General features: G+C 41.0%; 1 protein-coding gene across 3 annotated transcripts; it reads left to right on the top strand.

Moving 5' to 3' along the window:
- The first annotated feature begins 2,920 nt into the window (after positions 1-2,920).
- On the top strand, positions 2,921-34,935 carry LOC135888861 (nuclear receptor coactivator 5-like). 3 transcript variants are annotated; one of them, XM_065416655.1, is made up of 12 exons: positions 2,921-3,019; positions 7,296-7,362; positions 11,629-11,661; positions 14,918-14,998; positions 15,822-15,904; positions 16,671-16,883; positions 22,225-22,351; positions 25,122-25,321; positions 26,212-26,487; positions 27,216-27,434; positions 29,743-29,880; positions 34,573-34,935. In XM_065416655.1, the coding sequence occupies exons 2-12, from the start codon at positions 7,304-7,306 to the stop codon at positions 34,632-34,634; spliced, it is 1,491 nt and encodes a 496-aa protein (XP_065272727.1). In that variant the 5' UTR covers positions 2,921-3,019; positions 7,296-7,303; the 3' UTR covers positions 34,635-34,935. The 3 variants fall into 3 exon arrangements, with proteins under 3 accessions (XP_065272727.1, XP_065272728.1, XP_065272729.1); XM_065416656.1 differs by lacking the exon at positions 16,671-16,883; XM_065416657.1 differs by lacking the exon at positions 26,212-26,487.
- The last annotated feature ends 28,623 nt before the right edge of the window (positions 34,936-63,558 follow it).

Raw genomic sequence — 63,558 nt, 5'->3', positions numbered from 1 at the left:
GAACTATTAGAGTTCAGCTCTCATGGCCTCCTCTAACGTTATTAAAATTGTTGCTGCTCCTACAAAGATGTTGGTGTTTGGCATCCGAAGAAGTGGGCTGTAGCCCACGAAAGCTTATGCTCAAATAAATTTGTTACTCTCTAAGGTGCCACAAGTACTCCTGTTCTTTTTAAGGTTTTCTAGTTAGTGGCACATTTTCCTTGGACCAGTTCAGAAGGTGACATCTCTAAACCATGCCACATACATCTAAAATAGCATTACATGCTTTGTCTTTAGTTCCTTAATATTGGGGTTGGAGTGGTGTTCTGTATCAGTCAAAGGGAGAAAGTTGGGTACTTAGAAGGTAAAGGGGAGCCCCTACAGATGCAGATTCTACATAGGGAGAAATGAGTGCTTAGCCCATCCTGACTATGCCCTAAGAGTAGATTATGGGGCTGGAAGGTAGAAGAGAAGACTGCTTTGCACTGTCCTTAATTTTCTGATAGTGAGAAAGGCGGAGAGATGGATGCTGTTGTTGGAGAGTCCTGTGAGACATACAAATGTCAAATATGTCACGAATATATTGTTGATAACTATAGGTTGGTTCTCCTGGTCTTTAAATCAGAAAAGAAATACTCTTTCCTTATCAAAGACAACTAAGGCTAAAAAATGTTTGTTTACTCTACCTCTGTTTGCCCAGAATAGAAGACCAACAATACACTCCTTAAACTTGTGAGACACATTGTCTAAGGTCTACACAGGGAAATTGACTGGAAATTTCTGACATTTCTTTCTCTATATATGATTAATTATCTTGTTCCTTCACTACTGTATAATGTCTCTTGTTCTGTTGTAAGCTCTGAAGGATGTGAAATGAAAGTCATGATATATAATCAAGGAATGTATGGACTATGTCCACTAAATGTAGAGGAACTGTAAAGGATTTTTTTTTCTAAATGATTGTTGGATTCTAGAAATGATATAAATTGTGTGGAATGAGAATGAAAAAGAATATTGAAAGATATAAGCACCTATTCTGTGTATGCATTTAAAATATTGAAATAAATTACTTAAAGGGGACATTCCAATTTATAGTTTGGTTAATTCAGAAATACAGTAATTGAAATGAATAAAACATAAAAAGCCTCCGAAAAGAAAAGTATAAAAGACATTTGTTATACACCATTGCCATCTACTGGATATCAAGGTAAGTAGCACAGAAACTGAGGGAGCAGAAAAGTGAGAGCCTGACAAATGTCCAGTACAAAATAAGTGACTTGCTCTCCTCCAATTAAAACTGAAACAGTGGAACCTCAATGTGGAACTTCAGAGTTTGCTGAACCCATCAAAGAAGCTGCAGAACCCTGTAGTGCTATTGGATGCTTATACCAGCCAATAGCCTTTCCATTCTCTTAAGGTTACCTTGCTGTGTCTGCAGTCTTTCTGTTGACATCCCAAGGAACTATATTTTGGGATTTTAACAATGTAATGCTGTATATATATATACACATTACATATATGTTTCTTCTTGTAAATCCAAGTAAATTGGCCTAAGAGAACCCGAAAGAAAACTTCTAAACTATTTCTTTTGATGCTTTAAACTAGTCCACTTCAAACCAAACACTAGAAATAACAGGGACACCATTCATAAGAGTGCCTTAAGACCAGCTATATTTTTACTCCTTGGCAAATTACTTGAAGTATGATAAATGTATTATTAGAAATACTAAAGAATCAATAACTGATTATTTTAAGTAAATGTCATAAGAAATCTTGGTGATTTGTATTGTTCTATGGTATAACTGCTTGTGCTTGACCTCAATGCCATCTATGTCCATTGCCTTCAAGATAGTGTGTGGTAGGCTAATATCCAAACTTAATCTATTAAACTGTTGATTATATACCAAAGTGGTTCTTGGTCAATTAATACAATATATTGATTGGTTAAGAGTAACTAAGGTCCAGATCCTCAGAGGTACTTAGGCTCCTAACTTCCATTGTAATCAGGACACTTACCCAGATCCTCAAAGGTATTTAGGCTCCTAACTTCCATTAAAATCAATGGAAGTTAGGAGCCTAAATACCTTTGAGGATCTGGATAAGTGTCCTGATTTGAAAAGTACTGTTCCAGGTAAATGTTGACCTGAAAATAATCTAGCACTAACATTAGTAATCTAACACTCTGGATTCAGTAGTGAGCAATTATCCAGTTAAATTCCATTAAAATATTGGCTATAATGTTTATCAAATTAGCAAATGTAGTTTGTAAAATGTCAATTTTAGAAAACTGGCATCACAACAAATTAATAAATGTGATCCCTATTCACATATATGATCATCCCACATAGAAACCAGGACATCACAGAGGGAATGGGAAGAGATGCGAGGGGAGGTCCCTCACAATAACGAGGACCACAAAGGGATGGGCGGGGGGAGATAGGTAACTGAGGGGTATCCCATGGCACCCACGGGCTCTACAGAGTGGAAGAGAGAGATGAGCTGCCTTGAACCCAACAGGGTAAGGAGAGGTGCCGGCAGGGGTTCCCATGGTAGTCAGGGTCCCACAGAGTAAGGGAAGGGATGGGTGCTGAGAGGGGTCCCCATGGTAAGTGGGGTCCCACAGAGGGAGAGGAGGGATGGGTGCTGGGAGGTGTCCCTATGGTAAGTGGGGTCCCACAGAGGGAGGGGAGAGATGGGTGCTGGGAGGTGTCCCTATGGTAAGTGGGGTCCCGCAGAAGAAGGGGAGGGATGGGTGCTGGGGGGGTTCCCATGGTGACCAGGGCCCCACCGGGGGCGGGGAGAGATGGTTGCCCCAATGGTTCTCTCTCTGGGGCACAGTTCCCCGGCACCACCAAAAGGGGTCACTGTGGCGGGAGGCTGCAGCCGCTGCTGGCCCCGATGCTCCCTCTTCTCCTGGCAGCGAGGGGGAAGGGGAGGTGCTTCCATTTCACCCCAAGCAGCCTCCGGCAAACCGGCGCCGTTGCTTTGTGCGCGAGAAGCGGAGGCGGTGGCCGCTGCTGCTGCGTGGAGTCCCCGAGCCGTGAGTGCGGGGCTCCCAGGGCCTGCCGGGCCGCGGCCGAGAGGGGGGCAGGTCTGCTGGGTGGCGGGCGCAGGGGCTGTCCGCCCTCCCCTGGTGTCCCCGTCCGAGCCTGGGAGCCCAGCCCCGGCGCAGAGGAGAGGAGAGGGGAGGGGAGGGTGGCGTCCACTGTGCGCCCTACGGCAGAGGGTTAAATGTCTCTGGGTCCCGCCCGAGCTCGGGATGCTGCGGGGAGCCCTGAAGAGCTGGCGGGTGTGAAGCCTTCGGCCTCTAATTACCGTTGTTTGTGCAGAGCATCCTCTATCCCCAGGCCCTTTCCGCCCCCGACACGCAGCCATCTCGGGGATGGAGGGAGCCGGCTGGCGCTAACGGGCTTGGGCTCTTGCCGGCCCATTAGCGAGCACTGAAGGAGGGCTTCTATTCAGTTAGTTATCGCTCTTTGACTCTATATTTCCAACCATTTGTTAAGCCAGGTAAAGATGCATCAATTTGTTTCTCTCCTTTTATATTGCACCATTCTGAGATCCATTGAACTTGGCACCTCTGTGGGTATTAAGCTTCCTCAATTGAGCTAACATGATTGAAAAATACACCTTTTTGCCTGTCAAGATGGGGCCTTGGTGTCTAGAATGCTGCTCTAATCAGGTCACACTGTTTTCATAAACTATATTTTGAGAATACATCCAAGTGTGCATGTATCCAGACCATTTTGCGCACTCTGTTACTTCTGAAATTATGCTGCAAAGAAACCAGTACTTAGGGTGACCATACGTCCCGTTTTGGCTGGGACAGTCCCTTTTTTAAGCCCTGATCAATTGGCAAGAGCAAACAGGACAAATGACCACTTTTGTCAAAAAAGTGGGGTCAGGCGGAACATGCGATGCCAGCCCCGGGCGATGCAGCGATGCCAGCGCTGCGTGGGGGTTCAGGCCAGCCCCACACAGTGTCCCGCTTTCCCTTGGGGAAATATGGTCACCCTACCAGTACTGGACTTCAAATTCATATTGATAAAATGTACAAGTGCTTATATATGAATGCTGGAACTCTAAATACTAAGATGGGTGAACTAGAGTGCTTGTCGTAAATGAGTAGGTTGGTATAATGAGCATCATGAAAATTTGGTGAAATGAGGATAGTCAATGGGACACGGTAATACAAGGGCTCAAATATATAGGAATAACACAGTAGGTCATGCTGTTTGGAGAATTGCACTAAAAGAAAGCATAGAGTCAAAATAAAAATCTTAAATTAATCAAATTGTACTGTAGGAGCTCTGTGGATAGAAATTCTATGCTTGAACAGTAAGAGTTTAGTAGAAGGAATATATTGCAAACTACCTGATTAGAATGGTGACAATGATTATGAAATGCTTAGGGAGATTAGAGTGGCTCCAAAGGCAGAAAATGCAATAATAATGGGGGATTTCAACTATCCTCATATTGACTCTGGTATGTCACTAGAAGCAGGGACAGCATGAATGAATGCAGCTTGTCTTGGAACCCACGTAGGAAGAGGCAATTTTTGATTTAGCACAGGATCTGGTCCAACTGGCAAATATAGCTGAACTGCTCAGTAATAGCGGCCATAATGTAATTAAATTTAACATCCTTGTAGGGTGGGAAATTGCCAGAGAAACCCACCACAGTAGCATTTAACTTAAAAAAGGGGGCTAATACAAAAATGAGGACGCTAGTTAAATGGAAATTAAAAGGAACAGTCACAAAGGTGAAATGCCTGCAAACAACATGCAGACTATTTAAAAACACTGTGATAGAGGCTCAAGCTAAATATTTTTGTCCCCCCCCCCAAAAAAACCCCAAAACAAAACAGTAAGAGGACCAAAAAAATGCCACCGTGGCTAAACAGCAGAGTAAACAAGGTCGTTAGAGGCAAAAAGGCATCTTTTAAAAATTAGAAGTAAAAATCTTACTGAGAAAAATAGGAACATAAACTCTGGCAAGTCAAATGTAAAAGTATGATTAGGCAGTCCAAGAAAGTTTTTGTGTTCTTGGCTAGTTGCTCTAAAAAAATTGCAGTTAGAATTTGAAAAGTATTTCAGAAGCAGGAAGCCTGCCAAAAAGTCAGAGGAACCACTGGATGATAAAGGTGCTACAGCAGGGATGAGGAACCTTTTTTCTATGGGGGCCGCTAGCCCACAGAAAAAATCGGTTGCGGGCCACACACAGCCCCATAGGGGGCGGTAGGGCTCGGGGCTTCCCCCCGCAGTGGGTCAAGCCGGCTCTCGTGGCTTCAGCCCCGTGGGGGGGCCTGGAGGCTTGGGGCTTCCCCTAGGCTCCGGGCTGGGGCCAGAAATGAGGAGTTCAGGGTGCGTGAGGGGGCTCCAGTCTGGGGCAGGGAGTTGGGGGGGCGGGCTCCACCTGGGGGTGCGAGCTCTTGGGTGGGGCTGGGGATGAGGGGTTTGGGTTGCAGGAGGGGACTCCAGGCTGGGGCCAAGGGGTTTGGAGTGTGGGAGCGGGCTCCAGGCAGGGTGTTGGGGTGTTGGAGGAGGTTTGGGGTGCAGGCTCTGGGAGGGAGTTTTGGTGCAGGAGGTGGCTCAGGGCTGGGGCAAGGGATTAGGGTGGGGATGTGGGGTCTAGGAGGGAGTTAGGGTGTGGGAGGGAGTTCCGACCTGGGGTTGGAGTGCAGGTGGGGGGTGCAGGGAGGGAGTTAGGGTACAGGAGGGGGTTCCGACCTGGGGCAGGGGGTTGGGGTGAGGGTGCAGGGAGGGGGGTTCCAATCTGGGACAGGGGATTCGGGGTGTGGGCTTCGGCCAGGCGGTGCTTACCAGGGCTTTGGAGCGGAGCCGGAGCACAGCTCCAAAGACCTGGCACTTACCTCAGGTGGCTCCCGGTCAGTGGTGCAGCGTGGCTAAAGCAGGCTCCCTGCCTACCAGGGCCCCTAGGCGGAGGAGCCAGGCAGCTCTGTGTGATGCATGCCCCCCGCGTCCGCAAGCACTGCCCCCGCAGCTTCCGCTGGCCACGGTTCCTGGCCAATGGGAGCTGCAGAGCTGGCACTGGGGGCGGGGGTAGTGCGCGGAGCTTCCCTGATCGCCCCAGCTCCTAAGGGCCGTAGAGACATGCCTGTCGCTTCTGAGAGCTGCGCAGAGCCGACCGGACTTCTGGCAATCCAGCGAGCGGAGACTTGCTGTGGGCCAGATGAAATGAAACAATGGGCTGGATCCGGCCGTAGGTTCCCCACCCCTGTGCTACAGGAGCACTCAGGGAACACAAGGCATTTGCAGAGAAGCTAAATGAATTGTTTGCGTCAGTCTTCACTGCAGAGGATGTGAGGGAGATTCCCACACGTAAGCCGTTGTTTTTAGGTGACCTATTTTAGGAATTGTCCAAGTTTGAAGTGTCAGTAGAGAAGGTTTTTGAATATATTGATAAATTAAACAGTAAAGAGTCACCAGGACCAGATGGTATTCACCCAAGAGTTTTGAAGGAACTCAGACATGAAACTGCAGAACTTCTAACTGTGTTATGTAACCTATCGCTTAAATCAGCCTCTGTATTAGATGACTAGAGCATAGCTAACATAATACTGGATTTTTAAAAGAGGCTCCAGAGGGGATCCTGGCAATTACGGGTCATGAAGCCTAACTTCAGTACCAGGCAAATTGGTTGAGGTTATAGTAAAGAATAAAATTCAAACAGCTAAATGAACACAATATGTTAGGGAAGAGTCAACACCACTTTTGTAAAGGGAAACCACGCTCCTCAATCTATTAGAATTTTTTGAGCATGTCAACAAGTATTTGGATAAGAGTGATCCAGTGGATATAGTGTTCTTGGACTTTCAGAAAACCTTTGACAGGATCCCTCGCCAAACGCCCTTAAGCAAAGTAAGCAGTCATAGGGTAAGAGGAAGGGCTTCTCATGGATCAGTAACTGGTTAAAAGACAGGAAACAAAGAGTAGGAATAAATGGTCAGTTTTTGCAGCAGAGATGTAAATAGCAGGGCCCCCCAAGGTTTTGTATTGGGACGAGTACTGTTCAGCATATTCATAAATGATCTGGAAAAGGAGTGAACAGGGAGCTGGCAACATTTACAGATGATAAAAAAAATTACTCAAGATAGTTAAGGTTACTGCAAAAACATACAAAGAGATCTCACTCAACTAGAGATGATCCACAAGCTTGATTATGAAATACAATATTTTTAACAAGTTGTAAGCTGTCAGTTGTTTAAAAAAATTGCAATGTACTATTGCTGTTTTAAGACTGTTTTCTCACTTCACTTGTGAAGAGAATAAATGCAATATATTTTGTTTTCCTAGGAATTAAAATGTCATCTTGGGTTAAGGTTACCAGGGGTCAAGTTCAGAAACCTATTGTGGATAACAGGTAAAGTAAAATAAATATAAACACTTGAACAATTGTTTCTACAGATACTTATGAAAACACTAACACTTATTTTTATATACGAGTCTGAGAATTGTGGTCATTTCACTGTCATTGTTTTAAAATTCAGTCACTTTAAAGAGTTGAATGTCTTTAACAAAACAAACATGCATATATAAAGAATATATAAAAAGGAAAATAGAAACAGTCACACCCAATTCTACTTACTATAATTCTATGAAATACATAATTGTATTCTTTAAAGCCCCAGTCCTGGGAAGACTTCATCATATTAACTTGATGCAGTGAGTTGTTCCATTGACTACAGTGGGACTACTTAGTGTGTGAAGTTAATCACATGCTTAAAATTGGAGCCTATGTTTAGCATGAAACAGTGATATTCTACTTCTATAATCTAGAAAACAAATTAGCTAAGCATTTAAAATATCAACATATGAACATTTGGTATCTGCTGGAAATTGTTACTTTTATCGTGTGCATTTTATGTTATGAAACAATAGATTGAAAGGAACTTTGTAGTCAGTATGAGAACTACAATTTGTAAAATTTTCTGAAATGAATATTGTATATACTGTTGTTAGTGTCATTTGTGTAACTTATAGAGGAATAAGGAAGTACTCTATCCAGTTGTTGGTAGTACTGTACTGTTTGAACACACTCTGAGTACACCTTTCAGATGTCTGTGCGAATCGGTGTTCAAAATCATTCCTAAAATATTGTGCTTGGACAACACATTTTCAATCAGTCAGTTACATTTTCAATTCTAACTTCTATGGGGTGAAATTACTCGTGTGCAGAGGACTAGCACAAAGTCTGTGCACCACTTCAACCTCAGTTGATGTCCAAAAGCAGTCTTTACGTCCTATGAGAACTTAAGTGGTGTGCAGACCTTGTGCTGGTCCTCTGTACAGGGGTGAATTTCACCCTTAAGCCCCGATCTTGCAGTTTATAACATATGGATGGACTGTTGTGCCCACAAAGAGCCATGTTGATTTCAGTAGGGCTCCATGAGGGTGCAGTAGTTTGCCTACATGCTGTAAATTGCAGAATCAAGACTTTGAACATTTTTCATATATATCAATGAGAACTAGTACATGACAAATAGGTTGTTTTTCAAATTTCATATCTCTTTGTTTTTGAAGGAGGGGGAGAAAATCACTGTGTAAAAAGGGTTTCTTTTTGTGCTTGCATAACAAAAAAACAAAAAGCAATCTTGCACTGAAATTAAGCGTGAGAAATCTCATCCACAATGATAAATTTGACATTCTAGTGCTCTAGTGGAGGTCAGTTTGCGACTCAAAGAATTTCATACACTTCTTGCTGTAATTGTTGTTAAACATTTCAAAGGAATGGGCATAATAATTCAGAGCTAAATGGATGAACTGTGAAAGTAGAGAGCAGGGTTCGGTTGTGGAGCCTAGTCTCCAAGGATTGGGAAGCAATAATTCACAGTTTTCTTACAGAGGAACTACTGTGGCTAATTATCAGCCAGTGTGCTGAAAGGTTTTGGCCTTCCACCTATTTTCAATGTGGATATTTGCTCAAGAAAAGGTTAAGGGGTTGGGTAAGGCCTAGAGTTCCCTCGTTTGCTCAAGTGGTATTATGGCTGAGGTTAAGGTGTCCAATAAAGGACCAAAATGAAACTAGATTACAACTTGTCTACATTAAAAGTATATTAAAATAGATAAGACGGACTATCTTTACAAAATATCTTTTGAACAAACGTACTCAAAGTAACACAGACATCAAAGCATTATCATATCAAGGGTAGAGATTGAAAAAAATCGTGTGCCTGCTCACCAGTGGGAAGCCTTCTCTGCATGCAGAGGCCTAACCAGCACTTCTTTGCAGAATTCAAACTTTCATATAAAAAACCCAGACTGTTTCTAGCCACTTCTGTTGTGAAGATGACCTACTGAACATAAGCCAATGTGGTGGTGGTGGTTTCCTGAGTCTGCAGTGCCTCATAGCTGTGCCCACTAGCAATGTAAAATTAATAAGACTAATCACTCCTATTTGTGTGGGCAACCCTGTGGGCAGCAATGAAATAGTTGAGAGTATCAGTTTTGGTCTGCTGGCATCTGGCAAAATCTCATCAGCATAAATCAATGCTAGAATTTTTCATGTCCCCCCCCCCCCCCCCAAATAAATAAATAAAAAATGGTGTGGGAGAAGACTAGAGTACCGGAAGCTTTTTCTGTGTTTTCCTTGCAGTATCCAGAGAGCGTCTTTTCCTTTCCAGTAGCTAGAAGTTGGTGAAGCTTCACATTTTTCAGATATCAAGTAGCCAGATGCTGATATGAAAGCTGGAGCCCAATGCATGAATTCTAGCACTTCCATTACCTATGGCAGGAGGTTGTACTTTACAACACGTGATTCTTCCTGGAGCTCACTGATGTGGAGGCTCTCTACTTATCTTTTGTATCTATCATTGGCTAGTAGGTTTACTCCTCTAGCTAGTAGATATTTAGTAACTTTGTCAATTTTCTGACCTTTGGGACACTAAAAGTCTTGACCTACACCAAGAAGCAATTTTTAGATTAATGAGAATTGACCCAGGAGGCACTAAGTCAAAACCTATTTCTTTATCTTCAGACCTCATGTAGAACTTCCAGGATATTTCAAAATGCTGCTTCTTTTTTTTTTTTTTTTAAACTCAAGCAGTTAAATAGAACCTGACACCATCAGTTGAATTTAAGTAGCTTTTACATTCTCCTGTCCAATGACATTCATTTGAGAATAGTCAAAATAAATGAAGTAAGACCAAACAGCTGTCCTCATTATACTACCATTGTAGCTTGAAGAATCTGTTTCTTCTAAGTAATACATCTGTCAGTGTAATCCTAGATGTAGCTTTCTGCTGTCGTGCATGAAGCCTTATAACTAACAGCTTAAATAGAAAGGCTTAGAGTACATTTTGATTTCTCAGTAATTAAATGCACAGAATATCTGAAACTCAGAGTGTGAAGACCCCTGCATGTTCAGCACAGAATTAGATATGAAGTGTCTTTTCTTTATGGTACAGAGAGGAAAAAAATCTCTCTCTCTCGATTGGTACAGGATCTTTTGGCATCCATTTCTAGTCCTCATAGTGGTACTTTGAGCATAATCCAAGAGCATCTGGTAGCAGTGTCTATAGGAGATAATTAGGACAGCTCACTTGTTTCTTACTTTCCTCCTGTGCTGGTCGTCTTGTTATTTCTCTGTACAGTCCACTCTCCTATTGCACCATGTCACTTTAAAGTTCTAGTGTTAAAATTTCAAGCTATTGTAGAAGGTGTTTGAGACTAGATCTTCAGCCAGTCCCACTTTTGCATAAGACCATTTATTTATTATTGTAGCTACTTCATCCAGAAGTTCTGGAGGATTAAGATTATTATCCTAATTTTTGTTCAGTTACACAAGGGTAATTTCTTACTCAATTTCTAATTCTTTTCTGAATGGCTTTCTAAATTTCATGTTTAGCAAGCAATTACCTTTATTTCTTTCCAAACTTTCATTTCCCTAAATACAATTAATATACAGATCCAAGAACGTCTTTTGGTAAGGAGATCAGAATTTAGGATTTCTTATTTTGGCCAACAATTATTCTTGCCAGGTGAACAAAATCATGTATTTCAAAACCCTTTGAAGTTTGTCATGGAAAGGCCAGCTTTACCAACAAGCTGCATCTGGAAAAAGGGAAATCTTTTGTTGGACAGTAGCAGAGCAGCCAACTGGATCATTTTTGGGGTATGTTGTATAAATACATATAAAATATTCCTCTGTACACATCTCTTGATAGAATATTAGAAATGGCAAGTTTAGGAGCAATCTAATGCCCTGCTGTATGGCTCATAACTGCTGCATAGCTCATGGCATGAGGGATAAAATATAGATTACTAGTGTTAGTAGTTGAATTTCATTTAATCAGTATCGCTAACTCTCCTTTCTTTGCTCTTTTTCTCTTTCTACAATTGAGGTGAGTAAGGTTTGCATATGCCTCTGGGTACTTGGGGCCTACAAGAGATAGCTTCAAGGAACACACCTACTCCAAAAATCAGATTCCTTTACAACACAACACAATTTCCATTTTTTCTTTAGCTTATTCGCTCCTTAAAACATTTTATGATAATCTGAAAGTGTGGTGCATAAGGTCTGTGCTGCTGAAGAAATTCAGCACATTTTACTAATCTTGATTTAACTGCTGTTTTTTTACGGTTTGTCGTCAATATAACTTAATCCAAGCTCTTTTCATTTTGGGTCCAGGCATAGACCCGGATGGATTCCACGCCTTCTGGAGTAAGTAATATGCAACAGATTTATTGAGTTTTTAAGTAGATTATAAAAAGGTGGACTTTTTCTTCATCCAGTTTTGTGTGTAAAAACGCTATTGTGCATTCTATTTGTAAGCGTACACATGTTTTCCCTTCTAGATGTCTTCATAAGTTAGACTTGTATCAAAGTAAACAAAACTCCTTTAGTTAAATGTTAGAGGGGACAATCTTACAGTTTTTGTTCACTTTTCCTTAATATTCCTTTAGTACTAGCATGAATGAGTTCTTGATCAGTCTTCAGGTCTTCACAATGTGCATATTATTTTCCCCAGTTTCTTCTATTCTTACCATTTTCTTTTCCCAAGTAGTGCCTCCTTAGCCTCTTATCTCCCTCTTCATTTCCTTCCCACATTTTCATATTCTATTTTATATTACCAACACAGTGATTTAAGACTTTTATCTGTTTCTCCCAATTATGAGATAAACATTGATACTTCCCAGAATGACTATTTTTGAAGAAATCCTGCAATGTGAACTAACTCTACAGTTGCATTCTTTTACTGGCTTTCTCAAAAGTTTTCTGATAATGGATGAAAACTTATAGAAGTTACTAGGTTTGTGTTTGTGGAAACAATATTTTATTTAGAATTATCCACCTTAGATTCCTGGCTATATCAGATTATTCCATCAAAATAATTAAGACTCCTGGAGAATCCAAATTCTTACTAACTAGGTTGAGAAACTAAGTTTTTAAAACTAAACTTCTGATCTTTTGGATATGGAAGTGTCCTCTTCTATTCTTTGCAGAAGAATTTTTGGACTACTATTGGGACCACCACTTTTGTCCATCCAGTCATCCTTTCATCCTTGTCTCTTTCTTGCTATCTCAGCAGCAGCTTTGCAATAGCACAGCCCAAAAGTGCTGATACTGGTAGAGCTGGCTGCAAGTGCAACAAGATAATGTTGCAGAATCCTGGTCCATTTCAAATGGCTGACATCTCCCAAGATGTTAGCACTTCTGTACTTGAGCAATGTGGTAATCTGTATTACCTGCTGCTGGGACCATTTATCTTGTGGTAGATTGGACCTACCTTATCAAGGTGCCTGGCATGCAACTAAGCATTAGGCACATCCAGTTTATATATAGTTAGTTCCTGAATAGTTTCTTGACGTGCTAGGATTTCCAAAGCAGTTTTCTAATTACCATGAATAGCTATCAGTTCCATTTTTCAGGTGATAAAATATTTGTAACTTTGACAACATAGTTAAAATATGAATAACTTAAGTCAACTACAGTGTTTATTTCAAGTGAAGCTGGCTCTCTACTGGTGTTGCAAGATTCCTGATCTCTTGACAAGAGATTTTGTCTTAACTTTACCTTTTCTCCTATTGGTTAGTTGGCATCCAAATATCATGCTGCTTTTCTTTGTGGCTACTGATTTTGTTTTTGGACATCATCCTAGTCAGCCTGTGTTCCCATTCAAAGCAACTTACTTTTGACTTGTTCATGTTGAGCCATCTGCTTATTCCTTTTATCCTATGGACTTCATATTGGCACTACCCTCATGAAACAAAATTGTACCAAGCCTACGTGATCCTTATCAAATCCCCAGGCACTAGGTCTATTAGTGACTTAAGTTTCTCATACTAGCCCCTTCCCCTATTCACCTCAGAGTAAGAAGGTTTTCCCAAATAACTGTTGTGATCCTTTCTGTGTCCAGTCCTTTCTCTATGTCAAATCCTATCTTGCTCTTCTTTCTGATGAAGTAGAACTGAAATATTATAGACATTAGAGATCAAGTTCTGTTAGGGCTTTTAGTCAATCCTCTTGCCAGTGCAGAAAAACTTCATTCTCTTAACTGTAATACATAAACTAAACTCATTTTCTGTCCTTAATTTGTATGCAAATTTAGGGTGTCTCTTCATCAAGACAATTAAAACAGTATGTTTGTGTAAATATACACATTAGATTGTCTCCCTGTTCCCCCACCCTTTTTGTGTTGCTTGTCTTAGACAAGGTTCCTGCCCCAAAGAGCTTACACTCTAACAGTTTGTACAACACATAGCACTCTTGAACCCTAATCTTCATTGGGGCCTCTGGCTACCACCATAATCTAAATATTAAGAATAAGAAAGAGAAGCACTCACCTGTGTCCTTTTGTGTGAAAATATATTTGGCTTTGTTAGCATAGGCATCTCTTGCAGAACAAAATGAACCAGTGTATAGGATTGGATTTTTATAACAAATTAAATGCTTAAAATTATAGGTAAACTGAAGTTTACTACCATTCAAAAGCCTTGCTTAAATTACATTTATATACTTAGTTTTTACCACATCTTGTTATGGGCAACAAATCAGTTAAGTCTTTACTGCAAGATCTAAAATCAGTTGTGTTAGCATGTGCTTCAGACTCTACACTCACTAGCAACTATGGGTTCAGGGGAAAACGTTAGATCATCCAAAGCTACAGATAGAGGTGGTGTAAGCAGAATGTAAATAACACTTGCCCTAAAATGTCTCATCCGTGATTGCAAAACTTCATGACAGCTGGTATGACATCAACATTTCATTAAAAGGAAGAATAAAACATCAGCAGAAGCTGGCTGTGAACAAAATGTAGCTGCCTTGTTCTATGTTATAAGGCATTTTTTTCTAAGACTGTGTCTACTCTTCAAGCTAGGGATGTGATTTCCCCTGCTCCGACACACACGATAGCTCTTGTTGAGATAGCGCAAGTATAAATAATAGTGCAGCTGCGTTAGCACTGATAGCGGCCATGGAAGGATGGATGAGCTGGTTTCAGGCGAGTCCATACTCGGCCCGGCTCAGCCTTGCCTCCATGGCCACTGCCAGTGTTACTGTGGATGCACTGCTATTTATACTTGAGCTATCTTGATGAGAGCTAGTGTCAGTATGTGTGAGGAGCAGAGGAATCGCTTGCTGTGTAGACCTAGCTCAATGCAGGCAAAACCTTACAAGGAAATATGAAAGTGTCACTGGCTTACAGATGCCCAAGATTTGTGAAGGAAAGTTTTTGGGAATGTTTTGTCTTCCTTTGACTGAAAGGAAGATATGTTTTGCTTCACCATAATACTGCAGCCCTGGAATTAAGCAGATTCTTTTATAATAGCATTTGTTTTAAAACCAAAACAAACAGGAATTTGGAAAGTCCATTAAGAACTTTAGAGTTACCAGTATGTAAAACAAGCTTTTTAATTGTAGCCATGCAAAAGCTCTTTTGATCGAACATACCTAATCTCATATTTCTTGTTTCTCTTAGCATAAATCCTTATAGACCATACCAGAAAAGTCCTTATTCTCCCCAAGATGGTTATTCAAAGGACTTTGAAGATCTGAATAGGTAAGACACAGTTTTCAATAGGATAACTATGTAAATGATTTAAAGGCTTTATGAACAACCCATTTGTCTGTAGGAAAATACTTCTGTCTATAAACAAGCTCACTTTTGTAATGACTATGTTTTGTCACTGATATTTACATGACAAGAATTTGTATATCTGTTAAAACTTCCTAAATAGTTGTTGAGTGGTGTTTTTTTTTTAAACACCTAGTTTGTTCGTGGTATCTAATGTATAGCACCTGGGCACCCTACAGTTGTTTTAAAATAGAGTTAAAATAAGACTATTTTTATATGATGGTCAGACCCCAGTAGTAAAACTTACCAAGGTTGCACCCTGAAAACACCAAACTTTGAATCTTCAGAGGGGTGAATTTTGGAGGAGAGAGCTGTCTGTTGAAGATGCCCTGCCACTGATCTTAGAGTTCAGTCTCTGGAGCAGAGAGCAGAAATGCCTCCACCAGTCTTGACTGAACTATAGCAATTGGTTCCAAGAACTTTCAGGGCTTTATAGATCATTGTACAATGATCTTCTTTTTTTTTTTTTAATTTTTTTTTTTTAAATGTACTTTAGTTTTAGTGAAGCTACTTGGGCAGTCAAATGCTTTTTAATGGAAAATTAGCTTAGTCTTTAAGTATGGAAAGACTAACACTTCTCACCTCTCCATGGCTTAAAGTCATCTATTCTGAAATTCAATATTGATAACTTGTACACTACTACTGTTTTAAAACCTTTATCTTCCTAGTTTGTGAGGATATCTGTATGAATTGGCCTGCTATAATGTTTTGAATATATTTTTTCCCCAAAATATTATTTCCTCCTTAGTTTTGAAGAACTATTTGGACAACAGTATGACTATTCAACAGGAAATGAAGATTACTATGAGAGATATCAGTATTCCCAAAAAGGTAAGAATTTATAACTAATTGATATTCCTTTTTGTTAGAATATACCCCCTGCAGCCTTTGTGTGGGTCTGCAGGAGAAAGAGGAACTCGGTGGTTTGGTCACAGAGTGCCTGGCCTTTAAGGGAACTTGGGGCCCAACCTCACATTTGACTGATCAGCTAGGGATCAGGTTATTGTAAAAGCCAGCAGGTGACTTGGTAGCAGGCCCGGAGCAGGGAGGCTCTGGTAAGAAATTCCTGGCTCATGTGGGAGAGCTACAGGAAGCAAGTTGGCGCCTTTGGCAGGCCCTGGAGCTGGATGACTCTGGCAAATGGCTGGGAAAAAATTAATCATGTGGGGAATCAGTAGGCCTCTTCAAAAGACCTTGCACTGAGAGGAAGAGACAGTTGAAGTATTGTGTTAGCCTGAGAAAAGGGCCCAAATCACACTCTAGTTATGGTGTCAATCTTTCCTGGCTGGGGAGACAGGCCAGCAGTCTACAGGCTTCTTTAAGGGTCTCCCACTCCCTGTGGGAACTCAGCTTCCTCTTGGGTTTGGAAGGGATGATTGGGTTTATCCTGGACGATTGTCTGGTCTGAGCAGCACATTAGAAGCCCAGGGACTCTTATGCATCCAAGCCCTTTCCCCCTGGCTGGGACATCATTACACACTCAAAGCAATAGCTTAGATGCTGGCAGGGAAGTAGTCCAGCGGAATGGGAGCATGGGGTGCCTCCTGGTGTGAGGGAGTCCCGAGATACATCAAGTTGATGGCGGTGGTCCCGGCAGGTCCCAGTCTGCATGAGACCCCAGGGATACCCGGAAGACAAGAGACAGAAGTGGCAGCCCAGCAGCCAGGTTCTTCCAGGCGACAGGATCCGGAGCATGAATCCTCAGCAGTGGAAGCTGGCCTAACCGCCCCTTGCTCCCGAGAGAAGTGGAGAACAGCAAGGGCTGCAAGTGTGGTCCCCCCGGCAGGGGTATCTCCTTTGCCGGTAGTGGGTGAGTTTGGACTCTGGGGAGTGCAGAGGGCATATACTTTGGAAGATGCACCCAGACAGGTGGAGGGCGGAACAGGACGGTACGGTGTGGAGGGCCATGCCCCTTCCCCTATGGACAGAATCAGAGAACTAGACAGGCAGCAGATTTTTCCACAGGGACAATGGAGGGAGCCTCTGAGCTGGAGGATACCCCTGGAGCTCCTCTTGGGGAGACTGGGTGGGTTTCCACAGAGGGTTCCATCCCATTTGCCCTGGGTTCCCCAGGCAGTCTGGGGTACAGGCTGCAGGTGGAATTACTATTCCAGCCAGGTGGCCAGACTTAAACACCGTTGTGGATTCTCTGGTCCTCAAATTACAGAAGTTTGTTCTTCTTATCCCCAACTTCTGTTGGGGAATCTAGCATGGGAACCACTGCATGCCCAACATGGACTCCAGTTTGGGGTAATGGCAGCAGCCAAATCGATTCTGGTCTTATCAGCAGGGTAAGAGCTACCAATCAAGGAGGGGTAGGAATGCAGGTGGTGAATCTCACTTAGGCTTGCAATGTAGGGATAGGGGCCAAGGCCATAGAGATGGGTACATCACAGGGTGGTGTGGAGCAGGTGATGTGGTGGGTTCCCCTGCAGCTGTCAGCTTTTTGTCTTCCAGGTGAAAATAAGACAGGCTTGTACAGGAATGCCATCTCCAGTTGGGGGTGCACCTTCTTAAAGCCACTTAAAAAAACCCACAGAAATATTCTCATTGTACAGGGAAGCAATGATGGAAGGTAGAGTGCAGAGGAATAAGAGGGACACTGAGAATGCGAGATATCAAAGGGTGGCTTGAACCTGGGAAAACTGACAACCTGCCTTTTTGATATATGCTGGGGTGATGTCTGGCAAATATCTAGAGAAGCTCAGCCTTGTACAAATATATGTACATATTCTATTGGGTCTGCAATACATTTGGGGGTATAGCATGGGCCCATTAAGACGAGGAATTTAAGTTACAGGCTGCATGCTACATTTCCACAAATGAGGTGTGACAGGGCTGATAATGGCCTCTGGTTAGAGCAGATGATCCTGACTTGGTCAGTGCCATTCATACATACCAACAGCAGTTTATTGTTTCCACAGCAGGCTAACCAGAGATCTGATTCTTGCAGTAAAGTATGCTGGGACTTCAGTGAAGGTGGATGTTTTTGGAACTTCTGCAGATAAAAAATCACATGCGAGAAGTGTTTCGGTGTTCACCGGGCACTCATTTGCCACAGCATTTGTGGAAATTTCCAGACCAGTAGAAGGAGGGATCAGTCAGATGCTCCCTCTATCCCCACACACAGGACCAAGTAGCAGGAATGGAGGAAGGAGCTTTATCTCCAGCTCAAGGTGCTTTGGGTGTTTCCCTGGGATTACCCTAACAAGATAGATGGGGCATATTTTTGGGCGGAGTTTATAGTAGGATTTGGGATACCATATGAAGGAGTTGGAATTCACACATCTCAAAATTTGACATCGGTAGAGGGTTTGAGAGACCTAATAAGGGGCAAGATTTAACAAACTGTTTCTAAGTGAATTACAGGGCTATTAATGCACTTACCTATGACTGACCTGCAAGTTTCTCCTTTGGATTTGGTCCCCAAAAAGGCACCAAGGAGTATTGGAAGCTCCATGTATGATGCAATAGACCGGGAATTATGTTCAGAATGTTACTCTTCTTTTGGTACCATTGTGAACATGGTGAGGACTTGCAGCCCCAGGGCAATTTTAGTGAAATGTAACATTAGGTTGGCTTTTTGACTGCTACCAGTAAACCCCCTCAGATTTCAGACCTGTAGGGTTTTATTTGGTAGGTCGGCTTTTATTTTGACAAGACCATAGCAGTGGGATGCTCAATATCGGGCTCAGCCCAAAGCTGGAGGTCAGTGGTATGGGAATTGGGTTTACAGCAAATAGCAAACTACCTGGATGCCTTCTTGTTTATGGCCAGGGCAGATTCTAAAGTGTACCAGCTTGTTGATCTCCTGTTAGCAGTAATCACAGGCACTGGCTATCAGAAGAAAAAGGGGATCAAGTTAGATATAGAGACTGGCATCCCTAGACTTTCTGTGCATAAACTTGCAGAATTATTGGGATTAAGAAGGACAGAGCAGCCAAGTAGATTATGCTGCATGAACTGCAAGCTGTTGTTTGCCTTCTTAGTTTTGCATAGATTCATAGATTCTAGGACTGGAAGGGACCTCGAGAGGTCATCGAGTCCCGTCCTCTGCCCGCATGGCAGGACCAAATACTGTCTAGACCATCCCTGATAGACATTTATCTAACCTACTCTTAAATATCTCCAGAGATGGAGATTCCACAACCTCCCTAGGCAATTTATTCCAGTGTTTAACCACCCTGACAGTTAGGAACTTTTTCCTAATGTCCAACCTAGACCTCCCTTGCAGTTTAAGCCCATTGCTTCTTGTTCTATCCTTAGAGGCTAAGGTGAACAAGTTTTCTCCCTCCTCCTTATGACACCCTTTTAGATACCTGAAAACTGCTATCATGTCCCCTCTGTCTTCTCTTTTCCAAACTAAACAAACCCAATTCTTTCAGCCTTCCTTCGTAGGTCATGTTTTCAAGACCTTTAATCATTCTTGTTGCTCTTCTCTGGACCCTCTCCAATTTCTCCACATCTTTCTTGAAATGCGGTGCCCAGAACTGGACACAATACTCCAGCATGCAGACTGGTAGTTCCTGGATAGGCATTTTGTGCCCTGCCATCAGCTGCTATGTCAGGGATAGCTAGGCTCAGCCATTTTAAAAGTATGAGTAAAGAAATGAAGATGAATTTATGGGCATGGAAACAGCTCAGTTCCTAAATCACTTTAATGGAGTTACCTTTTGGAGAGAGGAGTGTCTCCTGCTAGATGCCTAGTTGGGGCAGAGACAGACCTGAAAGTTCACTCATGCATTGGGGACACCAGGTTTGGGGCCTTTACCAGGGTGGGTAGTGTGCTTGGAGATGCCTAGTGATCATATACTCTGGGAGATAGTATACTGGGTTCCCCCCCCCCCATTTTAGTTGCAGTGATGATCTGGGGGAGAGGAGGTCACAAACAAGTGAAATTCTATAGCAACAACATGGCATTGGTACATATTAACACCCACTCCCCCAGGTCACTGAGTTACAAGGTTGGTGAGGGCACTTGTCCTGCAGCGCTTAACTTGTAAAATCTATTTTACTGCTAACATGTGCCTGGGATTAATAATGGCATAGCCCATGCTGTCTTGATTGCAGGTGGATGGATTTCGAGATTTGGCACCAGGACCTGACAAGGAGCCTGAGCAGATGTCGCTGGCCTTTTGGAACCTTGGCTCGTGACTGTGCTTGGATTAATGCAGAGATCAGCAGCCCCATGAACGTTTAGGGTTTTAGAGAATTGACTCAGTTTTGGGGTAGGCTTGCCCGAGATTTGGCCAGTTCCTGAAGCGTGTGGTGTCTGATACACCATGGGCTGGCATCAATGAGTGTCTCAGTTGTTTATCAGCATCACCTTTTCTAGCAGTATGTTGGGTATTCTGGATCCTTGTGGCGGGTTTTTAGTTAGGAGGCTGTTAGATGAGTGGTCTCGCCCCACAGGCCTTACAGAAGATCCCTGATGAGCCATCATTATTCAGATTCTTTGGGATCACAGGTATGTTAATAGAGCCAGTATGCAGATTTGAACAAGGCAGCTGTATTAGTGGGCTTTTTTTTTTTTTTTTTGAGTGTTTAGTCAATGAGCTCGTGCCTACATCAGCAAGGGGGTATTTCAGGTAGAGCTTTGGAATTTAGGGACTTATATTGGGGGAGCGACCAGTCATTTTGACTCTGATAATGTCAATGGATTAGGGAGGGGAAGGGGAGTCTATAGTATTGCAAGAGTTTGGGAAGGCAGGGACTTGCCCAGTTAGAGCTTTAAGGACCTACATATTGCTGAGGCTGGCTAATGGTGGGCCACTCTTTCTTCCTGTTGACAGGAGTTTCTCAAGAAAATTCCAGTTTGTGGCAGTCTTATAAAAGGGGCTTACATTATCAGGTTCCCTGCTGGTGAATTTGGGTACCATTCTTTCAGGATCAGGGCAGCAACTTCCTCAGTGCAACTGGCAATAGGGGCTTGAGGGATATAATTGGTTGATGGCATCCAAATGCATACTTGGTGCATATGAGGCCTCCAGTTGAGAATTAGAGACCAGTGGTGTGAATGTGCTATGTTTTGCTGCATACCTGGTTTTCTGGATCAAGGGAGCAGGTGACGAGATAATGATTAGATCTGTGGGCACAATATTGTTCATTGGGCCCAGAAGTAGGCAGACGGTTGCCCAGAAGGTTCACAATATTAGGCCTTGGTGAGGAGATGATTGCATAGAAGGAGGAGCATGCTCTGGGATTAGCTGATATCCGCTTACACTCTTTGGTAGCCATCTGAAACGATTATTGTGCACCAAGGTGAAAACAATTTGGGATCTTGTAAGGGAGTTGACTTAACAACTAGGGCAAAGAGACAGGGCAGAATAGGACCTTTTCCTATGGATATCTGTAATCTGGTTTGAAATCTTGCAGCAGAGATTATGGTAGAGAGCCACCAGGCCTCCACATGTTCATGAGGCCAGAAAATGTGTAAATCAGAAAGTGATTACGTTTGTAAAAATCTATTGCGTTACCTCGGCTATTCAGGGAAGACTCTGACAGGGACTTAATATATTTTTGGCCAATGTTAGTGAAGGAGTTGTTAACCTATGGGAACCTGGTTAGGGATGTGGGGAGGTAGCCAAGCTAATTGCTGCCACCTCCTGATTGCATGTTTCCAGTGCAAGAACTTTTTAAATAGAGGACTGGTTCCTTGATGAACCAGAGTTGGAAGTGGATTTAGGGGAAGGCATATTCTAAAGAAGATGGGGGAACAGGGTTGGGCCTCCGAATGTCTCATACAGTGAGGAACCAACCCTTCCCCCCCCCCCCCCAGCATTTTAGACCTAATATGAGGGGTGGGCAGTGGGCTAACAATGGGCTGGGCTCAGGTTTGGAGTGGGGTCTGAAGACAGTCTTCCACCAGGTAGAACAGATTTAGGGAGGAAGGGTGACATGCATAGGATTAGTTATTACTGGATAATTCCCATATGAGTTAATAAAATTGTTGCCTAGTTAAATCACATTCCTTGTGTCATGTCTGTCTTGCTGTGTGTCCAAGACAAATACATTTTTACTAGTTTCACAGTTCACTTTTTAGTGGACTTCTCTGTTTCCACAATACTTAACTGAGTGGGAAAGACACCTGAAGCTCCGATGCTGGTTTCCAGTCACTGTTACCTTTTAATCAATTTGTTCTTTGATTTTAGATGATGACTATACCAGGGATGATCGTAGGGAGAAGCTATACCTACAGTTTTACCAGCAGATACAGAAAGAGTATGATAAAGAAAGACCTTCTGACTGTATCATTGTGGCCATCAGCAAGGAACAAACGTAGGTTTCTAATTTAAAAATGAGGTGTTTAAGGTTTCCAGTTAAGACGTTCACTTAATTATACTGTTCTCTCAGAGCTGAGGATGTAGGTAATATTTGAGTGTTAAGCCTACTTTTTCCTCTCTGAAGTTCCTTAACATAATTCTATTTAGTCTTTTCTAAAGTATTTTAAATTGTTATGCATCTCCTAGGCCACTGAGCATATTAAATGTGCATGGGGGCACACGGAGGAACTTTTAAAAAGTTACTTGTAAAGCAAATTAACTCTGACTCAACTCTTAATTTTTTTGTTTACGTTTTAGCATTTAATAGGAGAATCTTCTTAGAAACCATGAAATCTAATCAATATAAAATAATGTTAAAAGTAGATTCATATCCTACATCTGTCCTTGAGTCACCTTGACAATTTTTAATATTTTACATATTTTCCTAATGTAAAAAAATGTTTTTCTCTGCAGCTGCCAAGTGAAAGATCCACATAAACAAAAGGGAAACTGGCTATATACAAGCCACTATCAAATGTGCAAACTCAAATAGGTTTTATTCTCTAATCTTTTAGTCATGTTAAATGGTGCTTACAGCAAAAGAAATAATAATAAAAAAAAAATCTGAAAGTTTTAAGTGCAACATCCCTTTAAACTGAAAGCAAATTTTCTAGTTTTTTTTTCCTCTTAGGTAACTTGGTTTTCTTTCAGATTAATCCTTATGAGGAATGAAGTCGTCATAGCAAGACCTTACATTTTCTATTTAAAGCATTTAGTGTCATTTTTTAACAAATACAAAGTAAAGGCTTGAAGCATCATGAAATTACATATATGGCAAAACAAGAGAGTTAAATGAGGCAGAGTGCAAAGAACTTTCTTCTTGGTTATCCTAGAACTATTAACTTTCATATCATAATTGTCCATCTCCTGGAGATGACCAGGATCAACTTCGATATGGAGGTCTTGACAATCCATTGATAACATTCGTCATAGGCTTTATTTGAGGACCAGGAGGATTGGTTCAAGAAAGCTTAACTTTAACATCCAATGTTTAGTTAATGTTCAATATCATCACTTAAATTGTATTTATTTATTTCTTGCCTCCTCCTACATTTCCATAACAAAATGAACGTTTTATATTTAGTGTCCAATACAAAATTAATTACCAATATGCTATTTTTAAATGGGTTAACTACATGGAAACTTATAGATAATAAACCATACTTTTTAGAATCTTACACAACTTCTAGTAAGGGAATCAACAACTCATCAGTCTAAAGCAGTGCTGATATTGCTGCTCTCCTTCGAGTGTTGGATCCTGGTGCTGTAAATACGATACCTGAGAATCCCCTTTCTTTCCTCCCTCCATCTGACATATTAGTCTTTTGATATTCAGATGTTACTTGGATTACACTAGAGATTTTGCTCATCTCTTAATTCGTGGCACCGTCTGAAAGATGTTATGGTGGGTGATCACTTCAAATGCAGTTGGCAAATCCTCTGTCAGTACCCAGCATAGCACGATGTCAGGGGTCAGTGCTCTGTGAAATGTCTCTTCTGTATTCGGTAGTAGAGAGACCTGCAATCATGGTGAAAACACTGCCATTACTATAGCTTTGTCTGAAGGAACAACTTAGCCTGGCTGGTTGAGTCACCTGGAGTGCAGTGATCATACTCGGTTCTCTAAGCAGTTTGTAAAAATAGACTTCTAAAGTTGATACAGTTAGAAAGAATTGTGTGTAAAATTGATATCTTGATCTCCATTTTCCTTCACTGGCTTTCACATCAAATCTACTTAATTTACATGTTAAATCAGAATCTTCCTAACTGCCAAAACAGTAAGTACCATGTGGTACACAAAGTTATCTGCATTTCTGTCGTGTGTATATAATAATATAGTTATTGGCTGTTGGCTAACAGTTCTGATGAGGAAGCTGAAATGACCAGGGTTTGCTTTTCCCTATCTATGTTGCTTCCCTAGTGTTGACACTAATAAACTTTCAATTGTAAAATAAGCAGATAAGATCAGAAGTTACATAGGGAGCAGTGTACATATAGTATGATGTGTGCTATACATTTGCTGAGCATAAATACCCTTTAAACCTAATTCTCAATGCCCTTTCTTTATCTTCACACATTTATTTTTAAAAAGCCAACTAGTTCATGTAACTAAAAGGCTTACACTAAAGCCAGTCATAACAGTTTATACTATTGTGGCAAGAGAAAAGAAGTCAAGTTTTAATTGAATACATTTAATTGACTATATCAGTGATGATATATAGATGATGAATTAGAATAAATAAAATGCTAAATATAAATAGTTTCAATCATTAATGTGTGTGTGTGTGTGTGTGTGTGTATATGTGTATATATATATATATACACACACACACACACACACACACACACACATACTTTCCAAAAATAGCACTTAATACATGACCCACAGGGATCCTCAATTAAAAATTCCCATATATGGAGGGATCAGATTTCCAAACAGTTGAACCTTAAGACAAATATTTTCTAAAATAGCTGGTACAGTATATGTTTTCTTTTTAAAAAAAAAAAAAAAAAAAAAAAAAAAATCTCCATTCTGTCATCTAAAAGAGCTTGTCTGATTTAAGGAACATGCCATTTGTGGAAAGAAAATTGTTTCTTACACTTCACATAACTAGAATTGTTACCTGTAACTTAGAGCATACAAAACATGAACTGCAGCATGGCAACAACTAACAGTGACACAGACTTTTATTTGTAAAATAACCAGCCTCTTTTTTTTCTTTAAGGGAATATGCAACAGTCATAGGCCATCGGTTGCAGGATCATGGCCTTGTGGTGGAAATGATATACCTTACATCTGAGTTGGGTCTCACACGCGCCCTCCAAGAAGTTAAAAATGATGGTTCCCCATTTTGTATTCTTGTTGAACAGTCAAATGTAGCACTTTCCTCTTGCACCGTAATCATGCTTCATGAGTCTATCAAAAGTAAGTTTAGCTTCATATAGAAATGTCACTTAAAATAGTCCCCATTCAAAACTGCAATTTAATTTTCTTTGAACATGTTAAAATATTAAATACTGACACATTACACCTCTTGGTAACAAAGCCTGACCTAGTTAAGATGTGACAATTTGTAAATACTTCATTGAATTAATTTCCAATAATTCACAAAACACAAATCCATCTGCCCTGAATTTCTTTTTCCTAAATGGCATGAAATAGACAACAAAAGCTGTCAAACATAGTAGGGCATTATATATAAATAACATGATTTACAGTTCACATTCTTATCTTACTGCTACATAGATGGATCAAATTAAAATCCATCTATTTTAAGTCTTCAATTTTCTAAAACTTTAACTTCAGATTTCACATCTTTCCCCTTAACAAGAACACAGCTGTTCTAGTCATTATTAAAAAGGCACTTTTTTTTTTTTTTTTTTTTTTTAATGAAAAATACGTAACTGTCCTGTTCCCCCATTCAGGTAAAATATGTTCTGAATTTAAGAAAAAAGTCTATGCTAATACTGCTTTTCCTCTTATTTCAATCAGATGTGTGCACAACTGTTCAAGTGTGAAACCAGGAATCTTTTTAGCCCAAGCTTAAATTAAGATGACAAGTGACCCATATCTTTTAATTGGGGAAACTTTTTAAATGTAACTTGTAGTTAAGTAACATTGCACATAGCTGTGCTGAATCAAACTAACTTTTGTAATTACAGGGTAACCATGTTAATACTGAAACAGAAACCTTTTAAATTTCATTCAGTTGAATTACACACAGACTTAACAGCTCTGTTTTTTGTCTTTTTGTAAATGTGTCAAGTAGATGGGAACACAAGACTGATAAAGCAAGCTATCTCTCTTCTCTGTAGTACACCGTAATATGCCCATGGAGGATGCATTGGCTCTGGTAGTTAAAGCATTTGGGAAAATTTTTGCTGAGCGTGAGCAGCAGGAGCGTGCCGAAATTTCACACAAAGCAGCTGATCTGGCGGATGACTACCTAGAACGGGAGCTCTATGGGAGTTACAGTGTGCCTCTAGGCGTTAGACATCTCCTCTTTCTGTTAAGTGAGGGAAAATATTTATATCGTGAGGAGTTGAACTCAATAAGTGACTACCTGAAGACCAGGAAAGATGAGCTTGAAGGTATTCATGCTTTTTTCCCCAAAATACAACTTCAAACATTTTTTTTTTAAATCAACCTGTGTTACAAAACCAGCTGTCAGGTACATTACACATAAATAGTCTACAAATATAAATGATAAAGGTGAAAAAGGTCAAAAGTCCACCTGTAAATGTCAATGTATATTAAAGCACGTGTATATCTATCCTAAAATCAGATACATATTCCCTATTGAAATGGTCACACATCAAACACTTCATCTTTATATCCAAGCCACCCAATGGGCAATCACTTTCCCATAAGATTCACTGTTACAAGTACATTTTTGTAGCTCTTCTGTTAAGACACACATTTAAGTTTTGATAATACCATACACATATAAAAGCATTCTAAATTAAAGTCACTTAGAAGGAACCATTATGCAGAATTTCACATCTGGTTTAATAAAAGCCATTAATTCAACCATTATATATATTTTGCAAAGTATTCAAGAGAAATTCAGCAGAACAACTTTAACAGATAAAACAAACCAACAAGCTTGCATAAGTTGCAGAAAACGTGTATTTTGGAAAGATATTCTGGAGTTCTCTTGATCCCTAGAACTTGCAGCCCTATAGAAACTTCTTGAACCTCTAGGTTAAGGGGTTAATTAGAAATAATCTTATCATTATAGGTCACGCCGTCTTTGTAATGATGTACTCTTAAGAGTTAGTTACTTTGCTGTTGTTTGTTTGTTGTTCTCTTAAACTAGCCCTTGTTGAACAAACTGATCCTTCAACTGAAGTTGAAGACACGTTGTATCAAGCAAACATGATGCCAAGTACAAGCACTGCCACCCATACCTTAAGTAAACCTCCACCCCTTCTGCCGACACCCAACAGGAATGTTCTTTTAGGCCAGTCGCCCCTTCCTCCAGCTAAACCTGCATTGTTGGGTGATAGGCCATCAGGAGCTCTTCTTCCAACACCAGGTTAGTAACTATTTAACTTCCTCCTATGTCAAATTTTATATTTAAAACTATTTTACTACCTTGATTTTTTTTCATGACTGATTCGATCATTCACTGCAATAGATTTGCTCACAAAAATGTAATAGAAATATTATAATCAACGTTACGGGAAGTATAATAAAGTGAGGGGATGTGGAACCCAAAAATATTGGAGTCGTTTGCAAATATTTAGAGTGGTGATTCAATAATAGCATAGCCAATTAGTTTATTTTATCATCCATGTATCATTGTGTTTTGTTTTTATGGTCAACTCATATGCTATTTCATATATAATCAATGTATGCTAAATAGATTTAAATTGTAGGATTATAGAAGTGTAAGACTGACAAGTATTTAGGAGTGATGAGTATGTATTTGGTATGTAAGTAAAGCATGGCTGGAATGTAAGGCCTACAGGCTGAGGCCTGTAAGATTTTAGCTGCACCATATTAGGCCATAGGCTTAAGAATGCTTGACATGAGTTGTTGACCTAGGAATAACCCTATGCCAGTAAAGTCATAAGATTACTGCAAAAGATGTGCCACTAGGTGATGTTACAGAAAACTGGAATAGACAGCAACGTATTGTCCAAGACCATGAGACACCTGATTGTAACATCGTGGAATGTCATGTCCAGACCACAGGTTACATGTTGTGTGTAGATGCTAATGAAAATAAAATGAACTAAGAAATAATCTAAGAAAAATGAGGCACCCCAGTATTCATGGGGTGTGGAAGTACAGGTAAGGGAAAAGAGGGTTGAAACGCTCATGCATATGCATAGGGTGTTAGGTGTGGTCAGAACAACAATATAAAAGATGTTTCCTGGTTGGGTAAAAGTGGAAAGATCCAGCAGGAACCATCCTCTGTCAATGATCATCTGTTGAGAGGTCCATTGGACCCTAGAATATCTGAGGATGTGAATATGACTACAATCTTAGTCATTGCATGGGTTTTGTAGGATTTATATACGCATGGGTAATTATAGCTTCACTTATTGGTTTAATAAAACTTGTAGTACAGATAAAACTTTGTACTTGTGATTGTGTCACTATCCGTGGTCATCTTGTGTTCCTGAAGTCTCCAAATTTGAGAAAAGCACTAGAGGTGATTTTCACTTTGAGCTTGAAACTGTAGCCCCAGGAGCTGAACCCATGGGAGTTTATATTGAATTTAGTAATTTTGTATTAAATAAAAAAAGGCTACAATAGTTTAAAAAAAAAAAAAAAAAGTTGGATGATTTTACCCATACTACCTTTCATAGCAGACTTTCCAGGACAGGGGGGTAGAGAAGAACAACTATTCTGTTCCTATCTAAAAATGAATCTCCTGTAATATTATGAAAGTATAGGGACTTTTTTTTCCAGTTGCCAAAGTTAAGCTCTAGTAAAAGAACTATTTGAAGTTACGAAAGCTTATAGAAAACCAAAGGGGCGTCTGGGACGTTGAGGGCAGTTCAGGTTTTAAACATGAATTCTCCTAGATGCTTAAGACTCTTGTGTAGTACTAAACCTATGCTGAGTTAATTAAAATTAAATGCTTATTGCTTTTATGATTGAAATTGAGATGCATATTAACAATTATTGGGAAATCAGCATAACTTAATGATAAGAATATAAGACATTCACAATTTTGTGTGTACATGATCTGAGTCTTCAGCCTCAGGGCTAATACTAGGCACAAATTTGCATCACAACTGGTGTCCTGCTGTGGTGTCTTAAATTAGTCATTATTGGGTCTGCTTAGGGTCTTTTGTCAAATATATTTAACATGAATTGTAACATAGTAATTTAGTCCTGTTTTACTTGCTGTCTTTATCAATCTTCCTTTACTAACGAGGCCACTCTATTAATTTAATTTGTGTCAGTCTATCTTGTAGTGTAAACATGTTTACAGGTCACCACTAATGCAGCGGAAAACTGTACTTTGTGGTAGAGATGTAAAACTTTCCAATATGCATGCCTACATGTAGGTGTAGTGTTAAATAACGTGGAAGGATTTTACTTGTACTTCTGTAGTGTTAGATCTTTTATAAAGTAATGCTCTTAGTGGCATCGGTTGAAGACTTAGCAAAATCTGAATGATGCTAGTAGAGTTGCTAGTGTCTGCAACTCTACTTTTTATAGAAACTTCAGATAGTGGAGCAGCATTTACAAGTTGAATGTTTCCAGATATTGTTATAATTAAAATCCATGTTTGTTTAAATATTAATGTGAGTATCCTGCTCAAACAAATTCAATGTTCTTTTTATTACAAATAAAATAAAAAAATCAACCTAATTACCAAACAGGGATGTCCGGTGCAAAGGGTAAACCTCCACCTCTTCTAGCAGCACCTGCTAAAAGACCTGGTCTTCTAGGATATTCACCCCATCAGCCTGCAAAACGACCACTACTTGGAGAGAAACCTGGACTTTTGCCAACACCAGGTAAGGATGGGAAAGCTTTGTAGATTCTTAGAATCTGTAATATTTTGAGACCAGCTACTTTGCTGTCTTTCTGAATATCAATTTAATATTATTTACTGTAGTAGATGCAACTCTTGTAGCTAAAAACTTTCTGATGCTAGCCAGCCAGATTTCTCTCCTAACTAAAAAGTTTTGAAATTTCCAATGAAGAAAAATGCAATAATCTTTCTTAAAAAAGACTTTATGCTAACGAGGGATATGTTTGCTTTATGTATAATGATTGCAATTAGTGTGAAAGCAACATAGTATAATTAGTACAAGGGTTTTCTGATTCTATCTCCAAGGAACCAAGATGTTTTAATACAAAAATGTTTCTATTTGTTTATGTACTATACTCTATGCAAAATGTTAAGTGGAGCACAGGATCAGGTCCAAGGGTGAATATAGCTAACCGCTTGATAATAGTGACCATAACATAAAAAATGTTAACATCTGAGGGATTGTAGCGGGGTGGTTACCCGCTCCAGCTCTGATAGGGTTAAGGCCAGCCCTGGGAGAGGGCTGGGGCTGTAAGGAAAAGCCCAGGCTGCTTAGGAAGGCAGCCTCAGCTGTGGCCACGCCCCAAACAGACTCAGCTGGCCCTATAAAAGACAGGGAAGCCAGTCTCCTCTAGCTGTAGAAGGAGACGGGCCTGGCTGCTGGGGAGCTAGAGAAGGTACCTGGAGTGAGTCCCACATCGCTACAGGGATGAGCGGGGAACACTGCAGCAGCCCACCACGGTTGGATTTCATTTCAGAAAGGGGAGCTACACAAAAATGAAGAAGTTAACAGAAATTAAAAGGTACCGTGCCAAAAGTGAAAACTGAGCAAGCTGCATGGAAACTTTTCAAAGACACCCTAATAGAGGCTCAATTTAAATGTATACCCCAAATTAAGAAAAGATAGTAAGAAAACCAAAAAAATGCCACCATGTCTAAACAACAAAGCAACAAAAGCAGTTAGAGGCAAAAAGGCATCCTTTAAAAAGTAGAAGTTAAATCATACTGAGGAAAACAGAAAGGAGCATAAACTCTGGCAAGTGAAGTGTGAAAAATATGTAATTAGAAAGGCCAAAAAAGAATTTGAAGAACAGCTGGCCAAAGACTCAAAAGTAACAGCTAGTTTGGCCATTGGACAATCGAGATGCTAAAGGAGCACTCAAGGAAGATAAGACCATTGCCGAGAAACTAAATGAATTCTTTGCATCGGTCTTCGTTGCTGAGGATGTGAGGGAGATTCCCACACCTGAGCTATTCTTTTTAAGTGGGAATTGTCCCAGACTGAGGTGTCATCAGAGGAGGTTTTGGAACAAATTGATAAATTACCATCTGGTCGTAGTGACTTATTGTTTGTTCACCCAAGAGTTCTGAAAGAACTCGGTAGTTCTGCAATTTCACTTTTAACTATGGTATGTAGCCTATCATTTAAATCAGCTTCTGTACTAGATGACTGGAGGATAGCTAATGTGACACCAATTTTTAAAAAAAGTCTCCAGAGGCAATCCTGGCAATTACAGGCCGGTAAGCCTAACTTCAGTACTGAGCAAATCGGTTGAAACTATAGTAAAGAACAGAATTATTAGATACATAGATGAACACCATTCGTTGGGCAGAGGTAACATCGTTTTTGTAAAGGGAAATCATGCCTCAGCAATATACTAGAATTCTTTGAGGGGTGTCAACAAGTGTGTGGACAAGGTCCCTCCCAAAGGCTCTTAAACAAAGTAAGCTGTCCTGGGATAAGAGGGAAGGTCCTCTCATGGATTCATAACTGGGTAAAAGATAGGAAACAAAGGGTAGGAATAAATGGTCAGCTCTCAGAATGGAGAGAGGTAAATAGCGGTTTCCCTCGGGGTCTGTACTGGGACGAGTATTGTTCAACATAGTCATAAATGATCTGGAAAAGGGAGTGAACAGTGAGGTGGCAAAATTTGCAGATGATAAAAAACTACTCAAAATAGTTAATTCCAAAGCAGACTGCACAGAGTTAAAAAGGGATCTCACAAAACAGAGTGACTGGGCAACAAAATGGTAGATGAAATTCAGTGCTGATAAATGCAAAGTAATCCACATTGGAAAACAATCCTAACTATACATTAGGGCTGTTGATTAATCGCAGTTAATTCACGTGATTAACTCAAAAAAAATTGTGATTAAAAAAATTAATTGCGATTAATTGCACTGTTAAATAATAGAAATCCAATTGAAATTTATTAAATATTTTCGCATGTTTTTCTACGTTTTCAAATACACTTCTACCCCGATATAATGTGATCGGATATAACGCGGTAAAGCAGTGCTCCCGGCGGGCGGGGCTGTGCACTCCGATATAACGCGGTTTCACCTATAACGCGGTAAGATTTTTTGGCTCCCGAGGACAGCGTTATATCGGGGTAGAGGTATATATTGATTTCTATTACAACACAGAATACAAAGTGTACAGTGCTCACTTTATATTATTGATTACAAATATTTGCACTGTAAAAATGATAAAAGAAACAGTATTTTTCAATTCACCTCATACAAGTACTGTAGTGCAGTCTCTTTATTGTGAAAGTGTAACTTACAAATGTAGATTTGTTGTTACATAACTGCACTCCAATAACAAAACCATGTAAAACTTTAGAGCCTACAAGTCTACTCAGTCCTACTTCTTGTTCAGCCAATCACTAAGACAAACAAGTTTGGTTACATTTACTGGAGATAATGCTGCCTGCTTCTTATTTACAGTGTCACCTGAAAATGAGAACAGGCGTTTGCATGGCTCTTTTGTAGCCAGTGTTGAGAGGTATTTACGTGCCAGATATAATAAACATTTGTACGCTCCTTCATGCTTTCAGCCACCATTCCAGAGGACATGCTGAAGATGCTCGTTTAAAAAAAAAAGTGTTAATTAAATTTGTGACTGAACTCTTTCGGGGAGAATTATTTTACCCAGTTTCTGCCATATATTTCATGTTATAGCAGTCTCGGATGATGACCCAGCACATGTTCGTTTTAAGAACACTTTTACATCAGATTTGACAAAACACAAAGAAGGTACCAATGTGAGATTTTTAAAAATAGCTACAGCACTCGACCCAAGGTTTAAGAATCTGAAGTGCCTTCCAAAATCTGAGAGGGACGAGGTGTGGAGCATGCTTTCAGAAGTCTTAAAAGAGAAACACTCAGATGCGGAAACTACAGAACCCGAATAACCAAAAAAGAGATGCCAACAGCAGAAGGCTGATTTTGACTCGGATGATGAAAATGAACATGCGTCGGTCCGCTCTGCTTTGGATCGTTATCGAGAAGAATCCGTCATCAGCATGGACGCATGTTCTCTGGAATGGTGGTTGAAGCATGAATGGACATATGACTCTTTAGCACATCTGGCACGTAAATATCTTGCGACGCTGGCAACAACAGTGCCACATGAAGGCCTGTTCTCACTTTCAGGTGACATTGTAAACAAGAAGCGGGTAGCTTTATCTCCTGCAAATTGTAACCAAACTTGTTTGTCTGAGCGATTGGCTGAAGTAAGAATGAGTGGACTTGTAGGCTCTAAAGTTTTACATTATTTGTTTTAGTTTTGAATGCCGTTTTTTTTTTTTGTACATAATTCTACATTTCTAAGTTCAACTTTCATGATAGAGATTGCACTACAATACTTTTATTAGGTGAATTGAAAAATACTGTTTCTTTTGTTTTTTACAATGCAAATATTTGTAATCAAAAATAAATATAAAGTGAGCACTGTACACTTTGTATTCAGTGTTGTAACTGAAATCAGTATATTTGAAAACTTAGAAAACATCCAAAAATATTTAAATAAATGCTACTGTGTTGGGCTGCTGTGGTGTTTTCCCGACTACAGGGATATTAATTTTTTTTATGTTATGGTCACTATTACCAAGTGGTTCAGCTATATTCAACTCTTTTACTAGGTTCTGTGCTCCACTTAGGACTAAATCAAGAATTGCCTCTTCTCTTGTGGGTTCCAGGACTAGCTGCTTCAAGAAGCAGTCATTTAAGGTGTCAAGAAACTTTCTCTGCATCTCATCCTGAGGTGACATGTACCCAGTCAATACGAGGATAGTTGAAATCCCCCATTATTATTGAGTTTTTTATTTTTATAGCCTCTCTAATCTCCCTGAGCATTTCAGTCACTATCACCATCCTGGTCATGTGGTCAGCAGTATATCCCTACTGCTATATTCTTATTATTCAAGCATATGTTGGAGCCTTTTCATTGAGAGGTGGTTTTGTTCCTAGATAGGAACTGCAATAATGAAGCATGTTTGTTTTGATTGATCACTGTGGTCATACCTATGGTCAAAAAGTTGGGGATGCAATCTCTTCTGTGGAAGAAGTCGTCTTTGGCTGCTATTTGGGCTTTCAGTGGCATGGAATCTGAGACGACTCCAAGGCTGTGGACAATTGCTCTTAAATCTGAAGGCAGATTTAAATCTGAAGGCAGTAGCAGGAAAGTTATAGAAGAATCAAGTTCTTTACAGTAGCTGCAGAGATGGGCATTACAGAACTCTCTAAAGTGGAGGTAGCTGTTAAACTTTTGCCAGTGCAAGAGGGTGAGGAGTCCTCAGTGATTGTGGTACCTCTAGCTAGTTATGGGGGAGGGAAGGGGCAGGGCATTTATATGTAAAACAGCCTCACTATTTATTTTTCTTTGTCACAGCTGTTCATGTTAAACCTGTGCAACACCAACGGGCAGCTAAACCAAAGCCTTTGCTTAACTGAGACGACATCACAGACACCATGACTAATAATGGAATACATTAAACCTGATGGTGGCATCCCTCTTCCAAGCCAGCAGAGAGCATGATAAACTTGTATTGCTAGTGTCCGTACACCCAGACAAACTTCAATGTATCTCATTTTCTGTAATACACATTCCGATGGGAACTTTTTAAAATTTCAGGGCGCTCTTCTGTTCAAACAAAATTGGTATTTGTGGAAGGTCAGTGTTGTAGATTCATGGTCTTATAAATTAGGAATTGTTTAAATAGGTATGGTCACAAAATAAACTATTTGTTTTACACAACTCATCACTGATTCTTTTGTGGTTAAGTTTTACCTGACTCTTCCATATGATTATTTTAGAAAGATAAGCAGACCCAGTCAGACTTCATTTCAGGGCTTGTGCTGGGCAGGGATGGATAGAATTTCTTTTTCTTTCTTTTTCTTTCTTGTTCTTTCTTTCTAAATGTGAAAAATCTATGGGTTGCTGGGATTTTGTGTTTTTTATATAATACAAAAGTGTTGCCTCTACTTTCCTTGCATCTTCCTTGAGTAAAGATAAAGACACGTTGACCATATCTCAACCCTTATTCAGTTTGTCACTTGCTTAGGACTTCTAATATTTTTTAAATATTTTAAAATGAGATCTTGTGTTTATTACTATATTATGCCATGATAGCTTATGTCTTCAATGTGTTGGAATGTTAGTCTTTCCATTTCTATTGTAACTTGAAGTTTAATGGCAGGATATGAAAGGATTAAGGAAAATGCTGTACTAATTGTACTCTCCCAGATGCAATTAAGTAAATTAATGTTGAGAACTACCTTAATTTCCATGTAGTTCCACACCAGTAATGTATCAGATTTAACTTGTTAATTTAAAGCTATACAGTTACATTTTGTAAAATGTTTAAAAAAGTATTGTGTACAGTCATTCCACTGAAACATGAAGTATAGTTCCAACTGACATGTAATTTTTTAGTTATCACAAAAAATAACTAACTTGCCAAAAATAGTTTAGCACCCAGTACCCACTTATAGTGTCAAAGTTCAAAATTACAATACTAGCCCCTTAAATTTTGTTTTTTTATTGTGGGTTTCCCTTTCCTCTCACCTTTATGAATGACCCACACAAACAAAAAGGGAAAATGGCAATACAGCTAAAAGAATCAGCTAGCTCAGTAACTAAACTTCAGACAAACACAAGTTAAAAGAACTGAAAAAACATCTTTAACATTTCAGTTATACTAATCAAGGTATCACTTGTGATAACAATAGGTAAAATGCTTTTTCAGACAAAAACATGACTTTTTGTAAGTTGGTGTACCTTCCTAAGAATAGCAATTAACCTGGAGAGTTCTTACTTTCATATCATTTTGTCAGTTGTATATGTTATAATTTTTCTTAATCATTTTATGGACGCAGGATTTTCAAGTCTTAACACATCCAGCTAAAGTAGCACTGACTAACGTGGAATCCATTTTTGTTGGTGTTTCACTGTCCTATTTCTAGCCACTCTTGAGTACTTTCACTGTAGATTCTTTAGTAGAGCATTTGATCAATTAGACGCTTACAAAACTAACTTCCAGTGCAATTTTCTTCTCCTAGCAGAAAGAATGTAGTTGGCCAGCTGGGTCCAAATTCACTTGTTTCAACAAATGCATTTATTTCACTTTTAGCTAAGGACCCATCTAGAAGTCTCAGTTCAGCAGAGCTGCTACAAAGTACAGTCCCCAACACAAACACTAGGAAAATAGTGAGAAGGGGGGGTTGGATGGGGCAGGGGGCCTGAGGGGGCTGTCAGGAAGGAGGGGGGGGTGGATGGGGTGGCCGGGGTCCGTCAGGGGACAGAACGGGGGGGTTGGATGAGGCAGGAGTCTCAGGGCGAGAAGCAGGAGGGTCGGCTGGGGGCGGGGGCCGGGCCATGCCTGGCAGTTTGGGGAGGCACAGCCTCCATACAATTTCAGAAACCCGATGCGGCCCTCAGGCCAAAAAGTTTGCCTGCCCCTGATCTAGTGACTATAATATTCAATCATATTTAAAATAATAAAAAAAAGTCAGGTGAGATTTTAACCAGAAACTTGGTCTAGGACTAGAGTAAAAAAGTGAAGATCCACTCACTGTGAACTTGAAGCCAATATGCACCGGGATGCTTGAATTGTTAAACATCCCTCACACCACCAAGACTTCAGTTGAATTTTGTGTTTAGCTGTTGAGTATCATAGTTTCACAAAGCTGTATCTGACTTCTCACCCTTCCCCATCTATATTCTGGTTGTTGTCAGATGCTACCGGTGTGGTGCTCTGCTTTCTCCTATGTTGATATCACTCGGCTGCGTGCGTGTGTTCCCTCTGTGTGCTGTCCCAGCTCTGCAGATAGCTGACACAGCAAACCCGACGAGAACCCCCAATAACCACAGAGTCTAGTAAGATGCAAAGTCACGTCGACTAGGTTTATTGCGACCTCGGACACAATTGCAGTTCCCCGTAGATTACTTAGTCTACTGGGCATACTACTAATAGATGCCTCTTGGCAGTGGACCCAGCTCAGTCAGTGGCGGGACTTTCCACTGCCCCCTCGGCCGGACAAAGACACCACCCCAGGGATACATTCTTATACACAGGTACAAACAAGTTACACATCACTCCTGACGTATTGAGGTGCAACCCCTCTACGTGGCAAGGTACAACCCCTCTACGTAGTAAGGTGCCGCCTCTCACCTTGTACATGTTGGTTCGATCAAAACAACTCTATCCATTATTTTACCCTTTTGCCCCTGTCATTGGGATGGGTCAGCCTGTTCCATGTTATCTGTGGAATGTTCCAGTATAGTGTGTTCTGTACTTTAACTTTGCTGGGGAAATATATATTTATGCAACATCAGCTCTTTTCCTGCCAGCTTCTGTGAGCAGGGCCTGCCTCTGGCTCACAGCTTAACTTTGCTTTATGTTAGCAAAGTCTTGACCATTACTTTAGTTCAGGCCTTAGGCCTCATACCAGGCCTCTGATACCAAGGTTTATATCTCAGGGCCTCCTCTTACTACACTGGTTAGCTTTTCTGGCAGTATGTCTTGTTTTTTCACTAGTTTAGTTTTCCGATGGATACCTGTCTGTTTCTGAACTCAGTATTGTATGTTTAGGAACTGGAGTAAAACAGAAGTCTTGTTGATGAAGCCAAGTCTCCTGTTCAGCACTGATCCTGTTCTGGCAACTAACACTAAATCGGGGGGGGGGGGAATGAATTGCTTTATTCACTTGACCTCCCCTTTTGAAAAGGGAAGATACTGGTGACTTAATGACCAACCTGTCTTAGTTTTAAAAAAATAGGTCACTCTGGGATAGGGTGACCAGATTGGAAAAATTGGGACAGGGTGATGGGTAATAGTTGCCTATACAAGATAAAGCCCCTAATATTGGGACATCGGTTCACCTTACTCTGGGTCATCTGATTCATTTTCCCTTTTGCAAATAGCTTAATACAGCAGTGTCTGACGCCAGACCCACATCAGTCTAATGCTTTCAATAGCAACATCAGCCTGAAGACATTGTGGAGAGAAAGGCAAGAACCATGGCCCCTTCCCCAAAATAAATGGGAAAGAGAAGCTGCCTCTGAGCTCTTTGAAAGATAGTAGGGGCTGTTGTGGACACTTCAGTTTAAAGGGCTGACACAAAGAGCAGAACCCCGCCCTCCTCTCTTCCAGCTCTTCACTCTGAATCAGGCTGTCTGGGGTTCCCTTGCACTAGCAGATCAAAGGGCTACCAGGGGTCTAGAGAAAACCCTGTAGTTGCTACAATCTCAGCAGGGTGAGTGTGACAAAGCAGATCATTTCCTTCCCTCAGCTGTCCATTTATTTTAATGAGGATAAAAAAGACCCATAGTGTTTGCCCCCCAGCTGAAGAGAGCTGGGAGCAGTTGCTTTTTACACACATATCCAAGCAGCCTTCTGTTGTTGGGAGCAGCAGCTGGCTGACTGCAGGCAGGTGCTGCTGTGGTACCTAACATACCTAATCTGGAAAAGGGGAAATTGGGTATAAGCCCTCAATTGAGCTAAATTAATTGTTTAATAAGTGAAACTGACCATGACTGATCATTTACCAATTCACTAAACCCCATTCTTTACAAAGTATTTTACTCCTGTATAGCTGCTCATTCACTAGAGCTAGGGGTGAGAATGCTGGATTGTCCATTTATGCATCACACGCAGAATTTTTAACTAAATTCCTTCTGCCCCCATATCCTCTCGAAGAGAAGGAAGGATTTAGGCCTGAAATTTTTTTATTACGGGTTATGATACGTAAGCAAAACTAAATAGTTGGTCTTTCAGATTCCCGGCTGAGTTTGCAGGACTAGCAGCTAAAACATCTTTTCTTGTAAACTCACTCAGAAAACAGAGCTGGAATTAGCTGAGACAAAGCATAGAACCCCACAATGCCAGTTTTTACAAAATTACTTTTCAGCATAGCAGTTTAAGGAATGTTTGCTAGAAGTGGGTGGCCTGCATTATCCAAAGGCTGCAGTGGAGAGAATGCAATACCTTGGACCAGTTCTGAAGGATTCTATTTGAATTCCCAGACCAAAAAAATTTAAGAGGGAGCTAAAGTTGAGAGTTAATATCAATAAAGTAAGGGTATAAACATAACAGAGATGTTCAAATGATTGCCAAAGCCAAGTGGTATAAATGCAGGAAGTTCAGAGTTAAGGTTAAACCTAAATTCCAATCTGTTATGCTGAGAAAATATACCATTTAGGCACTCAAACAACCCTCACTCTGCCCATAGTGAGGCTGTGCAATAACACATTTAGGATTAATGCATGTTAGCGTTTGCAGCCCCAGAATAGATTAAAGTGATATTTAGAGCATTGTTTTTCATGGTTTTCTATATGTAGTGTCACTACAGGTGAGTGTTCTTAGTCTAGGAGAGGCTAGAGGCAGACGGTCAGAAGGGACATTTGGTGAATGAGGGCACGGGTGTGGGTTATGGCTGAAGAAGAGGAGGGAAGAGTGTTCTGTAAGTGTGTCAGGGTGGCTGAGAAGGGATATAGGGGAGTTCAGTGGCATTCATGAGAGTGGTTGGCCAGAGATAGAGCTAGGCTTGGGGCAGGGGAAAAGGGCTGTGTGCGGGGAGGGCCTGTGTGGGCGGGGGGCCCACTGGGCTGGGCACCAGTCTGGGATGGGGAGCTCAGCTCTACTGCGCAGTGAGGCAGCACTGCAAAGGGGACCCTTAAGGTTCAGAGACATTAGCATTTAGGTACTAGTCTCATTCCCCTCTGCAGAACAGCAGTCTCTGTGAGATAGCTTTAGTAGAGGGGAAGAAACACAAACTAGCTTTTAACACATTTCCATAGCTTCAGCAGTTTTGTAATGGCAGCTAACACCTTGAGCCATAATGCTGTATTTGTACAGGGGGAACTGCGTACTTTGGTAAAATGGCTATTTTATGATACGTGTCTATGATCAGAATAACCCATGAATTAGCACAGCTTGTTTCAGTTAGAGGTTAGTTTAGATCTGAGCTGGTTGTTTAAATGTAATTGGAAGAAGATGAGGGAAATGACTTTGTGCCCATTTGCTGGTTCCTTGTAGTGCAGAAAGGAGAGCTGAGCCTTATTTTAAGAACAAAAATTGCAATGCTTTTGTTACATTAGGGGGAAAAACCTCCAAGACGCGCACACAAACAAATCCCCAAACATATAGGGCAACTGTGTGGCTCAAGAAGAAAAGGGTAAGTTTCCTTTTTTCTTTGCAAGTTATTTTAAAAGCAAAGCATGCAGGCCAGGAACTTGGCTACCTTCATTCAGCTTGTCATGGCAGTAAAGTCAGTCTGCACCCATGAAACTTTCACAAATGTATGCTGAAAAATACAAATGAAGCGTAATATTTTAATTGTAGTACTTGTTATGAGAAGGTGAATGTTTACTTTTATTTATTAATGCATGTTGAAATTTTGGTAAATAAGCATTTTAATGTTTTTAGCATACATTTAAAAAAAATATTTTACTAATTCTATCATTCTTCCCCAAACATTTTTATGGAAATTATTTGTGGTAGTCCATCAGCTTATGGGTCAGTTATACAAAATACTTTTTACTTTGACATAGTTAAAAAAGCTTGTAATAATTAAACTTGAGTTCTTTTAAAGATGGGAAAACTGCATGGATATCCAGCCAGAGATATTTCCACTTGTTACACACACTTAATTATGTTGTATGGGACTTGATTTTCCTTGATTTTTCCTGTAGACTAAGTTAAATGGGGTGAACACAAAGTCCTTTTGCTTTCTTTTGTGTTCATTTGTGTACTGTAAACTTTCTGATGTTTGTAAAAGTAAATATTTTATTGCATATTTTTCTCTTAGTACTTTATTTTTGCAACTTATTTTACTACTTACTATTAATGAACTATAACATTGCTACATATTGAAGGGATGTGTTTCTGGGGAGAAGGATTTCCATTCTCAGGTCTGTCATGAATGAAATGGTGTAAATTGTTGGCTTAACAGTATTTAAACTGCTTTGATATCTTGTGGGTTTCTTAATATCACTTCAGTGAGAACTAGTTATTCAGACATGTTCGCTTTCATATTCTGTATACACTGTAATTACAATTCCTTATTTCACTGGTAGATCTTAGACTGAATAGCAGCTTCTGAAATTAATAAAAAGGGGACATCAACTTGCCATCTGTATTGCTATAGCACTGTGTGTAATATATCATATAAAAACTGTATGTTAAAAGAATATTATTAAAGTTGCAAAGTCAAGCACTAAAAGTTAAGAAATACAAGAATTAATATTGCTTGTGCAACCTTAATGGAGCCCTTGCATGAGTATGCATCATGATAAAGTCTTTAATTACATGATCAGAGACTATTTTTTTCAACAGGACCCCTGCCTCATTCAGTCCACAGGGTAGACATGAGCATCTATTCAATGTTTTGTTTTCCTCTTGTTGGTCAGTGAGTGACCCCAGGCCTTATTTGCAGCACACTATTCAAACTCTATTCTGAAGACAAAATTATTAATTCCCTCCTGGGCTGTTCTGTAGCGTTCATCACTATAGTACTTGAGTGCTTCACAAATATTAACTGATTTATCTTTTCAACCCCGAGGTAAGGGGGTGTGTGTGTGTGTGTGTGTGTGTGTGTGTGTGTGTGTGTGTTATCCCCATTTTACAGATGGGGAAACTGAGCCACAGAGAAGTTAAAATGAAAAGTCCCTGCTAAACTTGATTTTGTCAGAGTACTTGGCAATATATAGCATGTCATATGTTCAAAGCACAGCTCCCATTGACTTCAGTTGAAGCTATGAGTGCTCAGTTCTTCTGGAAATCAGACCTTGGGGTATGAACTTGGGCATCCAGAAAATAAGGAATGCGTAATTGGTGGCTACCTGTGAAAAGTTCAGTTTAATTGACTTGCCCAGATCACACAGAAATTCTGTGGCAGAGTTAGGGATAGATTCCAGTTCTGCAGGGCAGCATTCAACTTCCTTAGCCATCTGACTGTCCTTTCTCTTCCTGCAGCCCTGTCTCATTCACCACACACCTTCCAACTTCTGCAACAAAAGAAGCAGGGGTCACGCAGCCAACAGTTTTCTTCACTCCACAACCTTGATTCGTCCCCAGGGCAGGTCTATTCTATGTGCTGCAGGAGGCAGAGGTCCTGTGGAAAAAATAGCAGCTTTGGCATATAACAGGGAGGTCATTGTGAGCACAGAAGAGACAGGTTCACTGCTCTCCGTTCCAGGGCCAGGCCTCACCCTAGCCCAAAGCAGCCTTTAAAGAGAAAGTCCAACTTCACCCTTGTAGCCTTGGGCTGGAGGGAGCATGTGCTCAGTTGCTTTGTGGGGGTGGGTCAAGTCTGGTCAACGCACAAGCAGTGATGGGTTGGAGCATGCTCAGTTGCTTTGTGGGGATGGTGCATGTATAGGCTGGTCAGCCTAGGAAATATGAAAGGCTTAAGCATACCCAGGAGAGAGACTTCAGAGATTTAAGCTGTTAAAATCAGGTCTCTGCGTAGCATGTGTGAATTATGATTTATTTTTTCCAGAGGCTTATAACAGCCAAATTTGGGCAGATTTTCATGGGGATGACAAAACGTACAGCCCTGATGCAAAGGTCATCCTCCTTCCAAATTTCAAATCCCTGCTCTAAAGCCTGGAGGCACTAGAGCTGTTCAAAGAAAGGGTTATCTGAATGTTTTTAACATGGGCAAAATTATGTTTTTTCCTAGTTATGTTCTTGGAAATGGCTGAACCATTCTGGCTGACATTTGCTCAGAAAAGTCCAACACCCAGCACACAATATTTCAGTCCAAACACTCCAGTCTGGCGACGTTATAAGCAACTGAAAAGAGAGTCTTAGGCTTGGTCTACACTTACCCACCAAGTCGAAGTAAGGTACGCAAATTCAGCTACGTGAATAACGTAGCTGAATTCGACATACCTTACTTCGAACTTACCACGGTTCAGACACGGTCCACACGCGGCAGGCAGGCTCCCCCGTCGACTTCGCGGTACTCCTCTCGTCTAGCTGGAGTACCGCAGTCGACGGGGATCACTTCCTGGTTCGATTTATCGCGTCCACACCAGACGCGATAAATCGAACTCGGAACTTCGATCCGCAGCCGTCGAACTACCCGGTAAGTGTAGACTAGCCCTTATTGTGTGAAGTGTCAGACAACCTAAATAATAGGTGGCACCACCAGCCCTATTTACAATGACTTTCTATTTGGATTTCAAAAGAATTGTATGATGTGCATTGCTAAAGGAATAGTTCATAGCTTAGTGTGTTGCTTTAACTCTTGTCAAATGTAACAAAATTGTGAAGATATTGGAGCTGAACTGAGACACTCATACCCTGTTACTGAACTTTATTGAAATTAGCCTTTAGAGCTGCTGCTTAATGTTAAAACTGTTAAAAGATGCACTTTTACATAATTTAAAAGCTTCAGCTCCCAATTATGAGCAAATGTAACTGTCACAATCTTTCATTTTTTATAGATTTCTTGACAGTTTCTGTTCCTTTTAACCCGTCAGAGTAACATGCTTGACAGCAACAACTGTAGCAATCCATTTTCTATTTGCTCAATGGCAATTCTTAAGTGTAGTACAGTACAAGACAATTATGGAAAGAGTAAGTAACTTTTCCTACTCTACGTGTCTTTTCTGTTGATGACTTTGCTAGTAAACTGACTTTTAAAAGGAACAATGCCAGACGTGATTTAAAAATGCATTAGGCACTGGTAAGGAAGGTGACTATGACACATCAATTTAGGAATGAGAATGTGTATGATGGAAGCTCATCTGCCCTGCTTTCCCTCATGAGCTGAACTGAAATTGCAAGAGCAAATAAATCACTGTTTTTAATAGGAAAAGGTGAGGTTTCAGCCTGGCTTAACTTTTCACTGAAAACATTCAGATTCTCTCCTCAAAGGTTACAAAATAGCTTACAGCATTGAAGTATTGTTAGCACTTCATTTTTTTGTTGAGTTAGTAGTACATCTAATATTACCAGAAATAAATATCAAATTTTGTGACAAGTTACATAATTCAGGGCTTATGTCAGAAAAAAACTTCCGCAACACAACTCCTGCCTGGCTGGGTCTCAAGCAAGAGGAGTTGATCTGAAAATTAATTTAATAGGTTCATGGACTTCCCCATAAGTGGTTACTTTGCAAAGTGCTTCTAGTTAATACATTTAATCACAGTTAACTTTTTTGTTCCATTCCTCCATTGAAAATAATCTTAAACATTAACTGTGCCTCTACAACACAACTACCACACCGTTAGAACTAGGAACCGATTCCAGCTGTATTCTGTCACACAGCAAAAGAGTACACACTAGAGGTAGCCCTCTCCTTTCCCTGTGGCTGTCTCTTAGAGTGGGCCAAACTGTGCTCTGGTGTTAATGCAACTCCACAGCTACCTCACTGTATTCTTGTCTTTGTAGCTGAAGCAGTGTCCTGGTGTAGTGTCACCTTTATTGGGCCATTTAACGATATTGCTGATTCATTACATGAATTTTGCAAGTTTACCAATTGCACTCCCAACCCACCACAGCCCACTGTGCAAAATATCACTTGCCATTCATGCTGGAAGGTGTCTAGTTGTAGCTGAGCAGGTGAGACTTTGGGTGAAATCCTGCCCCTATTGAAGTCTATGCAAGCTTTACCATTGAGTTTAACAGGGCCAGGATTTCACTCACTGTCTTCAGTCCTCCCAAAGCAAACTGATTGGCAGGTCATTGTTTCTACTTGAGCTGTGAAGAAGGAATTTGCTGAGGGATGGTTATCTCTGGACCATTCTCCTATTGCCATCCACTTCTTTGGGAGACTGTTACCCTCTGAATGTTTTATTTAAAGCTGATTGGATCAGTTGGACTGAGGGCCTGACCTTTTAAGGGCACTGGACAACTCTCTCGAGCAATCCTGTGCCGCACAGGTGCACTTATTTCATTGCACGACTGCATGTTTTTGAACATCCTGGTTCCTTGCCTCTATAGGGATCACTCTAATCCAAGGCCAGAGATCATTTAGTGCCAAAAGTCCTTCCTTAGAACTAGTTTTTCTATACATAAAATGAACCATTATTTGGAAATCCTAAACCAGTACCAGGTTAACACTTGCCAATGGTCTGCTCCTCTTGTAATGTGTAGTAATAGGCTTATAGCAAGGTTTCCCTGGGGGGGAGGATGGCCACTTTGATTAGGCTCTAGCTTCTTTCAAGAATAGCTGAAGAAGCGGAGGTCAAATGATGAAAAACAGTGGCTTTTTCTTTCTTTAGGATTTGGCAGGACCGAAACCCGGCACCGAATAGTGAGCTCATTACTGACTACTTAAGATGGATTCTTTTTTTATGAGTCTTAAGTGCAGTGACCCAACAGGAAATGGAGGAAAATGTTTCCACTCTGCAGAATGAAAAGTAACCTCCCCAGTGCACCATTACTTTTCAAATTGTTTCCCCAAAAATTCCCTCTCCTTCCTCCAACCTGCTAGAGGAGGACCAATACTTGCCCCTTTCTTTGTGCTAAATATGTGTAAAAATCTTAATTCAAGGAATTGAAGATATTTTGCATGGTCTGGGGACTGATTCCCCCCTCAGTATTTGTAAACGGTCTTGATCTCCATTCCCATTTGGAGTTTGAGGATATTTTAAAAGGGTTTTTGACATGCAGCCTGTGGAAACCTGGGCAACCATGACAAGTGGTGCAGTCACCATTAAACAGTAATGGAATTACTCAGCGGGTGCAGAACGGGAGAGAAGGGAAGAGAAGACAGTGAGAAAAATGGACATTGGAAGATACAAAAATGAAGAGAGACAAAGTATGGACACAAATGGAATCCCTGACCAAGGGTAAATAATGGACAAAGTGAGAAACTTCTCTGCAGATCAATGTTCCAGCAACAAAGAGAACCGTGTTACAAGCAGAAGAAACAGCAACGGAGAATGGGAGGATGAGGATTTCTGAGCTATCCTAATCTGGGAAACACTTTGTACAATCCCGCAGTCCTACTCCTGCAGATAAACTCCCATTGACTAAGCGCATCTGGTTGGGTTTTCACATAACAGTTAAAAAAGCCCAAACACTGGCAAGATGTTAAATGCTTTTTAGCGATCAGAGATACCAGGAAACTTCTGAGAGAAGAACTGATTTGGCTCTGTTATTCCTGAAGGGCTGCCAGTATTTAAAAATATAGATATATATTGTGACAGCCACACACTGCCTCCCATCCTAAAATATCCAGCTTGTGTTTATATTGCCACATTTTGGAATGCAGAAATGTTGCGTATGTGAATGATGAGCCTGGCACATGCCCAGGAACAGAAAATATATGAAGAAGAGTAACATGCGCTCACACCTACAGTGTCTGTGCTGGGCTGGAACAGTGGTTGCAGTTTTAAGATGGTTCAGGCCAGCCACTACATTTGCCAAAGAAGACTTAATGTACAAAATATTTATGAAAGGCAGTTTGCAAAGGGGGAGATAGAAGTGGAAATTGTTTGAAATCCCTGTGCCCCCTGTGACAGACCCAGACCAGTGGGGTACAGGAGTCTGGTAGAGGGCAAATATACTGGTCACTGGATGAGTAGTTTTCTGTTCCCTGAGTGACCAGAGCAGGGGCTGCACTAGAGTAATCAGGAACCTGCTAGAACCAGTTAAGGCAGGCAGGCTAATTAGGACACCTGGAGCCAATTAAGAAGAAGCTGCTAGAATCAATTAAGGCAGGCAAATCAGGGCACCTGGGCTTTAAAAAGGAGCTCACTTCCGTTTGTGGTGTGAGGAGCTGGGAGCAAGAGGCGCAAGGAGCTGAGAGGGTGTGCTGCTGGAGGACTGAGGAGCACAAGCGTTATCAGACACCAGGAGGAAGGTCCTGTGGTGAGACTAAGGAAGGTGTTTGGAGGAGGCCATGGGGAAGTAGCCCAGGGAGTTGTAGCTGTCATGCAGCTGTTACAGGAGGCACTATAGACAGCTGCAGTCCACAAGGCCCTGGGCTGGAACCCGGAGTAGAGGGCGGGCCTGGGTTCCCCCCAAACCTCCCAATTGACCTGGACTGTGGGCTCTTCTAGAGGGGAAGGTCTCTGGGCTGTTCCCCAACCCACATGGTGAATCTCTGAGGCAAGAAAGGTTTCAGAGTAGCAGCCGTGTTAGTCTGTATCCGCAAAAATAACAAAGGACACACCACACGATCCATTGTCTACAGCCAAGCTCTAAGATATAACCGCATTTGCTCCAATCCCTCAGATAGAGACAAGCACCTACAAGATCTCTATCAAGCATTCTTAAAACTACAATACCCACCTGCTGAAGTGAAAAAACAAATTGACAGAGCCAGACGAGTACCCAGAAGTCACCTCCTACAAGACAGGGCCAACAAAGAAAATAACAGAACACCACTAGCTGTCACCTTCAGCCCCCAACTAAAACCTCTCCAGCGCATCATCAGAGATCTACAACCTATCCTGAAGGATGATCCTTTACTCTCACAGATCTTGGGAGACAGACCTGTCCTCGCTTACAGACAACCCCCCAACCTAAAGCAAATACTCACCAGCAACCACACATCACTGAACAAAAACACTGACCCAGGAACCTATCCTTGTAACAAAGCCCGATGCCAACTCTGTCCACATATCTATTCAAGTGACACCATCATAGGGCCTAATCACATCAGCCATACCATCAGAGGCTCGTTCACCTGCACATCTACCAATGTGATATATGCCATCATGTGCCAGCAATGCCCCTCTGCCATGTACATTGGCCAAACCGGACAGTCTCTACGCAAAAGAATTAATGGACACAAATCTGACATCAGGAATCATAATACTCAAAAACCAGTGGGAGAACACTTTAACCTGTCTGGCCATTCTTTGACAGACCTGCGGGTGGCTATCTTAAAACAGAAAAACTTCAAAAACAGACTCCAACGAGAGACTGCTGAGCTTGAATTGATATGCAAACTAGACACAATCAACTCAGGGCTAAATAGGGATTGGGAATGGCTGAGCCATTACAAACATTGAATCTATCTCCCCTTGTAAGTATTCTCACACTTGCTTCTTATCAAACTGTCTGTACTGGGCTATCTTGATTATCACTTCAAAAGTTTTTTTTCTCTTTTTTTTCTCTTACTTAATTGGCCTCTCAGACTTGGTAAGACAACTCCCACCTGTTCATGCTCTCTGTATGTGTGTATATATATCTCCTCAATATATGTTTCACTCTATATGCATCCGAAGAAGTGGGTTGTAGTCCACGAAAGCTTATGCTCTAATAAATTTGTTAGTCTCTAAGGTGCCACAAGTACTCCTGTTATTTTTGAGGCAAGAAAATCCGCCAATAAGCGCAGGACCCACCAAGATAGAGGAGGAACTTTGTCACGCCCCCATTAACTGATACTGCTGGCTGGATTAGTAAAATATAATAGCTAGCAAAATAATCCTATGGACTACACCCAGGAGTTCTTGATGTACACAGGAAAGGATGGTTTTTCTGCCATTTCTGCTTTGGGGAGAAAAGACAGAATGTTGCAGTGATTTAGAGGGAAAAAAGATGGATAAAATACCTTTTAGACTTCATCTGTCCACTCCGTCTCCCACACACAGAGAGATCCTATGCAAAATTTAAATGTGGGCAATAAGAATGAAACAGGGTAGTCTTGCTATTAAACAAAACTCCCCTGGAAGACAGTTAGCAATAGCATTTCTGAATGTACATAGACATTTATTATGTAAGGTATAGTTACATACTAGGCAGTATATATTCTGGCTCTTCCTGTTTTCAGAACTCTGCATATATAAGTATTTACTTTTTATTTCTAGGAACTAAGGAGCAACTTAGCTACAACTCCTTTGTGAATTACACTATCACACTGCACATCATTCAAGTGAGAGTGCATTACAGTGCCCCTCCTCACACACTTTCTGCTTCCAGAAAGACTTGCTTTCTGCCAGAAGGGGGCATCCATGGACTAAAATATGGACAGTTACCATTTACTTGTGTGCAAGGAAGAATGACATTACAATTTTGTTGACCGCACTAAACAGCGTGGCAATGCGGAAATGATAACATTTCAGTATAAAAACTATTATTTTATTATTCCCTGACATAGGAAAAATATTCTATGGAACAATGGAAAAAATCCTATTAGTGATACATTACTTTCTCTATTTTATCTTTATGGTTTAGGTTTTTTAAAAAGCTCTGAAATTTTTTAAAATATCAGAGTTACATCTAACAGTTCCTTTCTATTCCTGTCAGATTTTGGCCAGTAAGATGCTCATAGTACTGGTATAAGCTTACCCTTTCTCCCAGCCAAACTGGGCTCAGTTGGGCTGTGGTTCCCTTTTGCAAACTGCCTCAGACTCCGCCTTTTAGCAGTTTTGTAGTGCATCTAACTCAGGAAATGTCTAACTTTGGAAAAAATCCTGGCATGGATGTTACTGTCCTAGCAGAATTGTATTTTCTAAAAAATAACAGTATTTTAAAATGTATTTTCTGGTAATTTTTGAAAGCAGGGTTATGCAGATTTCAGAGGTATGTTACTAAGACAATTTAACAAATAGCAATGTGAGTGAGTTAAGAATGAAAACCATTATATCTGTATCATCTTGTGGTGTGTTTTTTTTTTTTTTTAAATGTGATAGGCTCTTGTATTCCAGCTTTAAAATCAATAAATCACTAGGTACTTATGTGTCTGCTTTTCTAAATACACAGGAAAACACTTGTTCAATACAGGCAAAATTGTCAACATTGTAAAAACAGATAAAAAACAGCAAACCATATATTCACAGGAATTAAATCATCAGATTTTTTTTTTCCAGGAGTGGAATTGTTGGGGGAAAGAGGCTATGGAGAAGAGAGTGTGTTTGTTTAATAAACCCCACGCAACCACCTTTATTTTAGAAGAAGAAAATGAGAGAGCGAGAGAGTGCAGCAAGAAAGGAAATGACAAAAAAAGCAAAAATATTCACTAAACTTATTGGATGGGGAGAGAATCTGATGTGTATATAAGCAAAGTAAAAATAACTATCAATCATAACAGAGAAGGTGCCATGCTGCTGATCCTTTGGACAGTATTGTCAGTGGTGGTTTTTACCTGCCTACTCTTTAGCTGGGGCTCTGGCCAAAAGTTTCCATTATCATGATTCACTGGGTTATTTAAGTGATTCCTTGAAAGTTAACCAAGAAGGAAGGTAGAGAAGTGCAGAGTGGAATAGGAAGATAGAAGGGAGAAAAGACTAGAAGAACTGGCTGTGGTCTTTGCAGAGAGGTGATATGAATACCCCAAGGTAGTATAGGTGAGATTGATCTTATGGAAGCTCCCAGGAGAAAAAAAAATGCATCCAAATTTTGCTTCTTGATGAGCCAGCCTTTTGAAGTCACTGATTTTAGTGGCACAGGCCCTGAAAGTATGACACTAGGATATCTGGCTTCAAGATTTTTTTGAGGGGGGAAACTGGCAGGAATTGTCTTGGTCTTTCCATTGGTGCAAATATTTGTGCTGGATTTGGTACTCTACAGTGTGCTTAACCAATAAACAGCTCTTTCTCTCAAACTATGAAATAATGAGCAGATGGAAGGAATACAAAGGGAAAAGTAAGTCTGCACAACATGGGATTTTTCAAATGAAACTGTAAAACCAGGGGGAAAACCACAGAGTTAAAAGGCAACAATCTGAAAACCAGGGTTGGGGGAAATAGGGCAGAGAGAGAGCATGAGATAAAAGCTCAAATTTCCAAAAAGAAAATAGTGTTCATAGAAGAACGATGACATCTGTAAAAGCCATTTTCTGTGGGTGAGTCTTGCAGCTACAACCTTGGTAAAAACAAGGCCCTGAGTCTATGACAATCAAATGCAAAGGAAAGTTTGCTGAAAGCACTGATAGGAAAAATTTAATCAAAACATTTTTTTCCCTCACAAAATGAAAATTTTCATTAAACGAATAGTTTTCCTTGTAGGGTTTTAGAGTTTCTCGCGCCGCCTCCCACCTCCTCCAATTTCCTTTTTTGCCACTGAAAATGGAAATAGGAAAAAGGAGAGAAGAGGAATGGAAACTGAACATTTGGGGGTTTCTGAAAACCCCCAAACCCAAATAGTTTGGGTTTTGTTTGTTGTTAAAAAATTAAAAATGTCCGTGGAAAAAGGGAAACAATTTTTCATGTTGTCTGAATGTTTTCAGTGACAATACCATTTATTGCCCCGCTCAAACAGCCAGGAACTGAAAAGGCTGAGCCCTCAGCTAGGACAAATTCAAGGCCTTTCAAATGAAATCCTATCATCTTAAGGATTTCTCCTAAGCCACAAAGCATGAGCCTTCAAAGAGGCAAACGGAGCTTGTACCATCCAACTGGATATTGCAAAATTTAAGTTGATTTGAAGATGATATCTAGGTTGAAATCACAAGTTGTATTAATTTGTCATGCTGAGCTGCAGCAGATGGAGTTTCATTTGTGTTGGTTCTCCTATGAATCCTAGACTTTCCCAACAAATGCTATTGAAAGGCTTCTATCTGTCAAGTGCTTTAACAATTTTAGAGCCTTTGTTTCCCACTGAATCTGCCTCGTTGAGGAAAACTCCTGGGCTCCTTCCTGTAACAGCCCAACACATTGTAGTGGCAAAGTCAACTTACAATATTGTTTTATCACCAGTTTCTAAAGTGGCAAAATGAAACAAAGTGATTTGATGTGGATGCAAATGCAGAAGGCTAGCAAAATGACCATCCATGACATCTCAAGAGTTTACTTGATACGTTTATACGACAGGGATGTCCAAACTTTGCCCAAATGAGCGAGCACCACATTGGCAACAAGAAGCTGCACCTACTTTACATAAATGGAGCAGCTTGTATTTGCTTTCCTCTTTAATGGGCAGGTGCCTTCCACAAGGATGATGATCCAGAGATGGTTCCGCTGGAAGCAGTGGTACTCCCATGCTAAGGTGACTAGGACCTTGTAAATACCTGGACAGATAGGAAAGATGAGGGCAGCTGACTGTATCTATGACCCCGTGGACTCACTTTGGCAGGCCCCGCCATACCCTTTCTTTCACAGCTCTCTCCTCCTCACTGACTTATCACTTCCAAAAGCACTTGTGGGTAGACCTGTATGACTCAGTTGTGGCTCTGCCATCTGTGAATAAGTCATTGCATGCTTCTGCCAATCCAACCATTAGTTTGTCTGGGGAGATCCATGGGGAAAGGGATCCTCTTCCACAGCCTAAGGGCTGGCATAGCCTCCATAGTACTCACAGCCCCCGTTAGGGAGGGAGGATGGGCTAGGGGAGCTTTGTAACAAAAGATCCTCCAGCCCATTATCCTCCCAACTTCCCTGCGTGTAGCAGATCAGAGACCACTTTCAGGGTGTGACTTCCCGCTGCATGGTCTCCCTATGTCCTGCCCCCCACTGCACTGATTTTGCTGCTAAAGGACACATACAGAGGTGAGGGCAGAATTTGTCCCTGTAAACATTATGCCTGTGGAATATCACGTGTTTAGCCTCCAAAAATGCTAATTTAGCAGAGATGTATTGATTTAAAAATAAATGTACTTAGAGACCAAACTGTAAATCAAAATAATGTATCAAGCTGGATTCTTAGCTGTCTGAAATAATGTCACCTACTGTATTCCAGCTTGGCTTCATTACACCATTGCCACTAGAAATTAAAAACAAAATCTCAGGCCAATGCTCTAAATTTCAAGCAATAAAAAGATACTGTTATATCATAGGTCAAAGACAGAGATGATAAAACATATGTGATCCCACTAGAAAGCAATGTTAAAACAAGGCACAGATCCTGTCTGTCTTACTCTCACAATAGCTTCTTGGATGTCAGGACAACTGATGTGAGTCAGGGAAGCAGAATTAGACCCAAGATAAACAAAATGACAAGCATTAAAAACAAGCATATTTCATAACTGATATGTAGTCAATAAGGCTACAGTGGAAAACAGGCTACTTTCCATATTGTGGACCATTGTCAAGTGTTGTCTTGTGGTCAGAGTAGGATTCCTAATACCAGCTCTTTGTGGTCTTACCCATACTGGGAAATTACAACATGTTAGAACACATGCTAATTAGCAGTGTACAAAACCGAACGTAGCACTCAGTGTGGACAAGGACTGTCTATTTAATATCATGTTATCTGGTTGTGTTTAACTATCCCCTAGGAATAACCACAACTAGCTGATGTGATGTTAAACTAAACAGGCCTGATCCACATGGAGTGTTTTACACTTGGTTAGTTTCTGGAATGCAATTTACCAGAGATGACCAGCCTCATGTGACCCTGAGCAAAACACTTCAATTACCTGTGCCTCATTTTGCCCTTGTGTACAATTAGAATCGTTACCTTAAAAAAGAGGGGGTTTTGAATGAGTTGGACTTAACAAATAGTTGCAAAGCACTTAGAAATCCTCTAATGAAAGATACTGTTTATCTGTGTATGTAAAATATGATTGTTAGAGTTATTGGTTGGATAGTGTCTGCAGTTAGACACTTCTTTGGATATTCTGCTGACTTCAGTGCCTAACTGCAGGATTTGGTAGCCTAATTTTGATGCCAATCTTTGCAAACCAAGCCTTCGATGTGCAACAGAAAGTCTGTATTTAAAAAAAAAAAGGGGGGGGGGGAGGGGACATTTCGCTAGAATGTCTCTCCATGCCTGAATTTTAGAACACCAGAGCTCTGAGGCTGGCTATACCAACCTCCTTACTGTGGAATGTAGCTATCCAAACATTATCAGAAGTCTGCTGTCACACACTATACCCTTGAAGGTTAACACAGCTGGATTTGTCAACATTTATTTGCTTCAGTGAGATATTTGTTCTTCGGGAAAGTCTCAAAAAAAAAAATCCAACTGTCTGGTCTTTTCTGCTTTAATGAAAATGCCGGAGAAAAAAGAAAATATCACTTTTTAAGTTTTGAAAAGCTTAACCTTTCTTTAGGGACACATTTCAGCCTTAGTAAGAACCTGAGTCTGAATGGATTTGGTCATGGCCGACATCTTCCTTCAAGCTGACCCTGTGGTCATGGTAGAGACTACTATTAGTTCTCTCCTTTAGCACTAACAGCTGCCTGAAACTTCTTCTTATTCAGTGGGGACCACTTCTCCCTCAGCACTTCTTCCCTCAAGAGCAGTAGCTTCTTCATTATAGCTCACTGTATCTTCTCTTAGACTGCCCTCTGAAACCTTTTTCCCTTAGACCAAAGCCTGCTAGATCTTACTAGAATCACCGTCTGTTATGCTTCAAAGCATCTGCCTGGCTGAGACACCATCACTTAGACAATTTGAGGCATCACTGAGATGCAGACTATTGTGGTGTCTATATACAGACACTCACGCCCATCCCAAGTGTAACTTGCAGTTGTAACTGTAAATTGAGCAAAATGAAAATGTTACTGAACTATGGCAATAAGAGTTAGATAGTGATGTCTGCATGAATAAAACATGGGAGGGATTTCATGGAGAAATGACTTGAGAGCAAATTGCCATGGATCAATTTAATCTAATTTCTTTGTCTTGCTTCTGTGATCTAAATAAATGCATTTAATAATTTATTAAGAGGGGCATCTAACAGGTGGGAGGGAAGTGGAAAAGGATAGTTTGATATGAAATAGGAAAGGAAAGCAATACGTTCCAGACAGTCATTAAAAGCTAGCTGGTGTCTACGTAGTTAAAGCAACGTGATACCGGGGGCGGGGGGGAAGAGGGGGACAGACTTGCTGTTAGCCCTTCATTTATTTTGTTGAGGATGGTGATATATGCCACACAAATTTTGCAGGAAATAATGAACTTGTCTGCCTACAACAGTCAAAAGTTACAGGATAAGATAAAAATATAATAAAATCACCAACCTGAGTCCTGCATTTGAATTTAAAATTACATTTTAAAAAAGTGTTTTAGAGGACACATTATGCATTTTGGGGTCTCAGCAAACCGCTGCTCATTTATCAGCTTTTCTTCTTCCTGGGCTTCATTATTTATTTTAATTTTTGAAAGGCTTTTTATTTAAAGGAAACTCAGTACCCCTCTCTGTTCCCCACCCTGTCCACACTAGTATTCAAGTCATATCAAATCATAGCCCACACTATGGCCTCTGCTCTGGGCTTGTCTCAGCTTACCACACAGGTGGTTAAGTATTATCCATGATTATAGGATATACTGATTTAGTTATACCAGTACAACCCTAGTGAAAATGCAGTTATATTGGTATAGGGCATGTTATGGTGGTATATCTTATTTCCTTTCTGATCTGGAAATAGCTCTACCAGTATAAAGTACTTTTATACCCATATAAATGCATCCACGGGGGCGTGGGGGGATACCATTTTAACTATACTAGTACAGTTAAAGCAGTACAACTAGTGTATAGACAAGCCCTAAGAATACATTTGATCAACTGGCATACTACTGAGTTGGATATTTAGTGTGACACTAGGAAGTGTGGTCAACGGGAGATGAACCTATGCTCTAGTTTCTTCCATTTTGGTGTGTGTGTGTGTGTGTGTGCGCGTATGACTGCAGGAAACCCCAAGTTGGAGCAAATTCCATTTGGGGGCTTGTCTCTTTTTCACTCTTAATTGGCACTTATTTTCTGGGCTAGTGGGCAAAATCTGTGGCCTTTTTAAGAACTGCATTAATGCTCCATTATTCACAGCTAGAGAAATGGTTTGTGTTTGATCCTCTTGGAAATCATCATACATTAAATGCCAAAATATTCCTGATCTCCACTCGCCCAAAGAATGGGAATGCCAGGATCACCCCTGCACTAACTGTTCAATAGACTGTTGTTGCTTAGGTGTGCTGGCCAGATTTTCTTGTTCCAATGAGCCTTTGTACAAAGCTAAAACAAAGATTTATTATAGCCAAATATCTTTACTATTAGCACTGTCCATCTGTATCCTCAAAAATGACTGAAACAACACAGCAAAATATATAGGGGAAAACACTAAAAATTAATACCAGGAAGGATTAACCTTGCTGAAATTTAACAAACCTTCCTATTCAAATGGTTGAACATAAACATTTAATACACTCCAGTAGGATCATAAGGACTTGGAAGTCTTAAGACTTTCTAGTCCAATATGAACGCAGAAGGTAAAGTCTATCAGTAGTTTCTCAGGGAAGCACAGGGTCTGGTTCCATTTGTCTTCTCACTGGTGAATTTAGGTATGAACTGTGCAATCTATTTTTCCTAGCATACTACCAAGGCTGAGGTCCAACAGTAAGTATACCTTCTTTTCCTTGTACCAGTACAAAGTTTATGGAGACAACCTGGGTCAGATGTTAAGGCACTAGACGGAAAGTCAGGCTTTGATATTGGCTTGCTTGGGCAAATCATTTACTTGCTCTGTGCCTTGGTTTCCCTGTCCGTAAAATGGGAAGAATAATATTCTCTCACCTCTAGAATTCTCTGAGATTTAAGGATGTAAAGTGCTATCTAAGTAGGCCTGGCAAATTAGATTTTTTCTTTTTCTTTTTTCTTTAATAATTTAAATGGATAATATCAATGTTTTCAATTGTTTTTATCGATTTAAATGTTCATAGTTGTGGGGAATTATGGGGAAGGTCAGACACTGAGGGAGGCTGGACAATAATTATTTAATGAGTAGATGTTGAGATTCAAAAAGTTAAAGCATTTTAACCATTAAAACACTAATTGTCAGCATCACATATCAAAATATACAAGTAAATATCCTTAAATCAAACTCTAAGTTCTCAAGCAGCATTTTTCTTACTTTGCCTACCTGTAAATTTTGATTATCATCAATGGAAGTATTTTTTTGTCAGTTTGGGTGTCGTGAAATTGATGTTTACTAACATTTACCAATAAAAATTGAATCCTTCCATACCGGTGTATAAATATTAGATCTATTCTAATGATTATAATGTAAAGTGGGGATAATAGCACTTCCCTATCTCACATGTCTGTTATGAGGAGAAATACATTGAAAATTATGAGGCGCTGAGATACTATGGTAAACGGGGACATACAAGTACTTAATATAGATTTAATTATTTGCTCAATTTACCTCCATGTTTTGTGCCCAGTAACCACAATCTGAGTTCATGCGGAGTTGTAATTTGCATTGATTTTTTTAAAAATGTTTTTTTTTAAATATTTTCAGAAGTTTACTCTATAGAATAATAATATGGATCTATCTTTATATAATTATAGATCCTGCTTATTTCAGTGCAAGATGCCTGATGAGTTCAGTATTGATAGTGTTTGTGGTCAGTGTGTACTGTACATACTAATGTGCTAATTAAAGGCAACATTTTCCAGAGAGTTCTGGTGATTTCACAGTATCATGAGCTGAATTTCAAATAAACTTGGATAAAATGTGGGATTCACATAAACAATTGTGAATTCTGAATTTTATTTAAATACATCTAGCTGTATAACTTATCCTAGTATATCCAGGCAAGACATTATATTTGAAATTTTGTACATACCTGAAACTCAGGCTGGTGAAATCTGGGTAAAAGAAACACAGATTAAATGAAAAATCCTAACGTTTTGCAAAATGTTTCCATCCTAAACAAAATTGTTTCCCTCTTGCTCACCTCTAATTATCATTGAAAACCCTTTGCGATAATAGCCATACAATAGTTAACATTTCTTGTAAGCTAAGGCTTTCATCTCGGCATTTTATATAGAGCTCAGAGGCAGTTCATTGGATGAAAACCACAATAGGAAAAAAAAGTCATGACAGAATGTATGGGAGAAATAATGGTTTTGCTTTGTACATCTGTCAACTAATGCTTAACTAATGCCGAATTACTGTCAAACTCCTATGGTGTTCACTTTACATTCCACCTGAATACACAATGACTTCATGGCAATGAATTCTAAATAAATGCATAATGGCTGGACATTTAGAAAATTAGGAAGGTAAAAGAACTTTGTTTCATTTGTTTAATCACATGTTTTCCAAGCTTTACTGGCAGGTGTTTGGTAGCTTATGTGAAATTTGCTTTTTGGTCTCCGTATAGTTATTAGGGGACAGGCATTCACATTACAAAACCACATTCCTCATTGTCACTCATCGGCACCATTCTTGGCATTCTCAGCAGAAAGGGCAGTGACTGTATGTTATGAGAAGCAAGGTGACCTATTGGATAGAGCACTCAGGACACCAGGGTCAACTGCTGGCCTGTTGGGTGACCTTGGGCAAGTCATTTCACCTCCTTGGGCCACAGTTTCCAGTTCTGTAACTGTGAGGATAATGACACTGACCTCCTTTGTACAAGACTTCGAGATCTACTGATGGAGAGCGCTGTATAAGAACTAGGTTTCAGAATGTAATATTACTATCAGGGCCGGCTCCAGTCACCAGCCGACCAAGCACGTGCTTGGGGCGGCACCTTGGGGTGGGGCGGCGCTCGGGTTTTTATTTATTTATTTATTTATTGGTTCGTCGGGGCAGCGCTGGAGGGGTTTTTTTTGTTTCCACGCTTGGGGGGGCGGGGCTTCGGGCAGCACGGCGCTCAGAGGGGGGCGAGGCTTCGGGCGGCGCAGCGCTCGGAGGGGGGCGGGGGCTGGCGCGGCACGGCGCTCGGAGGGTGGCGGGGCTTGGTGCTCTGAGGGGGGGCGGGGGCTTGGCGCGGCACGGCGCTCGGAGGGGGGCGGGGGCTTGGCGCGGCGCTCGGAGGGGGCGGGGCTTCGGGCGGCGCGGCGCTCTGGGGAGCGGGGCTTCGGGCGGCGTGGTGCTGGGGGGGGCGGGGATTTTGGCGGCGCTGGGGGGGGTTCGGCTGCGCGGCGCTCGCGGGGGCGGCGCTCTTCTTTTTTGCCTGGGGTGGCAAAATAGTTAGAGCCGGCCCTGATTACTATTCCTGTATAGGAGTGATCCCTGCAGAAGACGGTAAAAGCAAAGGGGGAACTTGCTGCTCGTGCTGTAATTTTGGGGGGCTTATGAGGACTTTAATCTCCACAATTATCAGTCTTGTACATTTACAGAAAATGAAGCTCTACTTTGAAAAGGGATGATAAAAACAGCATTGTGGGGTTGCTTGGTTAGGTGTCTCCATTGTTCTATATCCAGTGTGTTCAGTTTCTGTGAGCAAAGCTTTTTCCTCCCAGGTGTCAGCCCTGGAAATTCAGCCTGAGCTGAGAGTCAAACTGGGTTTTTTCTTTCTTATTTATTACTAATGATAAAGCTTTTGCAGGCCACATCATGCCCTTGGTCAGACCTGAACAGCACCCTTGCTTTCAGTGGGTTTGCATAGGTCTTACTGATTGGCCTTATAACTGGAATGTAGTAAACAATTCTGATAATGATGAACAGGAAGGAGTAGAATCCATCCATAGCAAACACTTATTTCAACAGTTCCCATCTGCTGGTTCCTAGATATTGTACCATGGGATACATGGGATTTTTTTTATTAATACAATTGACCAGATCACCTCCTCATGATCTGCCTCCTGCAGATCTCTCCCTCCCCCCCACCCCCCCCGAAGGAGGCAGTGGCATAGCTACAATGGAGTGCAAGTGGTGCAGTGACACCAGGGCCCAAGAGGATATGGGGACCCAACCAGCAGAGACCTCTCTACCTTCGGCACCATTGTAGTTATGCCACAGTCTAGGCGGATGGGGCTCCAAGGAGCAGGAAGTGCCCCCCTGCTGGGCTGCGCACAACTCAGCTGCTCCCCACCCCCACCCTGGCTAAGATTGCAGCTGTGACTCAGGTTCTGAGCAGCTAGGGCCTGCTCCTGGTGACACCGCCAGTCCTGTCAGGGCTTCATGGCAAGCCCAGCCCCCAAGGGCCCTGCTCTCTGGGCAGCTCCTGACTGCCACCATGGACTCACACTATGGCCGTTGCTCCAACAGGGAGGAGCTCATCTGGACAGGTCTCGGGGGTACGTGGGCTGGGGTTGCAGTGTGCAGGTGGGGTGCAAAGGGCAGGGGGCTAGATGGGGGTTCCTGGGTCCTGTTGTGGTTGAATTGAGCAATGCCAGGGGAACAATTGCAGGTGTGGGCAGGAGGCTCCACCCCCCTTGGGGTGGAGGATGAGGAGGCTGGGGGAGGTTTGCGGAGGGCAGATGGTGAATGGTCTCTGTCCCCATGAAGTGAAAGAGGAGGCGGCGGCCAGGGGAAGGTTGCCGGGGACAGATAGGGAGCAGCCCTTGATCAGAATCAGTCTCCTTACTCTGTTAGAACGTGTTCTCTGAACTAGGCTACATTCACTGGTGCACTCTAGCTCCCAGGGAACATTTTGACAGTGGAAAACCATCATCAACCTGGTCTGATCAGCCAGTTAGTTGGATTTATGGAGTGGCCCAAAGATAGCTGGGGCTTGGTAGTGAAACTTGCACCATATGGGGTAGGATCAAACCCTATCTGAATAGTGTATCTTAGAGATACTTGGAAGATGTTACAGCGCGTTGTGATGGCTGGCTTTTTATCTAGGCCAGTTAACATTTCTATGGTACGGAAGCAGACATACCATAAGTGCTTGATTTAGATAGCAATGTAAGATGGACTAGCTATCATGCTAGCTGAAAAAGTGCTGAGGGAGTAGTTGTTTTAATAGACTAGTGGGTTTTTGTTCGTTTGTTTGTTGTATGGATCCTTGTGTTCTGCTTCTGTGACTCAGACACCACATTTTCAAGAGAGCTTTGTATATTAATGACATCCCTTGTTTGCATTTGGTGCTCAGCCACGTGATTTGTGAACGCAAGTCAAATCCTCTTTGTGCTCAAATTGCAAGTTTTACTCCATGGGTAAAATTGTGGGTTCAGGTTTAAAGATTTGGGGCTTGATTCTCCATTGCATTATTCCCCTTTTAAAGCAGTGTAACCCTGTTCTCTTAGTTCCAGAAGAGTTGCACAAACTCGAAACTGGAGTAATACAATGGGACTCAAGCCCTTGGGCTGTTTGACTAACTACATAGGTACCTTGCTACTTAGTTGAAAGTTGGCATATAAAAGCTGAGTTACTTGGGTTTTATGGTGATATGATGTGTGTTAGATAAAATTTACTTGTAAAAAGTTAAGTTTTGAGTATAGATGCTTTATCTTTTGATGACATCACATACGATAGATTTTGGCGACTATCTCCCATGTGACAGAACTGCGAGCTAGAGATCAGTCCTGCAGGACTTCTGCATGATAAGATGTAGCACTACATCGCTGCCAGTGAGCATTTTGTATAAAGGTGTACGTAGAACCTTTTGGATAGCCTGCACATTGTGTTTATGTATTTATGGGTAAGATGGCTTTTTTTCTGATTTTCCAAGGTAGTAAAGGAAAGCAAAATTTTAGATTTTGGAACTGGGAAGAGGTCCCTTATCATATTATTGCACCAGGGCCTTCTGGAGCCTTGCTATGCCCCTGAGAGGAGGGTTTCCCAGGCCTGGGGATCCATGTTTGGGAAGAGGGTACTCCAGGAATGAGCAGGGGACTCACAGATATATTAACACTCTCTCTGGGAGCCCCTCTACGCTGGTACTCCCCTGAAAGATGCTTCTGAGGAAAGGCATGGTCAAGAGAGTTATTGACAGTGGACTCAAGTTGCCTGGGGCAGAGGCTACCACAGCTGCTGCAGAGGAACCGGGCTTCTGTGTCCCCTTGTAGTCCATGCACATAGAGCTTGGGAGATCCACAGTATTTGTGGATCTGAGCCCTTGCTCTTCCCATAAGCGAACCCCATACCTCCCTGCCCCCGCAATGGAGAAATGCAGAGGAAACCCTGTGAGGATTCAAGAATAATCTGGCAGTGCTTCCTGCTGCCATGTGAGTATTACTGCACAGCAGTATGATCTGGACCAATATTTGTATGTATTCATTCAACTGCATCTGTGAATCATCGGTCCTGTGCTACAGGTTTGGTACAAAAAGTTACAAATAGAACCACTCAACAGGCCAAAAGGTCCAGAAATGGACTTTCCCACCCCCCTCACTAGACTGTTCCATCCATGTATCAGCCTTGCAGGAAAAAGTTGTTTTACTTGGCATCTCAGGGACTCCAGTCTGCCTACCACCAAGGCTGCTTAAATGAATTGCCTTATTGAAGTACCAGCAGCAGAACCAATGCATAACAATAGAGATTTCAGTCCCCTGGGCTATTAATGGTATTCCACCCCGCTCATCCCATACAGCAGTGTAAATGGACTTCTTCACGTCCTGTCCTAAACTGTCCAGTTGAATAGCTACGATCTGTTAAACAGCTGCAGCATTTCACCCCAGAGGGAGCTGCATTTCAGTGGTGAGTGAAGCAACCCCTAGACTCAGATCTTGTCAATGAGTTTGTAACGCCCTTTGGAATGATAGGGGAGGAAAGATGCTATCTCACTGTAAGTCATTACACTGACTAGCTGGTGTTAACAAATAATGGATAGTTCAGATCTGCGTGGGCCAGTGCAGAGCCCCTTGGAAGTCAATGAGGCTCTCTGCGGGCACAGGAGTCTGCTCGGACTGTTGGAACCAATAGCAGGATGGGGCCGAGTAGCTATGCTCACCAATGCTCTGAGCAATCAGTCCCTCTGAAAACGTCAAAGGGGAGAAAAGGACGGTGTAGCAAGATCAGATGGTTTAAAAAAAATCTGGGTTCTGGCAGATCAAGGGTTGGCGAGAAGTGAATTCCAGAGTCAAGGGTTTCTTATAAATAACCGCCTGGTAGATGCTCCTTCCCATTCATAGCACAGGAGATTCAGCTAGAGAGCCCCCCTCCCCCCACTTTGATATCATCTGTCACTAGAGCTGGTTAGAAAATGAGGCTAATTTATCAGAAAATGTTTTGTTTTTCATAGAAAAAAATTGAAATTCAAAATGTTTCCACCAGGCTTATCTGTTCCCTGACAAAGTTAAACATCTGACTAGTGCATAATATCCCAATGTTCTCAATTCATTCCTACGGCAACATTTCGTCGTGGTGACACGGTAACTGCTTTGCTACTGAACATGGGTGTGCTGGAAAAACATGTCAGTTCCCCCTCAGCAGGCTGAAAATGCCCTAGAATGCAGAAAATGACAGTTGGTCAGCAAATTTCTAAGATTTTGAAATTTTTTTATTGAAAATTAAAAGCAATTTTCAGAGGTCCTCCCCCCACTTTTCGAGGCAGCCTTACAGAAAATATTCAGGAGGATCCTTCCACAGTCTGTGTTGAGAAATTTAAACATACTGCACTTTGCCAGTACAGCCACTGGGGAATAACATAACCCTACATAAAAATGTCACCCTACATAAAAATGTGCATGGTTTTAAAAAGAAACTGTGTCAGAGGTGACTAATGTTTTAGTCTTTGAAATACTGCATGGAAACAGTGCTGTTTGAAAACAAAAATATGGGTCCGTAACACAAAGTGAAGAATGTACTTGCAAGTGCCACTTATGTAGTCATAATGAAGTGGAATGATCTCAACAAACCAGACCAGAGTCCAATGACTGACTCACAATGCTATGGTAACACCACTGTGATTGA

Source organism: Emys orbicularis, chromosome 14 (genome assembly GCF_028017835.1).
Source record: "Emys orbicularis isolate rEmyOrb1 chromosome 14, rEmyOrb1.hap1, whole genome shotgun sequence".
Lineage (NCBI taxonomy): Eukaryota > Metazoa > Chordata > Testudines > Emydidae > Emys > Emys orbicularis.
The sequence above is the reverse complement of the archived record's forward strand: the minus strand, read 5'-3'. Positions and strand labels throughout refer to the sequence as shown.

Excerpts from the sequence above, each read along its gene's own strand:
- LOC135888861 (XM_065416655.1), top strand. The coding sequence starts at position 7,304 with ATGTCATCTTGGGTTAAGGTTACCAGGGGTCAAGTTCAGAAACCTATT. Across the intron at positions 26,488-27,215 it reads CAGGAAAGATGAGCTTGAAG|CCCTTGTTGAACAAACTGAT; the intron begins GTATTCATGCTT and ends CTCTTAAACTAG. Across the intron at positions 27,435-29,742 it reads AGCTCTTCTTCCAACACCAG|GGATGTCCGGTGCAAAGGGT; the intron begins GTTAGTAACTAT and ends ATTACCAAACAG.